Source organism: Onychomys torridus, chromosome 1 (assembly GCF_903995425.1).
Source record: "Onychomys torridus chromosome 1, mOncTor1.1, whole genome shotgun sequence".
In the NCBI taxonomy this organism is placed as follows: Eukaryota; Metazoa; Chordata; class Mammalia; order Rodentia; family Cricetidae; genus Onychomys; species Onychomys torridus.
In genome coordinates, this window is record NC_050443.1 from 138,414,453 (window position 1) to 138,486,541 (window position 72,089).

The following is a 72,089-nucleotide window of genomic DNA, read 5'->3' on the forward strand; positions in this document are numbered from 1 at the left end:
AGTAGTACCACTCCATGGTTAGCAAGCATTTAAATCTATGAGCTTTTCCTATTCAAACCACCACATAGGCAATTGAAACAAATCTCTACATACAGCCCTTACTTATTTGAAGCTTTTTTACATGTTTTAATTTTCTAAAAGCTTAGAAAATAGATTATGCTGTATTACAGGATCTATGTAAGCACATTAAATTGAAATCACAACTTCAAATGATATTGCTTGTCTTTGTGAGATAACAATGAAACATAACTGCATTTAGTCTGTAAAAAATTCTATTAACTTAAATGTCAATGATTTATGTCATATATAATAAAATGATATCATAACATGCTGAACGATGAGATCCTGATGGGGAAAGGTACACACAAACACTATAAGGAATATTGTCAAGCCACTGAGAGGCTTCAAAACCACATCTATGGGGCCCTGTTTTATGACAGGAATTTGAGCTGTCCAGGAGTAAACTAGAAAACAAACTATTCCTCTAAAGATCATACAAAGACTTCATAGTAGTCATTTTTCTTGGAATGAATTGATAACTTACAATGAATTTAATTTTCATCTCCCCAGGGTTAGTAATGTTAAACTTTTTTCTGGCAACTTTTAGGCATATTGTGCTCTTCTCCTACTTCTTTTTAAAAATATCTATTTAAACTAATTGCTAGTCTCAAATTATTTTGTTTGTTTTGTGTTTGTTTTTGGCTTATGTAATGACTATCCTTATTTATCGACTTGACTACATCTGGAGTCAACTAAAGCCCAAGTGACTGGGTACCTTTGAGTGATTTTTCCTAATTAAATCATTTGAAGTGGTGAGAGTGACCTTCCATCTGCATCTTTTGAGGTGAGAAGATCCACTTATAATCTGGGCCATACCTTCTGATGGCATCCTATATAAAGGACATGGAAGAAGGAAGCTTTTGTTCTTTGTCTATTTGCCCTCTTGTTCCCTGTAAAGTCATTTTTTCACTGGCACTAGTGCCTACTTCAAAATCCTGGCATTTACTGATAACCAACTGAGACAACCAGCCTCATGGACTGAATAACTACTGTATTATAGGACTTTCTCTTGGTAAACAGTCATTGAACTAGCTGGACCACAGCCTGTATGCCACTAATGTGGTGGGTATTGTATTCCCCAAAATATTGTGTGTTCCCTGAAATAAACATATCTGGGGTCAGAGAACAGACAGCCACTAGAACAAAGCCAAAATTGGTGGCTAGAAAGTGGGAAGAGTAAGCTATAGCAGAAGTTGGGCGGTGGTGGTACACACCTTTTAACCCAGCACTTGGGAGGCAGAGCTAGCTGGATCTCTGAGATCAAGGCCACTTTAGAAACAGCTAAGCATGGTGACCCACACCTTTAATCCCAGAAACACAACCTTTAATCCCAGGGAGTGGGGACAGAAAGAGAAAAGTATATAAGGCGTGAGGACCAGGAATTAGGGGAGAAAAAAGCATGTAGTGAGTAAAGCATTCGGCTGGTTAAGCATTCAGGCTTTCGAGCACAGTTCAGCTGAGAGCCATTGGGATGAGGACTCAGAAGCTTGCAGTCTGAGGAAACAAGACCAGCTGAGGAACTGGTGAGGTAAGGAAACTGTGGCTTGCTCTGCTTCTCTGATCTTCCAGCATTCACCCCAATAACTGGCCTCGGTTTTGGTTTCATTAATAAGAACTTTTAAGATTCCTACTACACACTATAATAATCCCCTTTATAAACATAAGTTCTTTCAGTTCTGCTCCTCTAAAGAACCCAGACTAATACAGTCTTTTTTTTTTTTTTTTTTTTTTTTTTTTTTTTTTTTTTTTTTTTTTTTTGGTGTGTGTGTGTCTTTTTCAGTGCTGGGAACTCTTATGGCAGGGGGGTGGGGGGGTTGCTGATGCAAATGAAGAAATGAAGTATGCCACAACATGAAGTTGAAATTGTTCACATCTGGGAAGACTTGTGATCAGAGATCAGGGAATCCTTACCCATTTCCTTTTTTCTAGTTGTTCAGTCCTCTGTTTTAATCCAATTTAGTACATGAATTTAAAGTAGGCTTATCCTCTTCAATTGAATGTCTTTTGAAATACCTCGTGTATGTCCATAGATTTATCTTCTATTTATCTTCTGAGTGTATTCAAGTTGACAGGGAATATTAACCACCATAATCACTCTCTTTGGAATAACTAATAATCTAAAGTAGACAATGGCCTCAACCAAAAATAAAGCTGTTCTGTTCCCTTGTACAGCTTGTCTCCCTTTCTTTCAGGTCAGTTGTGAATCTTGCACCTCTTCACTTTGCCTTCCTTGAAACCCCAAATAAGATTTGGGGTGGACTTATTTTTATAGTATCACAGAAAATAATTATGACCTAATTGATTTCCTCACATTTTTATTTCCACCTTGTACTATTTTTCCTCTCATTTGCTTCATTTGCTCTGTGCATTTTAATAAAAACCACAAACCATAACTTCAAAACTAAAATATGATTATACAAACATGCATGTCTGAATTTTACATTTATGAATTTCTACTTATATTCAAATTCAAACTGTAAAATTTGAATGAGCATATTAAGCAAACATATCACAAAATTTTGATAACATAAGTAAGCAACTAAATTGTAATTGATAAAATATATGTACATTCAAAAGAAGGAGGTATGCTAAGCACTTTAAAAATCAGTAAGGACAATCACATGAAACCAGATAAACCAGTAGATCACTTTAAAAAGCAAATGCAAAATTAGTGCTGCAAAAATACATCCAGAATATATTGTACTAAACGTATGTTTTTACTTCTCATACATGCAAATGAATAGTACCAAGGTAGGTGATTGAAATGACTACTGCAACCTTCTTTGATTTTCATGATAGAAGAAATAATGTTAAAAAGTGTAAGGATCACTTCAAATGGAAATATCTTATTAGAAAGACAACAGAACTACATGATACTTTGGAAAGGCCAATGGTGTACAATGTTATCATTGCAGGTCATGCTGCTGCCTTTATCGTTTGACAAAGTACATATTAGATGTCCTATTTGAAACATGGTTAAAAGAAAACTTTATATAATATGGTCTATGTTTCACGGCAGATTGAATAATCACACCATATAATAAAATCCATCACTTACCCATAACTACATCTCTAATATGTAAGGTCACAAGATGACCCACAATGGATATGGATTTGAAGTCATAAATTAAAGTTCCTTTGGGATTTTTATTGCTTTAAGCTATCAATGCATAACCAATTAAATATGCTTGTCCTGTGCTGTCATGAATTTCTTCACCTATAGTGACAGTGTGTCTAACTTTATTCATGTCCTTGTCTCTGAAATGGTAGAGATATATTGAGGTTTGATTTCAGTATCATAACTTCAGAAATGATATTAGGGTTGGCCTGCTTGTTTTCAATGATCAGCAAGTGCTTTGTACACTGTGTAAAATGGCTTTTAAGAAATAAGATAACCTTGAACCCTTCTGACTTCTATAATCATTTCTCCCCACTTTCTGTAGGATTTCATAGATCCATCTAATTTTTGGCTGTCTGCATTTGTTTCCATCAGTTGCTGGATGAAGCTGCTCTAATGACAATTGGGCTAGACACCAATCTGTGAGTATAGCAGGATATCATTATGCATCATTACATTGACATTATTTCTTCGGTTCTATCCCAGGTCTCTAGGTCATCCAGCCTGCAGGTCCTGGTGCTGCAGACAATGTCAGGGGTAAGTTTATTCTCCTAGCATGGATTTAGGATAGACCAGTCATTGGTTGACCACGCCCTCAATTTCTAGAGCACCGACTCCAACACATCCCATAGGCAGGACATATTGTAGGTCAAAGTTTATATGGCTGGGTTGGTTTCCCACTCCTTCCACTTGAAGTCTTGCCTAGTGACTGGAGATGGCTAATTTAGACTAAATATCTGCTATTGTTAGGAGTCTTAACTGGAGTCATCCTTGTTCTGAGAGATTCTCTTGCCTCAGGTTTCATAGAATCAACTAACCTGGGCTCATAGGAGCTCAAAGAGACTGAACTGACAACTAGGGAGCCTACATGGGACTGACTGAGGACCTCTGCATACATGTTGAAGTTGTGTAACTTGGTTCTCTTGTGGGACTCCTAACAGTAGAAGCAGGGGTTGTCTCTCATTATTTTACTAGCTTTTGGGACTCTTCTGCTCATACTGGGTCACCTTGCCCAACTTTAATACATGAAGAGGTGCTTAGTCTTACTACAACTTGATATTCCATGGTTTGTTGATACTCATGGGAGACCTGTTCTTTGCTGAACAGAAGTGGAGGAGGAGTAGATTGCGGGGGGAGGAGGTGGCAGGGAGAGAATAGTAGGAGAAGAGGAAGTGGAAAGTGCTGTTGGGACATAAATAAATAAATAAAACTGAAAAAGAATTAAGATATTAGGGAAAACTGATAATAAACCCCATAACCTCACCTGCCTGCTCTAAATGTAAGAATCTCAATTTGCCAGGCAGGGGCAGCATACGCCTTTAAACCCAACACTTGGGAGGCAGAGCTCTGTGAGTTCTAGGCCAACCTGATCTACAAGTGAGATCCAGGAAAGGCACCAAAACTACAGAGAAACAACATCTCAGAAAACAAAACAAAACAAACAAACAAAAAAAAAAAACCCCAGAATCTCAACTTATCTAAGAATCACTGAAAGCAAGAAAAGAAACTAGTGTGAGCTTTTACCACCACTTCCTCTTTCAGAAATGATATTTCAGAATATCTGTACTCTTGTACCCCTTTTCATGATGTTGACATCAAGCATTTTTGATGGTAATAACCAAAGGACAACCTAGTACCCATTTAGAATATTTTTGAAAGAAAAAAGAAAACGATACAACTACGAGTTAATTTTAAATTTTATTTTGGAATAAATGGAAAATAGAATACTTTAAACTTATTTAGTTTATTTATTCTTATTATACAGTCTCAATAGCAATAAGAATGATCAGGATGCTTTCTCTGTGTCAATGGTTAATTTGGTTCTTAATGTAAATTATATTATCCACTCTTACTTTTATGTTCTGGTAAGACATATGAAGGGGGACCTATCTGTTCACAGACAGCAATCATGTGTAATCACTGTTCAGTCACTTTTAAAATCTTTCAAAAACCACTGAGTGTTAATGATTAGTAATATAATTTTGTATTGAAGGCATTTCCTTTTACCTTTGTTTCCTGAAAATAAATAAAGACATATCAATTAGGTAATTTGGATATCTAATTAATACCTGATAGACTCTCACTTGTCCTGAGATAAAGTATTATTAGACTAGTAGCCAACTGGCCTGTCTCTGTGCTTGCATTAGCCTTTTAGACAACTCCACAGTTGCTTGGGGACCAATGTGCAAGATAGCTGATAGTTGTCCTGGTTGCTGAGGCATCTGGGCCTGTTTGGAACAATTAATGTCAGATTTTCTGTTACAAGTCACAGTGAACCCTTTGTATCTCAGTCTGAATGTGACTATTTCCCCATATGATGCCATGGGACCAAATATTGTTTCCAAATATCAGCCTTAAATGGCACTGAGAAGCAAGACTACAATTGGTCCAACATTTCTTCTTGGTCTATATATATACGATATGGTCATCCATTCAAGTTATTGAGGCAAATGATGGCACTGGCAATAGCCTATTATGTCTTAGGAGCCTCTTGGCTTGCACACTGACCCTGGACCAAGAGCCCAGAGGGAAATTTCCCTTGCCTGCTACTGAGATATTTATTAGATAGCCTATAGCTACTGAGGGGAGCATTATCACCTACCCTGTATGGCATAATTCTATTATACATGTGCATGTGTGTGTAATATAATATACATACACATACATACATAAATATATGCATTTTAAGAAAATGTATGAAATAATGTTTTATTATAGATTTTTCAGACACCCTTAATGTTATTTGCCTCTATATACTCCCTTTTCTTCTGTATTACCTCCTTTCTCCACCTGTCTTCAGTCCTTCCATCTCTCTTTATTGCACCTTTGTCCTGCTATCCTCTTTGCTACAGCTGTTTCTGTACCCCTCTGCCCATTATCCATTTCTGCTTTCCTGGCTTCTTCTGTTACTTCAGGTTATGTCTCAATCTAAATTTGGTGAGCTAGTATCCACAAATAGTACAAACAATGTGTTTTTTCTCTCTCTCTGGGATTAGGTTATTGCAACACATAAGAAATAAGCTTAGAGGTCCATCAGCTGATGAATCAATAATGAAAGTATGGTGCTTTTAAATTATATTCACCCATAAAGAAAATGAAATTATGAAATCTGCAGTTAGTGGACAGATCTAGAAAATATTATACTTGTATAACACAAATCTCAAAAGGTCTTACTAATAGAAAAACCCGGTGGCAGATATTGGAGTGAATGCTGAAAGATCAGAGAAACAAAATAAGCCACAGCCAACCTCACCTTGCCAATCCCTCAGTCGATCCTCTGTCCATGAATCCTCAAACTGGAAGCCTCTGAGTCCTCACCCTAGAGGGCCTCTGTTGAACTGCCACTAAAAGCCTCTAGTTCCTGGTCCTCATGCCTTATATACCTTTTTGCTTCCTGCCATCACCTCCTTGCATTAAAGGCGTGTGTCCTTCCCAAGTAAAGACATACAATCTCAGTGCAAAGATTAAAGGTGTGTGCCACCACTGCCTGGCCTCTATGTTTAATTTAGTGGCTGTTCTGTTCTCTGATCCTCAAGCAAGTTTATTAGGGTATACAATATATTGAGGTACACACTATATATCACCACATCCTTGCTACTTAGGAAAAAAAAAAAAAACTATTTCAGAGCTGTAGAGATGGCTCAGGAATTAAGAGCATGTACTGCTCTTGCAGAGGACCCAAATTCAATTCCATGTTGGGTAGCTTATGATGTCTTGTAACTCCAGATAAAAGACTTACAACTCTCTCTTCTGGTCTCTAAGGACACTTTCATACATATGCTATTCATACACACACATAAATAAAATCTTAATTTTGTTTCTGTTAAACTAGGGCTTCTAATCACATTGCTCACTTCATCCTCTGCATTGGAGGCAAATCATACAATACAAAAGGGAATGTGTCATATCCCACTCAGTTTCAGCTTATTTTTATCGCACATAGTGTTAGACAATGAACAAATACTGTTTCCACCTTCAGTCCAGTGCGCCCATTTGCTTATGCCCTGTAAACATCAAAAGCACCATTATCCTGTGACAGGCTGTGAGAGACAGATGTCCAAGTATGAATGATAAGGCCTTTAAATACACTACTTTATATGACTAGATGGACATTGTGAATGTGAGTGAGTCACAGAATTTATTTATGGATATAACCTTAGATAAGGTAGGTAGATCAGTGAAATCAAAGGGTTCATAAAAGGTGGGAGTAGGGTTTGAGATAATTCTAAAGATGTAGTATTGCTTCCTTTAAAAGTAGAGGATGGAGCTGTGAGTCTAAGAACCTAGATGGTCCCTAAAAGCATGACAAGCCAAGGACAAAGATTCTCCTCCACATATTCTGATAAAACCTTGATTTTTAATCAGTATATAATAGTGCATACTATATACTCAGTAAGTATTTTAATTAATAGAATAACTTTCATAGTAGATTACAACTTTTTTACAGGAATGATTACATTTCATCCTTAAGGCAAAATTAACTTGCATGCTTTCCTTTTGTAGAACTTTAAGTAAGTATATTTGTGTAACATTCAACAACTAATTTTGTGTAAATGTATTATAGGTACTAATAAGAAAGTTAACAAGTACATGGATGTTGTGAGAGGCAGGGAACATTATTCCTCTTACATGTTTTATTCCTTCACCACTGTCCTGTGCTATGACGTTTTCTTTTATGCTTAACATGATCATCCTGTCACCACCTTGGAGTAATGGTAACCTTTGTTATGTTGCCATGGCAATGAAATAAGTAGAACAACAAAGTGGTAAATAAGTTTATGGCAATGTTGCTGGAAATGTTGACAACCCCTAACAGAAGGAAATGGGTAGGAGGATGCAATAATCTCACTTGGGTCTCCAGTTCTTCCACTTGCTTTCTCCCATCCCAGTGGCAGGTGGTCCTGGAAGATCTTGAAGTGTTTATGAAATGGAAGGTTACCTGAAAGTGAGACTCCATAAAGGAAATGTGGTGACTCATGAGCCCATGGGACTTTGTTGTGATACAGATGTTTGAGGCCATCCCTGCTTCTATAAATACTCTTTATGGCATATTCCTCTAAATAATTCTAGTGAAATATCCTTTGTTGCTGAGTTCCACTAGGATGTGCTCCCTGCTTTGACCTGCCATTCGCACACTATCTGCAGTGAAACAGACCTTTGTTCGTACTCTTGCTGTAGCTTACATAGTTCATATCTACAACTATTTGTAGATTTAGCTTGCTTTTTTAAAAGCATTCTCTCAAAACACTACTTAAAAATATAATAAGTCTTCTTCCTTAATGCCCATAAAGTTTCTCTCTGCTTTCCTTTACTCAATAGCACATGTTATATTCTAGCACTACATTACCATTTTATTTTTAATATGAACAGTCAGTTTCTGGAAACTTAAAAAAAATGTTCACATCTATTTTATTTAATGCTGTGTTCTCATGCTTGTCACATGGTGTAGCTACTCAGTTAGTATTTTAATTAATAAAATCACTGACACAGTAGATAAAAGTTTTTGCAGAAATGATTATATTTACATTTTATTCTTTAAGACAAATTGACTCATATATCTCAATGGAGATATTAGAAACAACATAATCTTATTAGCATAAACTAGCTTATCTATAATAACAGAAATTGATGTTTTACATTTTCAAAAGCCCTGTCTTACATTAAATCTTTGATCCCCGTAGTAGGCCTGTAAGGTAGATATTATTTTCATCTTCATTTTATTGATTAGGGAGTTGAATTTGTAATAGAATGAACTTCCCAGCAAGTAAGGAACAGAGTGTTATCATGAATCAGGTTTGATTTTCCAATGGCCTGATCTTCACCAAATGTTTCCCAGTGTTTAAGATAATTGTATCCACACTATTGTGACTTCACATAGAATTTCTTGGTACTCAGAAAAATATTGTGACTTTATAGGAAATTCTATGTGGTTGTGTATCACTACCTGTATTAGTAAGGGTTTCATAGTGCAATAAAACTGATAAAATAGATACATGTTAGAAAGAAATCTTTTAGATGGGCTTCCATGATACTGATGGAGTGGTGCAGCAATGGATATGACAACAGAGCGGTCCAGAACCTGATAGTTGTTCATTCCACAAGGCTGGATATAGCAACATTCTGAATCTGTTGGCAGAGGTCTGGAGGATACCTGGAGATCCATTTGTCTCAAGTCCACATTAGAAGCTTGAATAGGCTACCATTGAAGGAATAAGCAGCAGCAGCAGTGACATAGATAGATTTGCTAGCAAGAGTGATGGCTAAGAGAGTATCAGTGTAAAAAGTCTCCCTTCTTCTACAATAATTTACTGGGGCTACTACCAGAATGTACTCCCAACATTTAATGTAGGTATTCCCATATCCATTAAGACAATCAAGGCAGTCCTCCATGGACATGCCCATATTACTTCCCAAGTGATTCTGAGTTGTTTCAAGTTGAGAATGAAAGTCAACCATCACACTGTCATTAAAGGCAGACTGTGTCTTTCATAAACAGAAAGACTCCCAATTCGTACCTCATAAAAATCCTTTTAAACAAACAAATATATCCAAGCACCATTTTATAGAAATTTGATATTATAAAATGCTTGTGAAACTATGGAGATTCTAGAACTCTCAGATGTCAATGGTTGGACATATAAGTACTTCTCTCATTTTGGAAAACAGTGGACAAATTTCTATGAGGTTAAAAATAGCTGGGCAGTGGTGGATTAAAGGCAGTGGCATGCCTTTAATCCCAGCACTCAGGAGGCAGAAACAGGCAGATCACTGTGAGCTCAAGGCCAGCCTGGTCTACAGAGTGAGATCCAGGACAGGCACCAAAACTACACAGAGAAACCCTGTCTTGAAAAAGTAAAAAAAAAAAAAAAAATCATTCTTAGCAACATGAACAAAATTTTTATAGTTATTCAATATTCACCCAGAAGAGATAAATGTGACATTTTGTAGAGACACATGACTCTATCACTACAAAAAGATGTACCTGGAAAGAAAAATATCCCTCAATTAGTGAAGAGATAAACACATTGTGGAACATTTGCATAAAGGAGTTCTAAGCAGAAAAAAATGTTACTTAGACATCTTGAAACATAGGTTAATCTCAAAAAATGTTTCCTATAGAAGGTACAAAGTTTAAAATGTGCTACATTTTCCATTTCAAATTCCCCTTAAAGTTCCATATACCTGTATGTGTAGTACATTGTATCACTGGGAAGTGATGGAATTTCATGAGGTAGGTGGAAACATGGGAGAAGTCTTTACATCCCTGGGAACATTCTTGAGAGAAATATATGTCCCTTGTACTTTCTCTTTTGCTCTTATTGAAGTCATGGGGATTGATTTTATATCACCATGTCTCTTTCATGATATGCTGTTTTAGGTCTAAAATAAGAGGGTTAAATCAAGAATGAGACCTCAAAATTTGTGATTCAAAATAAATCCATTCTCTTTATAATATCATTATAGCAGATATTTGTTATAGTATCATAAAGCTGACTAATACAAAACATAGATTATCAAACCTTTTCATACAGATGTCATTTTATGAAAGTTCCTACTATGAGGATTAAATGTAAATCTAACAACCACTTAGCTACTAGACCAGTGTAATTCCTAACTACAAGCTAAATATTATCCTTATACCCACAAAGAAGGAGCCTCAACCTGTACACCTATGAACATATAATTTTTGACAAAGAAGCCAAAAATTTACAATGGAAAAAAGAAAAGCATCTTCAACAAATGGTGCTGGCAACACTGGATGTCAACATGTAGAAGGCTGCAAATAGATCCATATCTGTCACCGTGCACTAAACTTAAGTCCAAGTGGATCAAAGACCTCAACATAAATCCAATTACTCTGAATCTGATAGAAGAGAAAGTAGGAAGTAGTCTTGAATGCATTGGCACCAGAGATCACTTTCTAAATATAACATCAGTAGCACAGACACTGAGAGAAACAACCAATCAATGGGACCTGTTGAAACTGAGAAGCATTTGTAGAGCAAAGGACACTGTCAACAAGACAAAGCGATAGCCTACAGAATGGGAAAAGGTCTCCACCAACCCCACATCTGATAGAGGGCTGATATAGAGAATATTTAAAGAACTCAAGAAATTAGACATCAAAATGCCCAACAGTCCAATAAAGAAATGGGCTATAGAACTAAACAGAGAATTTTCAACAGAGGAAACTCAAATGGCTGAAAGACATTTAAGGAATTGCTCAACATCACCAATTATCTGGGAAATGCAAATCAAAACGACTCTGAGATACCACCTTACACCTGTCAGAATGGCTAAGATCAAAGACACAGAAGACAGCTTATGCTAGAGAGGATGTGCAGCAAGGAGAACACTCCTCTACTGCTGGTGGGAATGCAAGCTTGTTCAGCCACTTTAGAAATCAATATGGTGCTCCCTTAGAAAATTGGGAATCCATCTCCCCCAAGACCCAGCTGTAGCACTCTTAGTCACATACCCAAGGAGTGCTCAATCATAACACAATGGCATTTGCTCAGCTATGTTCATATCAGCATTGTTTGTAATATCCAGAACCTGGAAATATCCTAGATGCCCTTCAACTGAAGAATGGATAAAGAAAATATGGTACATATACACAATGGAGTACTTACTACTCAGCAGAGAAAAAACAATGACATCATGAGGTTTGCAGGCAAATGGATGGATCTAGAAAAAATCATCCTGGGGAGGGACTGGAGGGAAGGTGGGAGCGGGGGGCAGGAGGGGGAGGACAGGGGAACATATGGCTGATGTGTAAAATTAAAAAAACAAATATAAATAAAAAAGGAGAAAAAAAGTAAAAAAAAAAAAAAAGATAATAGTAATCATCATGGAAAATCACAACTAAAAAAATTGTAGAGATCAATAGGTCATGAGTATGAGTCCAGCCTCAGAGGATACATTTACATCATAGATCCTGGATCCATGGCTAACATCAAAGAAGAAAGGGCGGAAAGTTTGTAAGAGCCAGAATATCAGGATACCTCCTGCGAAACAGTCTTAAAGTGGCTACATAAACAAGAATGGAACCTTAGCAATTATCACCAGATATGTAAATGTGGGAAAGGAAAAATTGCTCAGAGTCCTACCACTAGACAAAAGAAAAAACAAACAAACAAACAAAAAAACAAAAAACCTGAAGGCAACTACAAATTTCCAAAATAATGAGAATTAACCTCTCCCAGGGATGAGTCCTCCTGTTGATTTTCCAATGCAGAGAGACTAGCCTGGAGCTATATTAAACATTAGCAATAAAACCTGACTCAGTAGCTTATATTTATGTATATTTATTCATATAAATACATACATACACATATAAATGCATATAACAATAATACTCAAAGAAAGAAGACTATCTACTTAAGTGGGAGATGTGGAAGAGGTTGGAAAAAGGGTACTTGAGAGGGCCTAGAGGGACAAAAGGGAGTCCAGGTAAAGTGATGTAATTCTATTTCAATTAAAACCATGCTAAAAATTACAAAGAAAAAAGACAGCTCAATTTATTATCATAAGTCACATATTAACAAAAAAAAACACTTCAATCATCAAAAGCTAAATATAATTTCAAGCCTTAAATACCATAAGCAAAAACATTTGAACTTGTTTCATTAATTGAAAGTATGTCTTCTGAAGCATTTTGGACATATTAAAAATAAAAGAAAATTAACAAATATGGTAACTTTTAACTATCAAATAGAGGCCTCTGTGTTGTTAGACCCTTAGACACATAAAATATGGTTTCTCTATCTATTCACAAAATTCATCCTAGACATAGAATCATGACTTTTATATGTTTTGGGAGATGATTTAGAGAATAGACAGCCATTATTTGCTTACTTAACAACAGTCTGTTATAAAAAAAAAATCTTAACGTTCATTAAATTCTGAGTTTTTCCCCACTAGGTATCATTTGATTCTGTCACTTTCTACTTCAATTTCTGTTGTCACAGTGAAGTCATTGTAATGTCTTCATGGACTGATGCCAACATTTCCAATCTGCTATTTTCACATTTGCTCTATCTCAGCTTTAGACTCTCATTACATGATATCCGGAGTCGATTATTTAAGCCAGCACTCTGATACTTAAAAGCTAGCAATGGCTGCACCTTGCATTAAGAACAAAATCCACACCGTTAACTGTACTTTGCAAGGAACTGTATGATCTGGGCACTAGACAGCACCGATCTCAGTTCAGATCTTTTTTCCCCCTCTCTCTTCTCCAGCTGTGCTGTGCTTTCATAATTTTCAATGTTGTTAAATTCTTTCCTGCTTCGGTTTTCTCTGAACACATGTTTTTCCTTTAATGCTTATCCTCTCTTTTCTTAATCGGACTAATTTTTGTCAAACTGCAGACCACACTGTCATATAAAGCTTTCTTTGCCTCTTTCTGTAACAAGTTTCCTTTGCCCATTGACTCTCAGATTACCAACTTCAAAGTATACCACACATGAAGATTTCATGTTTATTTAATTTTTAACATCCTATATATCTAGAACATAAATGATAGAAGATTGGCATTACATTTGATTGATTTATAAATACTTATAAAAGCATTTGGTATCAGGCTCCAAATTCACATGGCTCTATGGAATAATGTGTAAATGTCTTTCCTACAGGGCATTTGGATATTTCGGTTCTTTAATGTGGTATATGTGTGCTAGTATAATCATATTCCTTTACTTACATATATAAATAGGTACTTCACAATTATATATGATTCTTGAAGGAGAGCATGAATAAACTGAAATGTGACCATTTGAGAATAAATCAAGAATATCCTAATCACTTAATTTCTATATTTCTTCACTTGCAAATCATTGCATATACTCATCATAGACTGTTGTAAAAAGAAACTTTATCACTGACTGTAGGATTATATTCATGGTAACTTTTGATTTAAAGACATAGAAAAATGACTTCTTTTTTATCCTCATAATAGATAATCATTTTTTTCTACAGAAAACTATAGGTCATAAATTCAAGGTTTATTGATTTTTCTGAAACATTTCATCAAAGCGTCTGAAGTAACACTTGCCCTGTCATTTGGTTTGAAATCATCCCATCAAAATAGTGATTCATGTCTGATGTCTATAAGGCTTGTCCCAGCATCATTGATCATCCCATTAAGCTAAGATGGAGGGTCATCTAGCTAAAAGATTTAAGGGTCAGTTGTATACAATCTATTTCTCAAATTGTTGGGCATTATCAAATAATTATGAGTGTAGTGAGGGCAAGTGTTGGTGTCCTTGATTAAAAATTGGATAGAACCTAAGACTGCTCTTAGAAATTATGATCATACTGAGAACCATTAAATGCATTGGATATAACCCAAATAAAAGATCAGTTGGTTTTAAAGTATCATTACCACTGTTACTGATGTATTAACATATTACCAAACCACAAAACAACATGAAAAGATTTGGAAGACATTAATTACTGTGATACACTTGTAAAATTGGAATGGACACAGATCTAATTTAAAGCCAGATGTAACATGGAAACATGTATTTAAGTGCCAAAGAATTACAGCCATCCATTTTTATCACAAGATAATCAATAACCATTGTCACAGGGTCAAAGGAGACCCTTTTATCATTGCTGCCTGGCCACAGGATATCTTCACTATTATATTTCTTTGAATCATCTATTTCTTCCAAAATCCCTACTAGTTCAAGTAATTTTCAAGCTTCTTTATAAAATGCTGTCTCTACAAAGACTTTTCTAATGGAATCAGAAGTTATACCTTTCTTGCTAATGTTCTATTATTTGACAGATAGGTAAGATGGTGACTCCAAAATTAGATATCTTCCCGATGCTTGACACTTAAAATGTTTGAAACCTACAAATGAATGAGTTATAAAATTAAATTATATAAATTAAAAGTGTAATTTTATTATTGTCTAAAAATAAAAGGGAAGAACATTGCTATGTGAAATCTATAACAAATCCTTATATAACACAAGAGAAGATAAATTCAATGATAATGTAGTGTTTTATTTGTGTCCTGATCTACTCCAAAAATAGTTACACTATTTAATGTCTTCATCTAGACATTTTAATTTTATACCAATTTTTTGTTTTAGATTAAAAACAAAACAAAACAACAACAAAACAAGGCTCAGTGTATGAAATAAATTTAATAACCTATGCCATCTCAGTCAAACCTAGGAAACATGTTACACGTTATTCATCTTACAAGAAAAAAATTTATAAATTTCAAGATGTGAATGAATTAATACATAAAGTCTTCTGACATAATAGTCTTTAAAAATGGAAAAGCAGATAGAAATGAATTCTGTAGATGCAGAGAAACAGCATTTTTCTACTAAAATTATATAACCATGTTTCTACCAAGGTGTCTCAGAAATTAAGAGAGACTCTAAGACATTACAAAGAGAAAGTGATAGACAATTAAAGGCCAACTTGTCCAAGTGATTAGTGTTCAACATCACCTCATGATAAAAATCTTCAAGAGGCTAAGGTTGTAGAGAGCATAACACCAGCACAATGAAGACTATATAAGCACACCTGTAACTATCAGTGTGCTAAAGGAGATAAATTTGAATTATTCCCACCAATATTGGGTATAAGACAAGGGTGTACACTGACCAAACTCCTATTCAATGTAGTACGTTAAACCTTAGTTATGACACTAAGAAAAGAGAAGGAAATAAAAGGATGGAAATAGGAAAAGAAAAAAACAAAAAAAAAATCCATATTAGCACATAAAATTATTCTACATACAAGAGACCTTAAAGATAAACAACCATATGAATACAAGCTTCATAAATTGGAGTCAATGGATTAAAAATGGAAAATATGTAAATAAGAAACATTCACAAAAAGAGGTCATGAAGCTGGGAAGGAAGGAGATGTCCCAATTACTCCTGAAGAGATTTGGAGAGAAAGTAGGGATGAGTATGGTAAAGATTTATTGAATGCATGTATGAAATTTTGAAAGAAAAGTACAAATTAATAAAAACTTTCTAAAAAGAAATTAAAGAAGATATTAGACAATGGCAAAAAACTCTCAATCTCATGGATTTGTAGAATTAATATTATAAAAATTGTCATACTCCTCTAAAAAGCAATTGATTCAATGCATGCCCAATCAAAACCCTGGCACAGTATTTTGTTCAACTAGAAATTAAAGTATCTAAAGTCATACAGAGTAAAAAGAGCCTAGACAGTAAAAGCAATTTTAAAAACACTCTTTTTTTTTTTTAAAGCAAAAAGAGTAACCTTGAAAGTATTGTGATAACTGATTTAAAACTACATGGCAAAGCCATAATAACAAAAATAGGATGCTACTGTCACAGAAATATTTAGGTAAATCAATGAAATACAGAGGAGAATCCAGATACTAGTCTTGCCACTCAATATTGGCAAGATTGTCAAAAACACACATTGGAAAAAAGAAAATATCATCAACTATTGTTGCTGGGAAAATAAAATATCTACATGAGGAAAAATGAACATGTGCCTTATCAGTCATTGTATTAAAGCATTGTCTAGATTAGTGGTTCTCAACCTTCCTAATGCTGAGAAGTTTTAATACAGTTCCTGATGTTGTAATGACCCACAACCATAAAATTATTCCTTTGCTACTTCATAACTGTAACTTTGCTACTGTTATGAATCATAATATAAATATATGATATGTGACCCCTCTGAAAGTTTGACCTCCAAAGTAGTCTCAACCCACAGGATGAAACTGCTATTCTAGAGGAACAGAACCTAAAGTATGATATATATCATATATAGTATATGGCAAATCATAAAAAAGGAAAACCTTTTGTTATGCATCATAATGTAAATATATGATATGCGACTCTTCTGAAAGGGTAGTTTGACCTCCAAAGTAGTCTCAACCCACAGGATGAAACTGCTACTCTAGAGGAACAGAACATATTGTATAATATATATCATATATACTATACATATATATTACATAAGTATAAATTTTGGATTTATTAGAATGGTTTACAGGCTGTGGTCCAGTTTGTTCAACAATGGCTGTCTACAAATGGAAGGTCTAAGAATCCAGTAGTTTTTCAGTCCATGAGGCTGGATGTCTTAGTTGGTCTTTGTTATAAACAGGAATCCAAGAAAAATATGCTCTAATACCAGTGAAGGAGTGGTTTTACTAACAAGAGTGAGAGCGAGCAGGCAAAGAGAGAGCAAGCTTCCTTCTTCTATGTCCTTTATCATAGGCTATCAGTAGAAGATATGGCCCAGATAAAGGTGGGTCTTTCTACCACAAAAATCCTGGATTGGAGAAGCATTTCAAATATTCAAATTAGACATGGTTCTTCCCACTTCAAATAATTTCATTAAGAAAAAAAAAAATCCCTCACAGGGTGCCCAGCTGTTTGGATTTTAATAAATTCCAGATGTAGTCAACTTGACAACTGAGAATATTCATCCTTCATCACATATTCTGTACAAAGTCAACTCCAAAGTGGAGAAAACACATCAATATAAAACCTGCCATGTTGAAACTTTGAGAGGAAGATGGGAAAAACAAGCTATAGATATAGGTAAATTTCTGAATCGGACACTATTCATTTGGGCTCTTTTCCCTGGGTGAGTTACTAACTGGTTTTCCTTTTTTATGATTTGCCACTTGATATATAATGTGATAAAGTTAAGAATGATGCCTTTTGAAAATTATAAAATAGATGCTTTGATTTATATTTCATCATCATTGAATTTTACTGTCAAACAGCATTATATATGACAGGGGAAGTCTTTTTAATTAACATATTTCATAGTACAAGAAAATTTTGTGAACAATTGTTCAAGTATTTAGTGAGATAGAATGGAATTAAAATGTTTGTAATACAGTTGTCTTTTTCTTTGTCTAGGACATATTTACCTTTCAGTTCTCATCCCATAAATCCATAGCAGGAGAAAGAGATTTTTACAAACTACATGTGAGATACTGATGTGTATTGGTGATATATGAATCTTGTTTATGTGGGACTCTTTCATCCATGTTTAATGTACTGCACTTAACTCATAATTTTGTTTGCTTTTCCTGGGTGTGTTGCCATGACATCATTGTTACTCTCTCTGTGATTTTTGTCTGCATTTAGTTATCTTTGTGAATTTCTTCTCTACTTCAGTTTTGCTTTATTGTCATTCCATGGTACTCAGGAAAGTTCTTTTTTTCTTTCAAATGAAAATGAATTTCCAAATACTTATTGGAAGAATAATGGCCTCTTTCTCTTTCTTAGCTCCCTAAGTAATCTGCTTTGCATAGCCAAAGGGGCTTCATAGTTCTCATTGGGTATGTTGAGAATGTCAGATTATTCTTGATTTTGCAGGTAGCTCCAAGATGATTACATGAATCCTTAAAATGATAAAATCTTTCCCAGATGAAATAAATTTATATGTGATGAAGAAAGAGAGATTTCTTTACTGACTGTAAATTAGAGACAGAATGTGGTCACTATCAATTGACTGTAGGCATGTTTTAGATGTTGTGAGAATAAAGAAAATGGATTTTTCCCTACCCTAGTTAGTGTTTCTATTGTTGCGATGAAACACAATGAACAAAATGCAAATTGGGGAGGAAAGGATTTATTTGGCTTACAATTCCATATCACTGTTCATTGTCAAAGGCAGTTCCAACAGAAACTCAAATGGGGCAGGAATTTGTAAGTGAGAGCTGATGCAGAGGCCATGGAGGAGTCTTGATTACTGGCTTGTTTCTTATGGCTTGCTCACTCTTCTTTCTAATAGAACCCAGGGCCACCAGTCAAGGGATGGAACCACCCACAATGGGTTGGGCCCTGTCCCATCAATCACTAGTTAAGAAAATGTTCCAGACTTACATACAGCCAGATCATATGGAAACATGTTCTTAATTAAGGTTACCTCCTCTCAAATGTCTTTAGGTTGTGTTAATTTGAGATTAAATTATCTAGCACACTCCCCTTGAGTCTCTCTATATACATACAATATAGATGATACTTCAATGTTATTCTACTTGGAGATGCTCTGGACCTCTTACTTTTAGCTCTGTCAAATACATTTGTGTTTTTGTGTTTTTCCAAATAGTCTGCTTATTAAAATTTGTTACAGTAGCAAGAAAGCATTGTCTTTCTGGATATATTCTTTCTTCCTATCATCTATCTATCTATCTATCTATCTATCTATCATCTATCATCTATCATCTATCTATCTATACATCTATCTATTTATCTATAAATCTGTCTATCTAAATATATATATTATCATATAATAATTATGCAATATAGTTATTGGAAGAAAACTTACAATCGCTAATTTACCAAAGCAGCATAATCCATATCAACAAATCCTTATACCCACATATAAGTATAGTCTCTCTTGTCAAGGAAACTTCTGCTCTTTCTGTTGCTGGTTGTCATAATGAGAGGAGTCACTGTCATGTCCATGCATCTGCACCAAATAATCCTGCTAAACTGTTCCAAATTTCTGATTAAGAGGAATAAGCAAACATAATAAACAGAGCTCAATAATCTGACGGCTTGTCACTCCTTCTGCTATAACTGTTTGATTCATCTCAAGATTATGGGAATGGAACCTGTGGCCAGTGGTGAAATGATTTTGGTGGTCATGAAATGGAGATCCAGTCACTGAAAACCTGCCACTTTTTGTGAGGACAACCATCCACAAGATTACCAGGGCTGTCTTCAGCAAATCTCATCTCATGGTGGTCATCATCATAGTCAGTGCAATTGTGAAAGGCCAGAAGCCTGTAGTGGTGAAGAGGAAATGGACTACTCCACAGCATCTCTTAAGCTTTATGCCTAGAAGCAATACAAAGTCCACTGAGTAGTTTAACCACCTCCACCACCAAAATAAATAGATGATAGATAGATAGATAGATAGATAGATAGATAGATAGATAGGTAGATAGATAGATAGATATAGAGAGAATGATAAATATAAAAGGAAAGTTCTCTTTGCAACAGAAAGAAATTATGACAGGAAACCACAACCAATCAAAATTCAGAGTTCTGGAGTCTAGTACCGAAGAATACATCTACAGAATATTCCTGTACCTAAGGTCAGGGACTACTGTGGGAGAGGGGCAGGGGAAGACTGTAAGAGACAGGAGATTAGGGACTATGTTGTGAGATTGTCTCATAGTAATAACAGAAGTTAAACCTATAAAGTCCCATCAATATGACTGTATAAATGTGACCTGAACAAGGATGACACCAATGGACATGCCAAAGTGGAAAAAAAAAAAAAAAAGGCCATGAGGCCTCCCAACCCACAAAGAACTATAGACAACTAAGGAAAGCTGGAAGCAGAAGAATTGTTCTTCTTCAGGAAGAAGAATACTAATTTGTTGTTCAGTGCCAAATGATCTGCCCTGAAAATAAATATATAATAACATTGTAAATACTGAACATTGTTTTCCTTTTTTAAAATTGTTGCTGCCTTGTTGGCCACAGCTGTCCAAATCAGTTCTGCCACCACCAGCAGCTGTTAGGCCTCAAGGGCCACAGGCAGAGGAAATTATGTTCCCTCAGGCACTGACTCTTTCAAAACGGTAAAGGGAACTTAACTAAATCTCTGTCCAAAGAACTCAAGAATCAAAGGTTAAGGTGGAATTCTGCCCTTCAGAGAGGCTAAATAGCAAGTAGCTCACCTCCTCTCCTTGTTCACATCCTCCAAAAAGCCTTCCTGCTTCTCCTCGCCCCTCCTTAAAAACCCTTCTCAATGTGGCTTCTCCTTACCACTTTCTGTCAGCTAATTGCTTCCTCAGCCTCCTGACTGCAGGTAAATTATATTAAACCAAACACATCTTTGCATCATTAAACAAATGTTCCAGAGAATAAATAAAAGTAACACATCTTAAAATAATATTCTACAACAGAACATGCTATATTTAGAAATATATGTGTATATAGATATAGACATATAATAACAGTGAAAAAAGAGGGCACAAAATTGATGAAGAATGAGATGGGTTTTATGGGAGGAATAAGAGGAAAGAAAGGAAAGGAGAAATATAATTAGATTATAATCCCCCATAAAGAAAAGAATAATATAAAATTTTAAAAATAATAAAAAAATTAAATGTGGATTGACCTTGGCTAAATCTACTGTATACATCTCTCTTACAGATTGACATTTCTCAAATCTAGTTTCATACTCAAATCTATTTGCTAGATCAAGATAAAGCATGTAGCATGTATTGGTGCATTTATTAAGGCAACTCCACGTAGTTAAAAAAGAGTTTTATTTTGGGAGGTAACTTACAGCTAGTAAAGGGGTAGGTCACAGGATCAGAAAGAGATGAGGGGCAGTCCAGCTGGGTTCTCTGGAGAACTCTGCTCAGTCTACCATCTAGCATCCAGGATCACCAGGAACTAAGAGACCCAACACATCCAAATCTCTGGTCTTAAGGGCTCCTGTCTCGGCCCTCCTCAGGGGCAGGCCGTAGGTAGGCATGACAGTTACTGGAAGCCTCACTGGGGGTAGTACTTCCAGGTCAAAGCTGGAACAGCTACCCACTGCAAGCATGTGTTAATAAATGGGCTTTGGTGGCATCTATATTAACTAATTCAACATTCTGAGTTAATGGATTATGAAAAGAGTCTCAGCAGCATGTATACATCTGACTTTAAACACATAAGAGCATTTTCCTTTATTTTTGCCTTCACAGCATATTTACTTTATTTTAATGAGTATTTTATTTCATGTATAATTACTACCATTAATTTTCTGACCAGTTTTCTAAGAGTTTAAATCTGTGAATGGAGAAGAAAGGATTGGTGGATAGGATGGTGAAGAAAAGAATAAACAATCTACTTAAACACACATACACATTTACTTCTCAGATCATCTATGAGGAAAAAACCAACAGTTAACAAATTTTCTGAATATCAACAAATTTGCAGTTACTGATACTATAGAGTTTATTTCTACAGAAAGATTCAACTATTCAAATAATGATGAAAGAAAAAATAGAAATAATTTAGTTCACCACTCAACGGATCATTCTTTCCAATATAGCATTATATGCTTTTCTACTATAGATATAGTATGATTTTACAACCTGAATTTTACACTAACTTATAAAAAATATTCTTCAAAATTAATAGTTTTAGCTCAATTATAGTATTGATAGGATTCTGTTGTATGCATTTCACATGTGGGAAATAAATGCATCTAAATATATGTTCTTCATTTCATCAAATTTTTACAATGAAGCTGTGGTTGTGTCCCATTTTTGAATTTGTAACTATTTCTCAGTTCAAGGCCCTAATCTGCCTAGGCCTCCCTGGCTATTATGGTGGCTGATGAGAGACCTGTGCTCAAAATTTCAGGGTGATTAAGTTGTTTTCTTTCATTTTTTTCTTTTATTTCTCCATGCATGAAATTAAGGCTATTTCTGATTATGTTAAATAGTATTAATCAGGCCTAATCAGAAGCTTAAATTCATGCTAAATTCTTCTTTTTAGGCTAGATGTGTGAAGTAAATTCTGTAACCTGATAGTATCTGAATTATAGAAGACGGTATGTTAGAAATGATTATTTTACTACATATAGTTTCTATATGAACACACGGAGACACCAACAGGAACCATATACAGAAAACTACTTTTAGATTTCATCTTACCTCTATCAGACTAGCTACAATAGTGAAAACAACTGACAAAAATACTGGCAAAGAGGTCAGGAAAATTCATATTTGGGTTGTAAATTGTTGCAGCCACTATGGCATTCCATCTGAAGAGTTTCAAAAAGCTAAAAATTGATCTATCATGTGACCCCACTATTCCACTTCTTGGCATATACACTATAGGCTGGAGACCTCCATAGACACTTGTCAGCCATTTTCCTCTCCACTCTAGTCACAGTACCTACGAAGTGAAAACAATCTAGATTTCCTCAACTGACTAATGGGTAATGAAAATTGTGTGTATATAATATGTATACATATATATTATACATATAAACACACATGATGAAATCTTTTATGGATCTCTAGTGAATGATGAAATAGGGAAACTGGCATAAAAAGTGATGGAACTAGAAAATATACTAGTAACCCAGACTCAAAAAGACAAACACCACATGTTCTTTCTTATCTGTGGATCTTACCTTCAGTCTTTAGATTTGAGTATAAAACCTGAAAAATCCACAGAAGCCAATAAAGTCTAATGGACCAGAGTAGAAGAGTTCCCAACACAAGGACAGTATAACAATAGTTTTATAAAAGGGGAAAAAATAAAAACTGGGAGCGAATGTTAACTAGGAGATGGGAAGGGAGATAATAACACAGGTTAAAAAAAAAGTAGAAATAAATAATATCACAGTTGTTTGATAAAGCCACAAGGAAAATATCATTTTAAAAGCATATTTTTAAATTATATGTATATATACACACATACATATGCATGCACACATCTATAATACAGGCACACACACATACATATATACACACACACAGATATATATCACATACATATGATGCTATACTACACAGGATAATCCCTGCAAGAGGAATAAGGCATATATTATCTAAGATTGTAAAACCATAGTCCCAGGTATTAAAAACCTCCCTTTAAGTTGTTGGTCAGGGATCCCAAAAGACACCCCAGACAATGCAGACTATTGCTCTTGCCTTTGATCTTGCCTTTGGTTGCCTCTCAGAACTTGGAAGGACTCTATTACTGAAGTTACCACATATTCAGATACAAGACTTGGAAGAATCAAGATAGAATTGACTTAGAGGCTTCCACTCTGAAAACTAGCTCTAATGGTTTTGAAAGACTCTATTCTAGATAAGGGAGAAATGCAATCAACAGTCCCATCCAACCATAAATCCTACAGATCACAATAATGACTGGCTTACCAAAATTATCCCAATTATTCGATAATGGTACTTATTTTGGGGTAACCAACAACTGTCTAATTGGACATCAGGTTTACTCAGTAAAATTTGTGCCCAGTACTGTAAACCTGGCCAAATATGTGTTACTGGAAAGGTTTTAGATCCTAAAGGAATACCTACTTCTATGATTTGCCTAAATCAATGTAATTTCTTTTTTCCCCCTGAAGTACCCAAAACAATAAATACAGGGTATTGTCAATGCTCTTTGTTATACACCATAATTGATGGTAAGACCATATAACTAAGGACACCATCCACTTTGGTTGCGGGACATAGAGAAATCAATATTGAGTAATATAATTTCTAACAGTATTTTAAATAATTATCTTTACACCTATAGATAAGTGTAGCACTCAACTCTCATCAAAGAAACTTCTCTTTTAAATAAACAGAAATTATTACAGAGATCTACAACTAGCCAGAAGGCAGAGAAAAAGTGACTGTGGGTTGTCTAGTCCTGATTAGTACATGTACAACACAACCCTTACACCTAAGACTCAGGGAACACAGGAATCAGGGGGAAACATTGTAGAGGTCAGAGGACCAAAGTGTATGGTTTAAGAAAATATATTCTCTATATATGACTTGGAAGTTGCACTAATGAAACCTCAAAAATATGATAGCCTAAAGACCTGAATAAAGAGGATATCAACTGATATGCCAATATGGAAGGAGGAGTTTTATAAGGTCCAATCCCTAGATGAGGAGTTACAAATAATTAATGACTTCAAAGAGAGAGAGAGAGAGAGTATCAATTTTATCCAGTGATAAGGCTCCTTACAGATTATCAATCCTCAATGGTCAGTCCTAAACGTATGTACTTATGAGCAACACTAAATATACTCAAAAGTGTGTGTGTGTGTGTGTGTGTGTGTGTGTGTGTGTGTGTAATTATAATAGAAAAAGTCATAAATTTGAGATGGAAATATAAGAGATAAGATACTGGAGGTATTACAAGTGGAAGAAAAAGGATAAAAACGATGTCAATGGAGTATTTATGTATGAAATTCTAAAAAATCTGTGTCTTTTAATATCTAGCATATTATAATATTTGCTAAGTTTCAAACTCTGGAAGGAATGACATGATACTAAGGTTATAATTTAAATATTTTACTTTTACTCAGAGTTAATTATGAAATAATCCATTTACATGTATCCATATCTTCCATTAAATTTTCTTCTATGAATTTGAAAATCGTGATATTCATTCTTAAAATTTCTCTCACATAGAGTCTGTTTCCATTTGTGGAATCTGATGTAAAAAAATTATAATCATTATCAGTGCTTGGATTAATCATTGAATGTTTCATTATTTTGGGGTGATCATTATGACAGACATTTAATAAGCTTCATCTGAAAATGTGCTTTGTTTCTACATCTAGGCTTTCCAAGCACTTCTAACATCCCTCTATTGATACTACTTGTTTCTTACCAACAATTCTAATCATTTTTTACTTAAAATCAATGCAACAAAATTCTCCTTGCATTAAATCCAAAATATTTTGTAGTAACTTTTTATTTTTCTGCTTATTAAAACTTTCACTCATATAAAAACTTTGTAAACATTAATGAACAGTATTTTTGGATACTTACTGAAATTGACTAGTTGTATAGATCTATATAAAATGTATCATAGTTTCATTTCTGTTTATAGTAAAGTTTTTAAATATATCTTTTAAACATTTGTCTATATAATTTTGGCTTCTTCTTCATAAAATTTCTTCTAATCATTCTTGTTACTTTTGACCCAAATCTATTTTCAAATTTAGATATTTCCATATATATATATATATATATATATATGGTAGGCAGTGTACCTAGATTTGGATGTAGAAATAGAAATACAAGTGCAGATATAAAGTTTGGCATGCATACACATGTACTCCCCATAATCTCTCTGAGTTTCCCACGTACATGCAGTTTTATATATGTGACTTTGCTATGTGTATGAAATTTTTCTCAATGGACAACACCCAACCTCTGTTCTTTTCCAATTATCATACCTTTATTTGTTTTATATAAGACTGTCCTTGCTAGGACTTCTAATTTTATGTTAAATACCAAATAATTACTTTTTGGCAGCCACTCTGTGTGTGATTGGTTATAAAGTCTTAATTGTTGACATTGTATGCATGAGATTTTCTTTTTATGTGACAAAGATATTGCCCCTATAAAGGAGTATCATCCTATTTCTATTACAAAATTCATTTAAAAAATTTCTTGCTTTTCCATCTTTCTCTACATATCCTACACTTACACACTTATACTCTTCTCAATTTGTGATTCAGGTGAGTCAAATTATTAACTGTACTTATTAATATGTGTACTTATGTAGAGGTCCCATTGTATCTTGAAAATTTAAATGTTGATCCATTTATTGTATGTATTGTTGTGCATTATGGTGGTCATTTCTCATACAATAGTGAGGCTTTCTGTCCTAGATATTTATGATGTTACACCATGCAGACATTCATCTGATCTTATTTGTATTGTTCTTATCTAGTTTGGGTACTAATGTTATGCTAGCTTCTTAAGAAAAATGTAGTGGATTTACTCATATGTTCAAAATTTAATATACAAGTTCTCTGCTTTTGAATAATGAGCTAGAACCTGTTTAATACAATATCTGACTCCTGTGTAAAAAAAAAAAAACCCATCTTAAGTGTGTGGCTAGTAGACAGGAGATGAAATAATCCATGATTTAAGTGGATTCTGTAATATAGGAAAAGAAAATCATCTTGAATGGGAAGGACCATTATGATGAGGACTTATTCAAATACAAATTTGCCTTTCAACAGAGTCCAGAGGTAGCTTATCTGTATTATATTTTCACAGAATTTATGAGTTACATGGGATTCTATATGTATTTCTAAAATATCTAAATGAATATTATATATTACCCAATAAAATGAATATTATATATTACCCATAAATTTGGAAAATAACACATTTAGAAATTATGCAATGATGTCTGTGAGTGATTTAGGGTAGATGTAAACAGGAAATGGTAAGCTTAATGAAGAGCTGAAAAGTAAGCAGAACCTGGTCTGGCCTTAACTGAGCACATAAAAAGGAAATTCCTCATTCACTTTTTAAATGTGTTGTTTTCTTCAAAGATGTAGAATATTCAATCTAGAGTATTGCTTCACATATACCATACATAGATGGATATTTTTAAAGTGTTCTGTTGTCTTTGTTCCATATTCAAACTCATATGATAGAATTTGAATATGCATTTACTTCCCTTGGGACCTGGCATCTGAGAAGATTGTCCCAGGACAACAAATGTTAAGTATTCCATGCAAGAGAGAAAAGAAACTTAAACCTAAATGAACCATCTTGCAGACTGTCTGAACATACACATATGGGTACCCACCATCTGAGTTCTGTATCTAATACAATTTTACGTGTTTATATAAGGTTTTTGATTAAAACTTTTTTTAATCACTAGTTTGGACTAGAATTATTGTAATATTGATTAACTCTGTGTTACTAAGTGAGATGCAAAGAACAAAAACAATGATTCTAGTTTCATTTGTGTTATCAGTTCTAAGATACTAAATACTGGTAATGACAATCTTTGAATTTAACACTTAAAATTCAGGCCAAGACCAACATGGGGATTATTCATTACCAATGTTAAAGTAAGGGTGAGAGAAGCCCTGTCAGCATATACATCATAATTACTACAGCCATAATCAGTATGGTTGGACTGATGGGAAAGGGATATCTGTGCTTGAAATGTGCACTGAATGGTCTGTGTACCAGTGCTGCCACCGAGACCCAAGGTATTTCCCAAACAAATCTTCCAGAAAGGCTTCTAATTTTTAGGGTCTGTGCAAATGTAGAGTCATGGTATAACTAGATTTTAACTATGGTGTATATGGGCATCCTGACATCCTACATAGGGTATTGGAGTCACTGTCTTGAGTCAGTAAGTCACATCTACCTGTTCCATAGGGAACTGGTTGGATAAGCATGTCTGTACCAACCATATCAGGATGAGGAATATGTGAGAACAGAAACCTCCCTGATAAAAGAACATCCAATCTACACTAAAAATGTATGCTTAGGTGATATAAAATTATACCAGTTCACTCACTTTATTTGTACCCTACATAGCTGAATACTTTACTTATGTATTTGATACAATTGTAATAAGTTCATATGTATTTATAGAACACTATGTAACTAAAAATGAACATTTCAAAGCATGACATTTTTGAGCAATAGAAACATATAATACCAGATCCACATTATGAATGTATGTATAATAATAAACATATACAAATGGTTTATATATATATACATACATAAAATCATTTATATATATACATATATATATATATATATTTCCTTAATCATTTATTTAAGGACATTTAAAATGACAGAATTAAAGACTAGAAGAAAGTGCATGCCCACTACCCCTTTTCATATTAACAGTTAGGTATTGTTTACTCATAACTTTCAGTAGCTTAAGGGTATTAAGTTCTCAAAATTACATTTTATGAACAATTAAAGGATACTAAGAGTATTGCTTATTAGAAGTAATGAATATTATTAACCAGAATATTGTAAATTATAAATAAGTGAGTGACACTGAGTAAGTATAGAATACATAGTCCCTGTAATGTACATTTCCAGAACCAACTTCGTATTGAATAAAGATGTTTGAAACTTTTAAGTTGTGGAGTAGATTTTCTACACTTTCAATTAAGAAACAGAGAAAGGGCTCTCCCCACCGTGTGTGTGTGTGTGTGTGTGTGTGTATACATATCCATTCCATGTATGTAGACATATGTGTGGGGGAGAGTAGGCATGTATGGGTTTGCATTAACAGAGAGCAGCACTGGGTGTTTTCTTCAATTACTTTCTACAGTACTTTAGATATAATCTATGCTGGTCAGTTTTCTATTACTATGATTAAACACCATAACCAAAGCAACTTGGGGAGAAAAGAATTTATTTCAACTTACACTTTATAATCCTTTGGGGCAGGAACCTAGAGTAAAGAAATGAAACAGAATCCATGAAAGAATGCTGCTTACTAGCTTGCTCCTCATGGCTTGATCAGCTAGCTTTATTTTATGATTCAATCCCAACTACCCAGGGATGGTGTGGTGGTCTGAATAGGTATGGCTCCATAAACTCATGTGTTTGAATTCTTGGCTCATAGGGAGTGGCACTATTAGGAGCTGTGGCTTCATGGATATGGTCTTGGAGGAAGTGTGTCACTGTGGAGGCAGGCTTTGAGATCTCATATATGCTCAAGCTACTCCCAGCATGGCACACAGTCTCTCTTCTGCTGCCTGTGGTTCAAGAGATATAACTCCCAGCTCCTCCAACAACATGTCTGCCTGCATGCTGTCATGCTTTTTGTTATGACAATAAAGAACTAAACCTCTGAACTGTAAGCCAGCTCCAATTAAACATTTTCCTTTATAAAAGAGTTGCCATGGCCATGGTGTCTCTTCACAGCAATAAAACCCTAATGAAGAGAAGTGAGCACTGCCCCAAATGGGGGATGATCCCTTCCATATCAATCATTAATCAAGACAATGGCCATCAAACTTACCAACAAGTAATCAGATGGAGACATTTTCTCAGTGAAGTTTCCTCTTTCCAGATGACCCTAGCTCATGTCTTGTTGACAAAAAAAAAAAATTTTAATAAAGTAACCAGGACACAAAGAATCTCTCTCAGAACCCAAACCTTGCTGAATCTGCTAGACTGGGTGACCAAGTTAGCCATGGTGAAAAGGGGAATGCTCCTACTGTCTTTGTTTTACCAGAGCTGAGATTAGTGGTGCACATTGCCATGACAGTTTTAAATGGATGTGGATGATAAAATTCAAGTCCCCTTTGGGAATCTGTCATTTAAAGAAACATAACACTTGGTCTAGATGCATTAAAAGCATGAATTCTAGTAAATACAAACTGTGAAGAAGATGATAACTAGAGTAAACAGTTTACCTGCTTCCTGTTTAAGCAGTTAAAATTTGACATCACATATAAAACAAAAACATTGAAATTCATTAAACATAACCATTTTAAAACATATAACAACATGGATCCATCAATAGATAAACTAGACAAAGAGTTACAGAATTAGTGCTGTTGATCTGTGACCATCTGGTGGTGGGGATTAAGATCTGGTCCTCTTTCCATTAAATAATAGCATCTTATCAGTGTGTTCACCCTCCTCCCACCCATACCATCTACAATGAATAATCGCTTTCCTCTAATTTTAGTGCACATAATTTTCCTCACAACATGATTTTGAAAATGTATGGGACTTAGATTCTTTTCATGTTTACCAATTATATCAAATAAAAGAATTTGTAAAGTTTAGACTATATGAACTTTGTTTTTAAATTTTTAAAAATATCTCTTTAGAATTCCACTTTTTTGGTCAGCTGTTTGTATTCCACAGTGCACCTGGGGAAGTCAGAGGACAAAATGTGGGAGTTGGCTCCTTTCTCCCATCATATGACTTTGGTCCTCTGTCTTGATAAAATTGCCTTTATTCACTGAGCCATCTTGCTGGCCAGAGAAAGTATAGGTTTTGTGCAGAGCATCCTGTGAACTCTGTGTTTAATTTCTGCACCTCAGGAACACTTCTCTAAGAGAAGTCCAGGTGCTGAAGAGTTTGCTGTTACAACATGCAAATCGTTTTTTTCGGATGAAGATTTTTAAATGTCGTTTGAGTATGTGAGTGGAAGGCAGGCAAGTTAAGATGAATGAACAGGTAAGTGAGGAAAAGAAGTATTCAGAAAAAGAACTGTAGTGTCAGATGACTAAGTTTCCTAATGATGTCAGTGTTAGGTCACAAGAGTTGCTGAAATGCCAGAAGTTGGCAGTGTTCCTGAAAGTGTGGTATGTTCAGAGCAGCCTGAGACTGTTTCTATTGGCCGCTGCTCATGGGAGGCTCTTCTGCCAGCTCCAAGTAGGATGATCAAATTTCTCTCACCTGGATAAAAGCCAGATGCATAAATTCATGAAATTGTCTATTCAGGTGGATCTTCTTTGTTTTGTTGCTATTATTGACTTGTTGATTTTGCTTTTGTTATTTTTTGAGGCAGGGTCTCCCCTGTGTATCCTTGGCTGTCTTTGAACTCACTGTGTAGACCAGGCTGGTCTCAGACTCAGAGACCCACCTGATTAAAGGTGTGTGCTATTAGACCTAGCCCAATGAAATGTTCTAACTTCACCAAAATGTGTATATGTGTGTGTGTGTGTGTGTGTGTGTGTGTGTGTGTGTGTGTGTGTGTGTGATTATTTGGCAGCTAATTCTGTGAAGCAGCTCACAGTGGGAATTTAGGACACTCCCTTACTTTTTAACTCATTACAATCTTAAAAGCCAGTGGTTGTCAACATCCCTAATGCTGCTACCTTATAAAACAGTTGCTCATATTGTGGTGACCCCAACCATAAAGTTATTTTTGTTACTAAGTCATAACTGTAATTTGTCAACTATTATGAATCACAATGTGAATATTTTTGGAGACAAAGGTTTGCCAAAGGGGTCACAACCCACAGGTTGAGAACTGCTGTATGAGCTATGCTTTATTTAGGAATCACAGGTATTTGTGAGGTTTATAGAAATTGACTGTAATGTGATTAGGAAAAAAACACCATTAGTTTTCATACAGACATTTTTAGTATAACTTTTACCTATGACTTAAAAACATATGCTCCTTTTGAAAATATTCATTAACCTTTCACATGATGTATAACTAGCTTCATCACAGTGGATAAAAAATAAATCCCACTTAGAGTTTTGAAAGAGAGACCCAGTGGGAAATACACAAATGGTAAACTCTACCGAAGGACACAAAAAGCCCCATAAAACATCAGAGGGGTTATGGAGGTCTATGGATTTTAATTGCTGTGTGCCATTGGGCCTTTACAAAGCAATCAAGCAGGCAATCTCCAAAGACATTCCTGCCATAATACATTTAACAACAGAGTTCTCACCCCGTCGGCAGACTAGGGTTTATGAAGGTCCCAATAGCAATTAATGACCTTGTACTCTAAGGGGAGTGGGTAGAACGGGGGAAGGGTGGAGAAAGGTGGGGGGGAGGAGGAGAGGGAGGGTTAAATTGGCTCAATTTTGATGCATTATATTAGTATAGAAATGACAATTTCAAAAGGAAGCAAAGCAAATACCACTAATTGTGTTCTTTGCTTTTCCCCAAAAGGGGAATTAGTTTTTTTAAAGTATTAATGAAATTGATTGTCAATTATAAAATGGCTTTGAATATTTTTAAAGTTGGAACAGTGAAATTGGCAGATTTATTTATTTTTGGCTACAATACATTGTATCAGTGGCTTTAATATAAACACATGATAGCTATAAGTTTTCATAAATCTTAAGTGTTCATTTTGGCTAACTCTAAAGTCAATGGTAGTGGCTAATATTAATAGTTATACCCACTTTCCATCACAGAGTACATCATCTAACCCCATGTTGTGGCAGTCCCTTTACCAGTAAAAACTGGAGAGACAAACAAACATAACACAAGGCCATATTTATTACTAGTGACTACACTGTCACTCAAATGTGGGTTTTTCTTTTATGATTCTGAATGTAATGCTGCCTACCTCCTAATATAGCACTGAAGCCAGTATCATATGACTATGTTAGTAGTCAAGTTCTGTGCTGAAGTCACTTCCTTCCAACAGTTATCTAGGTCTTTGAGTACAATGAAAGTGTTTGCATAACAAGTGTCCTTGTTATCTCCTTCCTATGTCCTTTGGAATGCCCACTGAAAAGACAAAGCACTGTTGGAGAATCTTCCTTACAAATCCACAGAGACCTCAGAGAGTCTGGACACAGTGCTGCTTCCCTCTGGTATCCCAATGCCCCTATTGACTAGACCCACTGTTCTCCAGAGAACCCTATTTGGTAGCCTTCTCATTTAATTCCCATTTGTAATAGCTATTTGGTCACCCTAGCAATTGGGTTGAGTTCTCCAGGGCTCAATTTCTGTCTATTACTTCACAGAGTGGGATCTTGGAGAAGGGTAGTTTAAACAAAGTTACTAAGCCAAAAAAAGAGGATGTCTTGGTGAATTATATTTGCCTCCCTTCAGACTTTCCCATTTCCACTCATTTCTACTCCACAGTTACATGTGCACAATGCTGTACGTCACTGTTACCGATGTTGTCAACTTCTGGTACCACTTTCGCTATTACTTATTTAAGACTTTTCTCTACATCAACTTGCATTTTCACATAGCTCCACATTCTAACCAATAACATGTTTATTATGCCAATCATATTATATCATGTAGCTTACTATTTACATTAAAATAAATATTTTTGTGCAAAAATCAAACATACATGTGAACACACACATACATAGGCACACACACACAATTAAGCAGGCAATAGCTCCTCTGTCCCATAAGAGAGAGGCCAGGGAGAAAGAAATCTGAGGGAAATGACTGTGTTACACTCCAACAATAAGCATTGTGGTCCTTTCATAATTCTCCAAACTTTCTTGAGTTGAGCTCATTTTAAAATGATTGTCAAAAGAAAACTTGCATCTTGATGGGAAGAGCAGAGTGTTGTGACACAGTTGTCAGCACCTGTCTGTGTTTGCTTAGCTGGATTTGTGGTTTAGACTTTGGTTAATTAAAGAATTTGTAACACTGAATTAGAACCATTTTTTTAATGTCTCCCTCCATATACTGTGACTACTAACCATCATTTTTAAGAGTTCATATGTGTTTTATTTTATTTTGTTTTCCCCCTGTAGCATACTTGTGTCTGATAAACAGTAGTCATGACATGGTTGAGTGGTCTGACACAATATGTATATCTGCTGGGTCTGGAGAGATGGCTCAGTGGTTAAGAGCACTGTTTGCTCTTCTAGATGGATCAGTGTTCAGTTCCCAGCACTCACTTGGCAATTCCCAACTGTCTGTAAGTATGGTTCTAGGGGATCTGACACCCTCACACAAATAAAACAAAAATGCATATAAAATAAAATTAAATAAAATTTTATAAAAGAATATCTCCTAAAATTTGATATATAAGTGTTTCCATAAGGAACATATCACAGAATCCATTATCTACTGTATTTTATGTGATGGTATTTTGGTGCTATGGATCAGTTCTCACATCATCAGGAAGAAACACTGGTAACAACAATATTAATTTTATTTGCATTTGCGCAGATGAGGGCTATTTAAAAACTGTACATGCATTTTTGTGTTTAAACAATATTTAAATACTGTGGTATAGTTTGTAAAGATAATTTCCTGGGTTGTAATCTCATATCTGTACACCTGAAAATTAGATTGACTGAAAGTCTACCTTCTAACTTCAGGCTCACTTGGAACAATATGCTAAATACCTCAGTGTAAATGAACAGTGTCTCTTTGAGCAATCACATGGTAAGCCTTCCATCTTCTCATAGGTTTACCACCTTATGAGAGAAATGCCATCCTCACAGGAGTTCAAGGTCTCCAAACCCTGTTCCTACCACCCCTCTTATCTTATCAAGCTCTTCAGGATTTGCCTAGCTCTGGTCATGCAGGTCTTTGTTCTGCTGCAACAGGTGAGGATTTTTCTAACTCAAAGTCCTTATGGATCTTAATCAATTTACATCACTGCTGAGCCAATTTATCACTGTCTCTCACATGCCTTATTAATTTATTTCTTTAATTAAGGTTTCCCCACCTAGGACTCCACACAGATCAGGTCTGTGATTATGTGGTTTACTACTTTAATGCCTGGCACTACAAAAATGCTTGTCATTTGTTATGTAAATTGGCATATTGTTTTGCAAATTGAATGAATAATAGAATTTAGATTGTCTTCTCTTTCCTTTCCTTCACTCCCATCCTTTCTTCTCTTTATCTTTTTTTGTAAGGTTCAAACAGCTTAAAAGAGGTGCCATATTTCACATGTACCTGTGGAAGCCTACAATGGAGTCCCAGTTCCTGATATCTGGCCAACTTATCCTTGTCATCTTCACTAATTTGCAAAAATATTTAGTTTACTTTATGTCTATGGGTGTTTTGCCTGCATGTATGACTGCACACCTCATGTGCATCTGGTGTCCAAAGAGTTCAGAAAAGGCCATCAGATCACCAAATATACACTGCTTACCTAGCGGTCACCTCTGCAGGGCTATTTTTGTCAATCTGACCTCAGGAGAGAATTTTTAACAGGAATTTGGCTCCAAAACTGCAGATTGTCTTCAAATACATCAAATTAAGATGACATTGTCGTGCTATTTTTGTTCAAGCAGTGCAGAACAGTTGGAGAGATAGCATATATAAGTGAAGCCAATGCTGGTGCAAGACAGCACATGTACAGTGATTGTAAAGTATTTCTCAGCTTATGTGAAAGGCACTCACTAGTACAGATCAGTTTATTTTGTAATCAGCACCTGTGAAAGCAACAGTTTTCTATCATTTGTGGAGTAAAAAATACAAAAGCAATATGCATCATATTTAAATTGCAAGATTAAGGTGCTTGTATGTATGCATGTATGTATGATCAATGCCAAGGTTTTGGTAGTTTATCACTCAGGCATCAGATAATCATCACTCTATATAACCCAAAGGTCATGTAAAAGGAAAGTTCTGGGATATATAATCCAATTGATAAAGAAAAAAAAATGACAACCATTATGCAAAACAGTATACAAAAGAGAATCTGGAAATAGAATTACCATATGATCAAGCAATCCCACTACTGAAATATATAGCCAAAGACATGAAATCATTATGTCTAAAGGACATTTGCACTTTCATGTTTATTAAAGCACAATTCATTATACCTAAAAGACAGGTTCAAACTAGATGCCCCTCGATGGATGAAGAAAGAAAAGCTGGTATGTATAAACAACACAATGTTTTCCACCCAAAATAACAACAGCAAACCTTTTGTATGAGCATGGATGGAACTATCAAAGGTAATAAGTAAGACACAAAAATACAAATACCACATGCTCTGACTCATCATTGGAAATTAATATGCCAGACTCATAGAAAAATGCCTCCATGCAGTGGAGACTAAAAAGGACAGAGCAGAGGGGATGGAAGAAGTTCCATATGTGGCACTGAAAGCAGTGTGGGTGTTATCTCTGTCTCTCCTTTAGCATAGTAGCATAGCTATGGGTTAGAACTGTAGATAGTATGGCTTTTCTAGCATCTAAAAAAGTTATTATTTGAAGATATTAAAATTCTTACTGCTCTGACTTAATACTATTAGAGACAATGGGAATATATATGTACATCTAGATTATCAAAAAAGATACACAAATATTATATCTTAGTAAAAGTAAATTAAGAAGACAGTATGACTTTGCAATGAACAAAATAGAAAATGCAGTTAAAACCTGGGTGTGCACTTAATAATAAATTCCTTGTACTGTGATTTATTGGAGTATACCACATAAGAAAATATGCTAGAATATTTTAGCATAATTCCAACTATACTGAAAAGCTGCTGAAGTTAAACTTAAATTGTGAGCCTTGATGCATCTACGTCACTCTCAGTATTCTAAAGCATTTCAAAAGTGACCATGGAGAGCAGAGGTGGAAAGGTTTTAAGCTGAACTCACTTCCTCTAGCATAAAAATGATTTCACAATGATATAACCAAATGCATGCTAAAATTAGATTAAGTGGCATTTAAAGAAGTGTTCTTTTTCTATCCTAAAGGAGAAAATCTTTTTATTAAATTTATAGCAATTTCAAACAAAAATATAAAGTAAAAGCAATAATAGCAATTTTTAAATTAAATGAGTAACCCATAGTGTGCTCATTTGCCTGACTCCTTTCCCCTGTCTCTGCTCAGCTAGCCAAGGTAGAAATATCCCTTAACTCCACTCCTGGACATATTATCTCTCTCTTTGTATTCAGTCCTTTGGTGACTTTATTCCACTTTTTTTCTTGGAAGCCATTATATCTGTCTTGTCCTATAGATGATCTAGGCTATACTGCAATAACAAATAGCTCCCAGATTTCAAGAAACTAAAGCAGGTAGGTCTGTTTCTCAGTTTTGTTGGGTTTTTCTTTGAATCAGTTGAGCTGTATTCTATAAATTGTCCTCATTCTCAGACATAGACAGAGTTGGCAGCTACCAGTTTCAGAACTAGCAACAGACAATGGCAGAAAGAAACAGAAATTATTGGGGTTCTGATACCTAAGTGAAATGGCCCAGGCTAGAATTTTTCTTCTCATACCTGTTCTCATAGCTCTATTTAGTGTCATGAAGCTAAAATATTAAATTATATTATACATCTATAAGGCAAAGAACTAAAGTTACCAGTTACTGAATAATTTATTCCTCCCCAATATTCCCTAATTCCAATCTTTCTAATGAGATCCATACAGTTAGGCATCCATATGTACAATTTCATGCTCTAATTTGAAAGTTGAAAAATATCTCAAATCCAACATGTCATAAAAATAAAACAAACATAGAAATAATTGACTCCTTATATTTCCAAAACTACTCCTCCAGGCTTTACTATCTCTGACAATTAATCAGCACATGACTGTTTACACATTAAACACCTAGTTGTGTTTAACATTACCTTTTTCTCATAATGGATATATTTGTATTTCCATCAAGCCTGTTTATATCACTAATTACAATATCCAAAGATATCATCTATCAATTTCTTACCCTAAACCATTACTTTTTCTTCCTTATACCATTTAAATAACTGTTTATTTTTCATAAAATTATTGTCCAGATAGCATCTGAAATTATTACTTTATATAATAAAAAAACATTTTATAGTCTGATTATATAACTTCAATGACATTCAAACACATTTGTATTTAATTTCAAACACCTAACTCTAGTCTCTAAGGCCCCAATTAAATGATACATACTAAATGTTACCTTACTACCCAGATGGTAGGATTATCTTAAGATGTGCTTCTTATCATGACAAATCACCTGCCTAGGCATTCTGATGGCTTCACTTCATTATAAAATATAACAGAATGACCTTAAATTTTCATGTCACCTTCTTTATCATGATACCCACAGCATCAACTCATCACTCACTTTTCACTTACAGCCATGCACTGTAAAGACTTCTTTATTGCCCTGTAAACTGCCCTTGAACCTCTTCCCAACACACCATTGCTTCTGCTGTTCTTTTGACTTGGAGCTCTATTGCCTAGATGGCTATGTGCCTTACTTCCTGGGTATGCAGTGGTTGCCACTGTGATTTAAAACTGAAATGTCTTACAAAGGCTCATATGCTACAGGCTTAATCACCAACCTGTGATGCTAACTCTAGTTTAAAACTCTAGGATGTGGAACCCAGGGAAGGTACTTGATAGTTTATGGCTGAGCCATTAAAAGGGATATTGAGATATTGCAATAATTTCTCTCTCTCTCTCTCTCTCTCTCTCTCTCTCTCTCTCTCTCTCTCTCTCTCTGTGTGTGTGTGTGTGTGTGTGTGTGTGTGTGTGTGTCTGTCTCTCTCTCTCTGTCTCTCTCTCTCTGTCTCTCTCTTTCTGTCTCTCTGTCTCTCTCTCTCTCTCCCTCCCCGCCTGCTTCTCCATCCCTATCTGCATCTCCCCATCTTTCTCCTGCTCCCACCCACCCTCTCTCTTTTCTTTTCTTTTACTTTCTTTTCTCTCTTTTAAGCCAGAACAAGATGAACAGCTTCATTCCTTCCAGCCATGACCATGGATGGAAGATTCTGAGATTGGGAGCCCAAATTAATCTTTCTTACTTTAACTTGATTTTCTTGGTTATTTTATCACAGTGACAAGTAAGAATGTAAGTAAATAAGTAAATAAATAAGTGAATAAATAAATGAAATAAGATGGTTAAAATATTGACCTGTTGAAATATCACCTTTCACACAAGCCTTATTACCTGCCTCCTCTGTAAAACAGCATTCCCTCTGTTCTTTGACAACATTCCATATCCTGCCCTGCTTTTTTATTTAAATTTTTGTTTTTATTTTATGTGTATGAGTGTTTTGCCTGCACATTTGTCTGTTTACTTTTGGTGTGATTTGTGGCCACAGGGGTCACAGGAGGCATGGAATCCCCTGGACCTGGAATAACAGAAAATTATGAGCTGTCATGTGGGTGCTGGGAATAGAACCCAGGACCTTTGGAGGAGCAGTCAGTGCTTATAACCACAGAGTCATTTCTCCACATCCCATACTCTGCTCTGCTAAAAAAAAAAAAAAAAAAAAAACCACAAATAAAACCATATAACCAATTTAAAAAAAATCGAAGGAAAAGGAACGGATTCTGAGGACAATAAAACTCTAATATTCCTACAAATAAAAAGTTCATGTTGTTTTACCAAAGGGGAGGAGATGCTACACTGTTTTCTTTGTGCTCTTATAGTAACATTTCTCTACATACAGCAGCTGACACAATTAGGCCCAGGATGAGGACGCTCCCTTAGTATGCCCCACTCTCCTACCATGCCTCACTACAAATCTTTCAGAAAGAACCACCTTCTTTATTCAGGTCTTCCTTTCGTTCAACCCACTGATTATTTTATGTCTTTCTGTGATTGCAGAACAGCTCACACCACCATGAGGTACACTGTCAGTGTCTACACAATATGGATTGAAATCCAATAAAATTCCCTTTAACAAACACTTTTCTTAAAGGAGAAAAACTTTTTCCCTTCTAATCAAATATAAGAGAATAAGAAGCTAAGTTTTAGTCAGAGCTATAGTCATTTCCTCCTAGACTTAAACAGAGCATTTTCAGAAAAAAAAAAAAAAAAATAGAAAGACTCCAATTTGATTTGCATTCAAATTTCTTTTCCCTTAAGCCTATACTGCACAAACTTCAGCTTGGATTAACGCGATCTCCTTTACATAAAAGGCTCCTTTTTTACATAACACTTCAAAATTATCATGTTATTAATAACCTCAAAATATGTTGATGAGGATATGATGAGCACAGCAGACATGACATACAATTTGCAATAGATCTACATAGAGATTTTTGTAAATGAGACAGTGTGAACTTTGAAGACAACCATAAAAGTAGTGAGGTGTCAAGGAGAGTACTTCAAAGACTTGAAATTAAAGTTCTCATCAGGTTCAGCAATTTCCAAGATTATTTAACCATTCTGAATACTCACAGTATCGAGGAACCAAACAGAAAAGATTTTGAGCTTCTGTGAGTTACCCACATAGGTCATATTTTAAAAGAGTTGAAATTCCTTCCCTCACACTGAGCTGTTAACCAACATGCTTATTATCGAGTAAGGGGGAATTGTTCAGACAGCATTTATTAATTTAGTGAAAACACACTAAATTATGTACCTAGATCTGTCAAATAATAAGAGAGTATTAAAAACATGAAAATTTAATGCATAGTGTCCAAATACACAGCACACATATGTACAGAAGAACCTGTGCATCTATGTATATAATATCAAATAGATGTTGATGATATGTAGTTACAAATCTGATATATTTCACAACCTATATAGTTGATTTATCCCCAAACTTAGTAAGAGCTTTAATTTTAGCTGAGATCCATGAATGGGAAATTAACTAGGTAAGTTGTTGGTGATAATTATTTTAAAAGCTACTTTCCTTATCTTTCTCTCTCATATCTCTTCCTACCCCAACACCCCTCTCTCTTTGTCTTTTTTCCCCTTCAAAGCCAACACAAGATTGGTGTTTCTTAGACTGAATAGAACCCAAAATACTTTTCAAAAATATAATTTTGTAATGAACCTGGGCAAAATTCTTTAAAATAATATCTTTCAAATAAAAGTAAGGTCGGGGGCCTGAGAGGGCTCAGCAAATAGGGGGGATTTTTGTTGTTGCTTGTTTGTTTGTTCTATTGCAGAGAAACTGAATTTGACTCCCAGAACCCAAGCCTATGACTCCAGATACATAGGTTCTTTTCCTTCTTCTGGCCTCCACAACCACCCACACTAATGTGCATAAGGGGATCTCTATAGGTGTCAGGCGAGCAGTGAGCCACAAAGAGTTCAGAATGAAAATTTGGTTCAGATTGATTTTGTCAACCTGGGTCAAACTTCAGATAGCCTGATGCCAGATGGTGTATTATCAGCATTTTTGAACACAGTATAATTGGGGAAAGTTTCCTGATGCAATACAACTTCTGGTGCACAAGATATCATAATTACATTTAAATTCAACTCAGTGTACATATCATTTCATACATGAAGATGGGTTCAGGATATAAGCAACCTGTATTTACTTAAGGACATAAAGAAGTATCTGACCTGGTCTCAGTCATATAGACTGTATAGTGGTCAGTTGGGCTATTAGCCACCTCTTTGGTCCTAGTTGTGGGAGCTTTGGGGAGCCCCTGGCTATACAGATAATGTAAAGGTCATTTAGACTATTAGGTGTATCCAGTCCTGGCTATAGAAGCTTGGTATGGCCTGGCTCAACAGATGTCACAGATCACCAGGCTACTAATCACTCCAAAATTCCAAGCTTTCTGGGTGGAAAACAGATTTTACATCTTTTCTATTGACAAGATAGTCCTGTGTGCTTAACATTCCTGGTTTTCATAGAGATCTGTGGGTGCAAAACCTTAATGCTCTCAACATGTACACATACCCTTACCCCATCCCACCAAGTACACACATATACACATAATAAAAAAATAATAAAATCTTTAAAAGTAAATTTTTAAAACTTTAAAACTAAAACTATGATAAATTCAAAGTAGTATCTCCATGGCTCTGTGTTTGTGTCCCATAGCCTCTTACTCACAGACCTTTGTTTAGCTGATTTGCATATGGATAATAAGGCATTTTAAACAGATAACTTGAGTTTTCTTCCCCAGATAACTTACAATCTGTATAATTTTATACAAATTGAATATATATATTGCATCTATAATTTATATGACATATATATATATATACATATATATATATATATATATACATATATATGTATATATATTGTAGATTCTCTGTGTTCTGCTTTTCTTCCCTTGGTGTAGAAGAGAAAATATTAATATTTAACTCAAGGAGTTGTTGTAAGATAAATGGATTAAAAGTATACAAATGCTAAGAATAATTTGTATTTATTTATTTAGTTATTTATTTATTTATTTAGTTAGTTAGTTAGTTAGTTTTTTCGAGACAGGGTTTCTCTGTGTAGCTTTGTGCCTTTCCTGGATCTAGCTATGTAGACCAGGCTGGCCTTGAACTCACAAAGATCCACCTGTCTCTGCCTCCAGAGTGGTGGGAGTAAATATGAATAAATATGTAAGAAATACAATAAATTCAGAATAATTTTTAACATTGAGTAAATATGTAAGAAATACAACAAACAAACAAACAAACAAACAAATAAATAAATGATTATTTATCACTAAATTTTTGGCATGTTACTGTAGATGTAACCGGCTTGTTAAATAAGAAACACAGAACCAATTGCAGAGTTAAAAACCATGAGGTCAGAGCAAGAGTGGAAAACCTTACCCTTCACTGCTTCTGCTGTTCTTCTCTCCACAAGAGACCTACTTCTGTGCATCCTGTCTATTTAAAGACTTTCTGTTCTGTTTTCTCATTGGTTGTGAACCCAGCCACATGACCTCCTTGTCACTGCCTGCTTGTACAGACCTCCAGGTCTTCTATGGTTGGTATTGATATTAAAGGCATGTGTCTGCCATGCTGGCTGTGTCCTTGAACACACAGAGATCCGCCTAGCTCTGCCTCCCAAGTGCTGGGATTAAAGGTGTGCCCCACTACTGCTCAGCTTCTGCTCTGGCTTGCTCTGACCTCAAGGCAACTTTATTGGCATACAAATAAAAAATTAACTGAATTCACTGAACATTTCTTGTACTTCTTACCCTGTGGTAAGTAAGCATTTTATTCTAGTAATTTTATTTTGGTCATGAATACATTTTGTTAGTACTGTTTTAACGTTTAAAATAATAAAAGTAACATTTATTTAATTATTTCACCTAATTCTGTTTAATAAACATTAATAAAACTTACATTTGAGTATAAGAAATCCACGCTGTCAAGATGATATTTACCTTCCTGACTCAGGTCCTCATCATCACTTGATGAGATATTGAGGTTATTAGATGACAAACTAAACAACATTACTAACTTGAGAGGCAACAATAAGAATGTTGGTGATATGGGCAACCTTGAAAATGTAGGAGAAATGAAAAACTCGTATATTATTCCTACTCTATGTAAAAGAAATCCCAAATATATCACTTTCACAGCAATTCAGGTCAAGTCATCTTTACAAAAAGGTGGGATTAGATTTCAAGTTCTTCATAGTATCCTTCAAGTCTAAATTCAGGGGATCTACCCTTAAATTGCCTGACCATCACTTATATAGTCTGTTTTCTGACACTTTGTCAGTTGTTTTTCTGGTAGGTATGACAAAGCAAAGAGTTTACATTGGCTCAAAGTTCTAGGGTATAGTCCATCATGATGGAGAAGTCATATCTGGTTGCTTTACATCCAGTCAGAAAGCAGGAAAAAAAAAAAAAAAAAAAAAAGAATCCTGATGATCACTTTGCTTTCTCTTTTTTCTTTGATTTCAGGGAGTTGACCCATGGGATGATATCACCTGGATTTAGCTTAGGTCTTCCCTCTTGTAGGACACCCTCAAAAATGTATCCAAAGTTTTATTTCTATGGTAATTCTAAAGTCACTCCAAGTTGACAGCAAAGATTAACTGTCATAGATACCAACAGAGTAAAAGGAACCATACAATTGAAAAACTTGACACCTGAATAAGCAATTCAAGTGGTCAGAAATTCACTAGAGTTCCACTGAGAAGTGCCAGCACTTAAAGCTTGTGCTGTAAAAATAGTCCGAAAGTTATAAAACTGTGAGATCACAACATTGTATTCCTTCCCTCTAAGGATCTGCCTAGCAGAAAAGCACATTTTCTTTTCTTTTTCTTTTGTTTTTTCCATTTTTTTTTTAGCTGAGGATAGAACCCAAGGTCTTGGGCTTGCTAGGCAAGTGCTCTACCACTGATCTAAATCCTCAACCTGAAGCACATTTTCTAATCCATTGACCTGTTGCTGAGTTCAAGTGCTAAATACTTGTTAAGAGAAAACCAGCAACAAAGAACACAAAGATAGACTGAGAGATTCTTTTATTCCTCCTTGTGATTTGGACCTTTTATCTGGATAAATTATTTATTCAGATCACAGAGAAGCTTAAGAATGCTTGCTTATTGCACAAGTATCCTCAGAAAGTTGATCGACAACTTTTTTGATTTTAGTGCTTTCATTCAGGCACAATTACTTCCCAAACTTTCTAAAGTGAATACTTTAAACTTTACAGTTTTGTGCTATGTTTTCCCTACTCAAGCATCATGAATAACTCAATAGTTTGCATTATTAATAGTTCTTTTTTCTCCTTTTTTATTTATTATATTTGTGTTTTAATTTTACACATCAGCCATGGGTTCCCCTGTCCTCCCCCCCCCACCCTCACCTTCCCCCAAGCCCTTCCCCTCCATTCTCATCTTCTCCAGGGCCAAGACTCCCCTGGGGATTCATTTAAACCTGGTGGATTCAGTACAGGCAAGTCCAGTCCCCTCCTTCCAGGCTGAGCAAAGTGTCCCTGTGTAAGCCCAAGGTTCCAAACAGCCAGCTCATGCACTGGGTTTTCAACCAATGTTATATAAATATATATCACCCTGTCTTCATGATCAATATGAGAAATAGGTCTTTAACAAGCAGACACAATTATATGAATCCCTTCATCTCTTTCAAGCCTAAGATAGGATATCAGCTCACCTCTTTCTGATGTACAAATGAGAGAAATCTTTTGTAAAGTAGATCCAGTAGCCAACAGGTATCAGTGCAAATTCTCAGCATGGATAATGATTGTACTGAAACTAATATACACCAAGTCATTCCTTCAAATTGATTTTAAAAAACATTCTTATGACATTGTAATTTAAATGATAAAATGAATCATATTAGCTCTTTACAGAAAAGATTTACCTTGATATATATGCCTATGACTGTTGGGAGCAGGAAGCATGACAGTGTACTTCTGCACCAAAGAGACCACAACCAGTTCAAAGAATGTTGTATAAGGATAATTTGTGAAGACCATGAAGGCTTAAAATGATATTAAGTTAAAGGTGCAAAAAATTAACAAATTAGATAAATATTTGTTATTTCTTATGCATGCTGGAATTTCTTGACTTTAAATGAGATAATTATCAAACTACTACAATGTAAATATAAGGGTCAATTAATGGAAACAATTACCCTCACTTAACTTGTAATCTAATAGCTACAAAGCAGTATCATTAATAGACTTAAATTTCTAATGAACCTGGTCACTGGAAAGAAATGATTTTCATAGTGTGTTTTGAAGAAGTGTTTTTTCCAAAATAACTTCTTAGCAGAAATTTATATCATTTAGAAATTAATGAATCACCATGTCATGTCATTGATAGTTTGTTGGCACCTCTGAATTTGAAGCTGTAGAAAGTAAATACAATGTTTGAGGTATGCTGGTCTTATTCAAATTCATTACCTTTTGTCAAACCTGACCAGTGGGGCACCCCTTTCTTGGCATCACCAAATGACCAAATATTTTACTGTATAAATTCAAGAAATGAAACAAGATAGAAATATGCTTTCCAGTATCAATTTACTTAATGAAATAAATGCTAGAATATATTGTAATTGATTTAATGTTTAAAATAGGAAGTCTCTCAAAACACTCTGGAAAGATACTTACCATAATGATCATCTACAACCACACAAACAACACCATGTTTTCCTTAGAGATATGAATAAAACCACCAGTTGGTTCTTAACACTGTAAACACCAATACATTTATTGATATCTTGCCACCCTTCCTACCCATATCCTGTGAGCAATTTTAAAAGTTACCATGGGTAGTAAGAGCTTTATTTAAAATTAATCTTTGAGCACCACATATGTACTCTACTTTTCCTTGTGATTATAAAAGCTAAAATTGCATTTGCTCTTTTTACTGTTATATTAAAAAATATTTTAAAATTATTGTAAAGTCATTCTTGAGTTTTGATCTAACTTAAAAATATACACTTAAGCTATATTACTCTCAAAATTAATGCATGACATATTTTACCTTCAAAGTGGGAATATTTTACCTTAATATTTTTATGTTTTGTTGATTCTTTTTGGATTTCACATCATATGTCCTGACCCCACTCATCTCTCTGTCCCCTTGCTTCACTTTCTGCCCTGATAATCTTCTCCCACAAAACAAAACAAAATTTAAAATTAAGAACAAAAACAAACAAAACAAACAAAATTTTGATGTGGAAGTTGTAGTGTGGCTCAGAGAGTCACACAGTATATCCTTTAAACCATACATCTTTACTTATAAGTGTTCATTTCAATGAGTCTTGGGCCTAGTTTGAGGCCCCTGGCTTCTGATACACTATTGATAATGGGCTCTCTGGGGGCTCCTCTTGGATGTCTTGTTGTTGTTCTGTGTCATAGAGATCCTGTGGCTTTGGATCTGAAGGTTTGTCCCCTTCACGTGCTCCAGCAGTTTATAGATGAGGTTGTTAGGGTGGGCTAACTCATAGTCTAGGCTAACTCATGGCCTAGGTGGTAGCTAGGTTTGTCAGCTTTCAAGATTCCCCTCATTGTCACCACCCAGGTGAACTCTCCAGCACTGCCTCAGCTAGCTCACCCATTGTAGCCTACAGCAAGGAGTGGAGCCAGTTATCCTGCTCTCAAGCTTTTGGGTCCAGCTCACCCACACTCACACCACCAGGACCCGCTCTACTGTTCTGCCCAGGTGTGGTACAGGGCCTACTCTCCCAATTGCTGTAGAGGGCATCAGAGGAGGGGCATAGGGTCAGCTCTCCAGCTCTTACAACCTCAGGGCCAGTTCCTCTGCATTCCTGCCAACAGGGTCAGCTCCAATGTGCTGCCCAGGCAGGGTGCAGGGCCTGCTCTCCCATGTGCTGTGGCCATTGAGGACTATCTTTCTCACTCTCTTGACACAGGAGGCAGCTCTCCTGTTGCACGTGGTAATGGGCAAGGGGTGGGGCCAGATCCCATACACTTTTGTGGGGGTGGATTACCTGTGCCCCCTGCTCAGGCCTAGAAGCATTGAGCAGCTCATTGTTGATTCTGTTTCAATATAATATTATCTCAATAAATATCTCCTAATGGGATTCATTTTCCCCTAGGGATTGGTGTAGATATCTAGAGTTTTGTTTTGTTTTATACTGAAAGGATATCTTGACATGAACTCACCACTTACATTCCAGAAGAGTTATTTGCAAATATAATTTACTTTACTTTTCCAAGCTCTGAGAAAATTACAAGATAATTTTAACAGTTCTCTGATGATATGCATTTTGCTGTGCTTTCTTTGTTTTCTCCTCTCTCCTTGATTGAATTCAATTGGGATACTTCTGAAGTTTGGAAAATTGATGATTCCTTAGAAGTTGTTTCTCCTGATAAGGAATAATTCACTGTCTTATTTGTCATATCAAACAAATTATAAGACATGCTACTCACCTATGATTTTTAGAATTTTCTTTTTTTATTTAAAAAAAATCATTCATTTTATATACCAACTACAGATCCCCCCACATCCCTCCTCTCACTCCCCCTTAACCCCCTCCCCCAATTCATTCCCCTCTCCAAAAGGGTAAGGGCCCACATGGGGAGTAGGCAAAGCCTGATATATTTAGTTTAGGCAGGACCAAGTCATTCCCCACTGCATCAAGGGTGAACAAAGCTTCTGACCATAGGTAATGGACTCCAGAAAGCCAGCTCATTCACCTGTTCCACTGCCAGGGCCCCCTCAAATAGACTAAGCTACACATCAGTCTCTTGTATGCAGAGGGCTTAGTCTGGTCTCTGGTCCCATGTAGGTTCCACAGCTGTCTATCTAAAATTATCAAGTTCCTACAAGCTTGGTTCAATTGTCTCTAGATTTCCTCATTGTGATCTTGACACCCCTTGCTCATATAATCCCTCTTTCCTCTCTTCAAGTGAACAACCGGAGCTTAGCCTGGTGCTTGGTTGTGGATCTCTGAATCTGTTTCTATCAGTTACTGGATGAAGGCTCTATGATGACAGGATAATCACCAATCTGATTACCAGGTAGTTCAGTTCAGGCACCCTCTCCACTATCGCTAGTAGTCTAATTTGGGGTTGTCCTTGTGGATTCCTGGGAATTTCCCTAGCACCAGGTTTCAGCCCTACCCCATAATGTCTTCCTCTATCAAGACATCTCTTTCATTGCTCTCCCACTCCATCCCTCCCACAGCTCAACCATCTGGTTCTCTCATGTGCCTTTCAGCTGAAGAATGAATAAAGAAAATGTGGTACATATACACAATGGACTATTACTCAGCTATAAAAAAAAAAACAATAACATCATGAAATTTGTAGGCATATAAGTAGAACTAGAAAATATTATCCTGAGTGAAGTAACTCAGACTCAGAAAGACAAACACAGTATGTACTCATTCACAAGTGGATACTAGATTTAAAGCAAAAGATAATCAGACTACAACCCACAGCTCTAGAGATGTTAGGAAACAAGGAGGACCCTAAGAGGGAAGCATGGATCACCTTGGGAAGGGGAAACAGATGAGATCTCCATAAGTAAACTGGGCATGAGTAGGGGGCAATAGAGAGGAGGGGAGGGGGAATTTTTAGAATTTTCATGAGTAAAGTTATGTACTTTCCAAAAGATTGAGTATGTTTTAAAAACAGCACATGAACTGGAGCCTTGAAATTTATAAACCAGTTATGAGACATTGATGTGAACACAAATATATTAGGGTCATCTTCTAGTTGGTCGTACATTGGAGTCATCAATATCATAAAGTTTCTATGATATTAATAAAAAAGTAGCTCAGAGGACTGTTTTCACAGCTGAGGCAGCACTAAAGAGATATTATGAGACAATCATCTCACTTAGCAACTTGACAAAAGCACTGACCTGAATGGTAAATCTTGGATTGCTCAGTTCTGCAGTCTGTTTTACAGAGAGCAGCCACATAGTGCAGTTTGACTCTAGACAAAGCATTTCCATTTAGTGAACACCTACTACAGATGAAATTGTTTGGAAATGTCTTCAAATCGGTAAATTTCTTCAAATTCCCTGATTCTGAATAAACAACCTATAAATACATTTTTTTTAGTTTACTGGAACTTTAAACTGAAATAGTATGATGAAGTAGACATTAAAATATCAGAAGAAATTATAAAACTCCCTGACCAATTAGACTGGCAAAAAGTAGGTAGCAAAACAGAAATACATGCTGCAACAGTTAACTGAAACATTTAGAATATGGCTTCTAATGGACTCCAGAGTGAAAATGAAGAGGGAATTCCAGGCAAGACTTCACTGTGAGTATGGACAGAGGTTGTGCTCTCAAGTTCAGCTCTTGAAAAGGGAGATATCTGCTTAGGAAATGGTGTTATGGAATGACTCAAATTTGATGTGTGCCCTTCTCAGCAGAATAAAGGACACAGGAAGACAATGTTCATCTCATACTGAGAATTCTGGCTGGCAAGAGGCCAATTGGCTGACAACTAGCTTTCAAGTCAGGGAGGTGTTGGACTAGACTCAGTTGATAAGTCTGGATTCCTGCATTTAGAGAGTGATCTGCTCCTAGAAGAAGCAGAATCTCCAGATTCTAAAGGTCTTACAATCGATTGAAGAGTTTGTCCAGAAAAAAGAATTACAGATGAAAACATCACAAAGACTGGGAGAGACTATTCTATGTATCTTATGAGACAGGGTATGTCCTTTGGAGCACATATTTCATCACATATGCATAGTAAGTCTATGTGTAAAACATTCTGTAATACACTAAGTTTGGTCAAAATAGTTACCAAATTCATGCTTAAATCCACAATACATGTTAACTAATTAGCAATTTGGAATACTCTTACAATAAACAAAATTATTTGCTTTAATTTATGATTGAGAAATGATTTTTCTAGACCCTTATATATATATATATATATGAATTAATACTATGTACATTAATAAAGTTTATTATATAATACAAATATTGTTAATTGTTAATGATAAATATTCATATAATCTGAGATCTTAGAATATAAAAACATTTACATGTGTTATATTAGCTTAAATAAAATTTATTATACTATATATTTTATTGAGAAAATTTCAAATAATGTATTTCAATCATGTTTTTCTCTCTCCCAATTTCTTCCAGATCCTCCCCTCATTCTTATCCACCTAACTCTGTGTTCTTTTTATCTATATCTTTAAAATAAGCAAACAAGCAAAAAAACAAAACAAAAGAAAAGAAAAAAAAACACAAAAAAAAGTTTCACAAAACATAAAAAAAAAAAAATCAAACAAGCAACAGACCAATAAGACAAAAAAAAAATGCTGTAACAAAGGCATACACTAAAAAAATCAACAAAAATACTATTGAGTTCATTTTGTATTTGCAAACTACTCCTAGACATAGTCCTCCCCTGAAGTGTAGTTAATATGTACTCAATGAGACTCCATTGGAGAAAACAGGTTTTTCCCTTTGCCAACTGGTAACCAGATAGTTTCTTAGTTAGGGGTGGGAGTCTGTGCCCACTTCCCACTCTCAGTGCTAGAACCCCATCTGGCTTGAACCAGTGCAGGGGATAAATATAGGGCTAGTATGAAAGAAGAGGCTCTCCCAAGGAAAGGGGACTAGAATATTGTTATAGTGGAAATAGTATTATGGAGAGACAAAGGGAAAACTAGAATATGATGATTAAATAAAGAATGAGATGGGAGAGAAGGGTGAAGGGAGGAATGTGGGGAGGGACAACTAACACTAAAGGCCATATGGAAACCGACTACTTTACTTCCTAAAACATATACATATATAAAAAAAAGTCTAAATGTAATCATCAATTAATAGAGGAGATTATGCTCCACCTATACATCGTACACCATCAGCCAAAACCTCCAATGCCAGGAATGTGTTATAGCTTGTTGAGTTGGTCAAATGGGTCTCATGGAAACTGTAGAACATCACCAGCTATTGTCAAGGCTATTTGTTACTCTCCACAACATGATTATAAGACCCTATTTCTGGAGACAATACTTACAAATGCCATTGAAAAATGGAGTAGAGCTGGTGCCTAATTAGAAGTTTTATATCTACTGGAAGATACTCTGCACACTACCAGAGGAGGAAGGTAATCATCTGTATCTACCAGCTATGGTTCCTATGGCTTATAACAATGACCTGTCTCAAGATACACTACTGGTGCAATGCTAGCGCAAATATTATTGGAGTAACCAACCACTTTCTGATTGGCTATAAGACACACTCCATACCTGACACTGTTAAAGTGACCAAGAATCTGAGACTGGATAGGCCACAGACCTGAGGGAAAAGCTAATACTATTATTCTATTAAATGAACATAGTAATAAAATAAATCTTAATGTCAAACTGTTATACTCATAGATCAATGCTCTTTATTTTTATATAGTTTTAGAAAACAGATTGAGAAACATTGCTCAAAATTATTTCCTAATAATACATTTGTAAAAGATCTTTGCTTTCCAAAATTACTGTGGTATTAATTCATGACTATCTTGATTCTAGTAAGAAATAATTCCCCCAAACCTTTATGCTTGTCACTCAGATCACAACCTACCATCAACTGTGAGGCCTCTCTGATGACTCTCCTGTCAAAGTGATCCAAGAAACTAAAGTATAGCCCTTATTTTCCCCATTTTCACCTTTCATTTCTACCATTTAAAATTTGTTTTCTTCAATACTGGGTATTGATCTCAAAGTCTTACACTTGGTGGGCAAACATTCTATACAGAGCTACATCTTAAGTCCCATATTGTTTTTCTTTAGACTTCAAAGGCTAGGGAGAGTTAAGTGTAGAAACCATTTTAATTTTTCTTGCCTCTAACCAGAAGCGACAAATCACATAACTCTCTACATTCCCATTGGCAGTAAATCAGGTATGTGTTTCCAATCTCACAAGTAAGGCAATAGAATCTTTATGCTCCAGAAAATGTGATGGTGGTAGACAACATTTGCTATGACATGCATCATATATATTTCCATAACAAGAGAAAGAGGGAAAAGGCAGTAGGAAGTAAATGCCGGCCATCCTTTGCTACTTCTACTATTTGTATTCAGATGACAGCTCTAACCATTCATTTATTCAAGCAGAATCTACTAAATGTGAACTACATGGTAGGCAGTAGTCTGAGCAACAAAAAGTGTTTGTAAACATGAGGAGAAGCCCATGAAAAAGAAAATGCTCCTTCAAAAAGCTCATCATTTTCATCTGCAAAGCAGTGTTTGAGGAGAACTGTTACATATCTGTCATCGTGGTAAAAACACAGCATCTTCACTCCAATTTGGAGTGTAGACCCAAAAGTAAGACTGTTGGAATTAAATGAATGTATAATAAATGGCTAAATTTATCTTTTAAATTCTCTATTACATTTCATGTTTTCATTTTTCTAAAATTTTAAACAAGTAGAGAAGTCACAGTGACAAAATAAGCAAATAGAGTGATTTAAATTTTTAATCATTGCTTAATATTAATTCCATTTCTTCACAGAAGTTATGCTCTTTAAACTTATCACAATCCAGAATGTGGTTTACACACCTCCTGTCATTTTAAAATACTTTACAGATATTTCTTTGTATCCATGCATAGTAGGATTTTGTATGTTTTAAAAGCATGCCTCAAAAGACAGGGGTTATTGTCTTTATGGTATTTTTTAGCAATTAATGAGGATTTGTTGATTTACTAAAAATCATAAAGAATATTCTACAACTTATTTGTATGTATCTAAAATGTATTGATTTATCACAACTGTTGAAAACATTCAAAAGGAGAAGAGAAGCAGGATGTATGTTGTGGAAGATGATGAGTGACATTGTTCAATACAAAACAATACAACCCATCCCTGGCAGGCCTTCCGCATGAAGAAATCTGCAAGTATGAACTATATGGTATATACCATGTAGGAACTGAAAACAAACATTGACTGATAGCCAGTAATCCTACTCCAAGCTAACTGCTATATGGGTTTGAAATTTGCTGGAAACTTACTCTGGATTGCTCAGATTCTCCAAAAAATGAATGCAATTAGCCCCAACTTAAATTTAGTTTGTAAGACTCTAAGCAGAGATATTGCTGAGCCAAAGCTTCTAACTCATATTGACTAAAAAAAAAAAAAAAAAAAGGATCATTTAAAGCCACTAAGTACTTGATAATTTAATTCTATAAAAAATTATGTATGTCTGACAAATAATCACACTGTAAATGCATTCATATAGCAGCCTCCCTGACTAAATCAAGAACTAAAGTGTATTCAAAATACTAACTTCTTCACTTTCTAAATGTAAACATGATTTTTGATTTTAAAAATATATTTTGGTTTTGGTTTTAGTTTTCTTTTCTTTTGTTATTTTTTGAAACAGGGTCTCTCTGTGTAGCTCTACCTGTCCTGGAACTCACTCTGTAGACTAGCATGGCATTGAACTCACAGAGATCTGCCTACCTCTGTCTTCCAGTGCTGGGATTAAAGGCATGCACCACCACTACCAAGACCATTTTTAAGAGAATCAGGTTTATTTTTGTTTTATCTTCAGCACAGTGGCTGTGCCTTAATCTACTACTATTTCAGCCAGCAAGTGTGTCTTTGCAATTACTGGCCTTCTCTGTTAGTGGCCTGACTGTGCAGGCTGCAGCCTAGTGAGAATTCTGTTCCCACAGGAACTGACCATGTTGCTGCTGCAAAAGGTAGCTTTAACTAAATCTCTATTGTTCTATTTATAAAGAAGACTCCAGATTAAATTCTGGGGTGAAAACATGCATGCTCAGAGAGGTAGAATAGCAACTGGCTAACCTTTCTCTGTGCTAGCATCTCCAAAAGAGAGTTCCTTCTTCTCCCTCAAACTATAAGAAGCCTAATCACTCCAAATCCATCCAAACTACTTCCTGTGCATCTCTCTAACTCTTCTGGATCCTCTGATGCTCCATGACCACTTTCTGTCAACTAGTTGCTACCTCACCCTCCTGATCCAGGTTAATTTTATTTAATTAACACAAATGGAAATTTGGGGATCACAATGTGATCGAATATCCCCCAACAGTTTGTTATAGTGGATCTGGTTCTGTCATTAAATGCTATGAAGATAAAATGTCTATGATTATGTATGTAGCTTTACTGATACTTTACAGTATGACTGTATCTTGTTAATTGGACATTACCTTGTCATCAATTTCATATTTGTTTATTTTTTCTTTCTGTGTCTTAAAACACATTTAAATGTGTGTTCTTCATTTTAGATTATAAGAATAGCATCTATCAATGGCCTCAGGACTAGGAAAAATAAAACCTCTTCATTTAGAGATTTTCATTTGTGTTCCCTTTAATAATGAATAATGTTATGGGCTGGATTTTTTTTTTAGAAACACAACATTTTTTCCTGCATATACTCTATACCCCAATTCTTTCCTGATGTATATATGTATATATGTAAGCAGAGGAAGAGCATATTTAAGAAAGTGGCTAAGAAATGAGGATTAAGGAGAAATGACATAAGAAGCATCAAGAATATTTATATCTTCCAGGAAATATAAAATATACACATTAGAATCACTTCAAAAATCATTTAAAAAAGTAAAATTATAGGATGAAGCCCAAAACTTTAAATACTAACAAGCATGAATAATGAAGTTCATAAGGACAAGTGTATTTCCTAATAGGTATGTTTTCTCTCAGATGTGTAAGGACTGGAAAATGAGAGATTTCTGATCTATGTATAAGGTCAAGCTGATTTATATACTTTTTTTATTGGTGTGTGTGTATGTGTTTGTTGGGGGGAGGGGGTTGTTTCGAGACAGGGTCTCTCTGTAGCTTTGGAGCCTGTCCTGGAACTCACTTTGTAGACCAGGCTGGCCTCAAACTCACAGAGATCTACCTGCCTCTGCCTCCTGAGTGCTGGGATTAAAGGTGTGTGCCAGCATGCTTGGCTTGATTTATATACTTTTAAGGACTTTCTCTTCCACAGATTATAAAACAGATGCTCAAAATAAAATATAAATAATAAAACTCAATGGGAAAGAGTGGAGCAAAAAGACCTCATTAAAGAGATAATGTTTCACTTATTACACACTTCATTATTACATGTTACTGCCTTAATTTTATTTACAGCCAAGGAAACCAACACTGATACTGCTCATCTCTTTCATAACGTACATAGGTGGAAATCATTTTTTGTGTTATAAACTCTTGTTTTAAGTATTTATTTAGATATGTTTCATTGTTCTCTGCTTATTTTTCTCCTTCCTTCTTCCTTTCTTTTCTCTCTTTCATTCATTCTTTCTTAAGTGACAAGACGGTTTCATTAACAGAGAGCAGAATTTTCAAATATCAGCATCATTAACACATAGACCTGTGGTTGAAATTTGTGTACCCCAAAACACTTATCTGGGGGGTCAGAGAACAGAACAGCCTGTGGTGGTGGTGTGTTCCCCAAATATTATGCATCCTAATAAACTTATCTAGGGTCAGAAAACAGAACAGCCACTAGATACAGAGGCTAGAAAATGGTAGCACTCACATCTTTAATCCTAGCATTCCAGAGGCAGAGATCTGCCTGGGTCTCTGTGAGTTCAAGGATACAGCCAAGCATGGTGACTCATGCCTTTAATCCCAGGAAGTGATGGTAGAAAGCAGAAAGGTATACAAGGCGTGAGGACCAGGAACTAGAGGCTGGTTAAGCTTTCAGGCTTTTGAGAAGCAGTTCAGCTGAGAGCCATTTGGATATGAGGACACAGAAGCTTCCAGTCTGAGGAAATATGATCAGCTGGGAAGAAGTTGGCCAGGTGAGGTTAGCTGTGGCTTGTTCTGCTTCTCTGATCTTTCACCCCAATACCTGGCTCTGTGTTTGATTTTATTAATAAGACCATTTAAGATTCCTGCTACAACAACCACTATATTAAACATAGAGGTTATGCAGTGGTAGCACACACCTTTAATCCTAGCATTCCTGAGACAGAGATCCAGATCTATGTGAGTTTAAGGCCACACTGGAAACAGCCAGGCATGGTGACACACACCTTTAATTCCAGCACTTGAGATTTCATGTCTTGCTTGGGAAAGACTCATGCCTTTAATCCCAGGAAGTGATGACAGGAAGCAGAAAGGTATATAAGGCATGATGACCAGGACCTAAAGGCCTTTTAAGCTTTTAGGCTTTTGAGCAGCAGTTTAGCTGAGATCCATTTGGGTGAGGACTCAGAGGCTTCGAGTTTGAGGAAACAAACTCAGCTGAGAAGTTGACAAGGTGAAATTGGATGAAATTGTTCTGTTTCTCTGATCTTTCAACTTTTAACCCAATATCTGGCTCCGAGTTTGTTTTTATTAATAAGACCTTTTAAGATTTGTGTTACATAGGCCCAGATAATTTGTTGCTTAAAGTCTATCTTGTTTCTTTGGGGATTATTTTCATTAGCATTTCAATTGCATTCTACCTAATATATTTCAGTTAAATAACCTTCTCTAGAAGTGCATGAACATGAAGAAAACTATTGTTTGAGAATTATTGAAATAAATAATCAATTTAAAGAAGTATGGCAACAGCAGCTATCTCTCAATATTTGTTTTGAGTTGAAAACTACTGGAGTAAATTTGTGAACTTGTAAAATCTATGAAGTGGTTAGAAAGTTGAAGGGCATAGTATAGAGCAAAATATAGGGTATGTCAGCTTTCCAAGATACATACATAAAAGTGTGTTTTACTTAGCCATAACCCTAATTCAATCACTGTCTTCTATAGATCAGAACATACTGCCCTGGGTGTATTCCTTCCTCTCAGAAACCTACTGTGAAATCACTAAATAGATTTAGTTTTACCAGTGTCCTGACTCAGTTAGAAAAGATATCTGTGCTCAAATCTGAAGCATCAGGAATGTGTTAAATCCACGGGGCAGGCCAGATCACTGACTACTGTTTCCTCTTGGAGTTATTCCAGGTAATATTTTAATGATTTTAGATTTGACTAGCTTGAATAATTAGAAGCTGGAGCCAGCACTGCAAAAATATTTTTCCACAATGAACAAAGCAAGCCTGTCATCTTTAAGAAAGAGCATTTGTAGTTATGACACACATCATTTTAGTAGTTACATAATAAGCTGTTGCTTTGAATTCTGCTGAAGATTTAACACCACAGCTTCACATGCCTAGTGTCAGACACCAGGGATCCCTTGTGCCTTCTGAACAAGTCTAAGATAATGAAAGTTTACAAAAGACGATAAGATGTCTCCATTGTGCTGTTTTCCCACCTGCCATTCTTCCCTGACAAGGGTAAACACAGCCCCAAATGACTTGCAGCTGTTAATTTCTTTATGAAAGAATAGCACTGTAATAAGGCCCACATTTCTTTATCATCTGAAGTTCTTATTTTCTTTTATGTATTCATATATACATACTCTCATAATCCCTTATTTGGATATGCACATAAAAGAAGTATGAATACCACCTCCACATCAAGACTGAGATATGTAAAGCCAGCCTGCTTCCTTTTCTCTTTTGCATTTTCTTCTACACACTGATTTAAATATCAGTTTAGGTGTCTACATGTACCTTTAAGATTCTGTGCAATTGTGCAAACATTAAAATTAAATGCAATGATAATTTTTGCTGTAAAGTAACACAACCTTTAGAGCAAATGTGATGCATTATATTGACATAACAAATGTGGACATTAATTAAAGAGCAGCAGAATCCAGCAGAGAAGTTTGCCCTCCATCTGCTTGACCTGAGGTAATAACAATGTTCCATTAACCCAAGCTGACAGATTTTCTAGGGTTTGTCTCTATCCCTGAAGTTGGTGCTCCTGGTATGAATAACCATATGTGTTACATCATCCAGAGCATGCCATGCAGAAAGAAATGGACTGCTTATGTATTTCTCTTCTTGTTTCATTTTTCACCTTGTGATATCTGTTAGAGGTAGCCATCCACACCTTTCCCAAATTCCTGCCAATGAGATTTCTTGCCACAGCACCAAGTTGCAATATGCAGTTCCAGGTTTTGCTCAGAGGTCCATAAAGTGACATAACATCACCAAAAAAAGAGCCAAGCTAGTAGATGCTTTTTGCATCACAGTCCTCAGACTTACTGAAAAAAGATTTGAAGACACAAGTATGATAGATACAACACAGAGGGAAAAAATTCAGCATGCAGAATTTTCTAAATATTAAATTAATGGGATGGAGCAACTTGTCCCAGAATTAAAATTTAAATCTTTGATTGTGTTCACATCCAGTATGTATTACTGAACCAAAGGGACTGTTTTCCTCTTCTGTCTTATTACAGATCTAACATCAAACACTTTCCCTAAGAAGCATGCACCCGGGAGGCATTTTGCTTTGTCACAATACAGATTTCACAGCCTTTCTGATGGGAAAGCAGACTCACCCCATAGCCTCAGAGAATAACAGGATGGTGATTTGTTATGCTGCTCTACCTCCTCCCTTGGAATTGTTGCCTCACTGTAGTAAGTAGCTTTCCCTCCAATTATCCAAGCTCTTCAATCCACAGAGCTTGACCCCAGGACTTCAGAAAACACTGGCTGTTTGGAGTCATTAATCCAAGATTATAAGCATGGAAGGGGCATTCATGAGAAAAGGGTGAAGTCATGGTTCCTGAAGAAAGACAATGGCAGACAGTGTTTCTTCAGAGCACCTCCTCAGTGTGTGTGTGTGTGTGTGTGTGTGTGTGTGTGTGTGTGTGTGTGTGTTCGCAATGAAGGGGGCAGGGCTAGGGTGCACAAGCGTTTTCATCATTCCTCTTTCCTGAAAGCATTTCCCCTTCATCTTTTCAGATGCTGTAGTGGTCTGCCTAGAGCTTCCTTCAGGAGGGCAATAGCACCCATTGCTGCTGATGGTTCTGCTTTCCTCCCAACCTTTCCCTGGGCAGCAAAGTCTAGAAAGCAGCAAGCCTGGTGGGACTGAGAAAGCAACTGGAGGATTATACCTGCAAGTTTCTACATAGCCGAAGTCAGAATTGAATTGTCAGTCCCATACTCCCTGTCAACCTTGCTTTACTTTTTATGGTTGTAAGAAAAGGCAATGTAAGTCCCAACTACTGATCTCTGGTTACATGAATTTAGCCACAGAACTTTGATACAAAAATGTTGTGTGCAATGATTCATATTCCATGACCTTTCTTCTAGTTCTCTGCAGAGGCTCCTTTAATGTGTGGAGGAAAATAAACTGCATACAATGGGCAGCTCTGCCCTCCATTGTTCTATTTATAAAATACATGTTCATGCAGGATCTTGAACTTTTTTTATGTGAACTTGATATACTTCCACATCTTTCATTATTACCAGAGATCTCATGAAATATTTCAAGGTCTTCGTGTAAAGCAAAGAAGAACTACATCCTGAATTTGCTTAATTTTCATACTGTATTACATAGTAAATTAAAACATCCTCTTTGTTGCAAGAATTGCCCTAGAACAGAGGATATTTGCCCTAGGTCTGGAGCTCTGATGTCAAGGTGAGCTAAATTATTCTTGAATGTACTTCAAACCCAGTAGCTTTTGCTTCTTCCTTGGAAAGGTTATACTCAACACTGCAAAGCAAATGAGGGAAGGACTTAGCAACACACTCTCATTCTTCCCAGATGGTGATAAATTCAGATTCCATTAAACCTGAGGAGAGTAACCCAGCAGGTGGCTGTACTAATGGAAAATCCTGGCTTTGGAATAATGGGAATTGCAACCGACAGCTCTTCTACACCACAAAAAAGATGATGTATCCTTATTGACAGTGTCGCATTTGAGTCCAGAAGGCTGATCTGATAGTTCTGTCCTGGCACAACGGAAGCTAAAAGCCCCCTGGGTGCTTTCTTGGCCACACCACTGCAATTTTTGTCATCTGAACTTTCTATTACAGTTCATTTTACAAATCACATATAAGCTGAAGAGCAAGAGTGGTGGGGGTGAGGGAAGAAGGGGACTTTATTTTGCCTACAGGCACAGGCATACTTTTATTCTTTTTTTTTTTTTCTTGCTTTAAAGGACAAATAAAGGTTGACACACCACAGTATTTCATGCCAACTCAGTATTTTCAATGCTGACTTACCAGCCTAAGTTATATGAGTGATTCTATACAAGCTCTTCTTAAGATGTTTCTTCTGCTTGGAAGATGTGTGGATTGCCTAGGAGGTGTGATGCTTGATAGTCCTGCATTGATTTCCATTATTTCTCCTTTTCTCTTAGCTCCATCTTTGTTTTTAAATTAAAAGACCTTATTTGATTAAGAGAAAACATTGGTCACATTGATCTGAGGAAGCATCTGGATGTTCAAATATTTAGAACTTCGTATTTTCACCAAGCCTCCAACTCTCTGAAAATATAACAAGGAGTTATCAAAATGTTTTATTGTATTCACCATCTGCCAACGCTTTAAAAAGATTATATTAAGACCAATAATCCTATTTACACTTACTCAATACAGTATATTTCCTCTCAAGAACTGTTAGTACTTTTTAAAACTGAACTGAGTCATTGACACTTCCTACAAAAAAAATTGTGTTATAAATAAATGAAGACTTATTCGAAAGACAAGAAAAAGTTTAAGTCAGCCTCAAAGAGTTAATATTTAGTTTTAATACATGCTTTTATTGCATCATTAAGTTAGTCATGTTTCTGTTTTACAGTGTGTTAAATGGGAGCTTTGCTATGAACAGTTGAAGAGCTTGAATGTCTTGTTATTTATCCTGAGTTCAAGGCTTAACATCATTCCAATTTAAAAGCAGCTCTATGGCCCAGAATGGTCAAAGCAGAAGGACAGAGGTCTTAGGCCCTTCAAGAAGAGGAACTTGTAGAAAAAGAGACCAAGACTACCATAGAGGGGATTTCTGCTCTTTATAATTTCTTCAATGGTCAAAATTATCAATTGGAATGTAGCACAAATTGCTAAATCAGTCTTAAAATAAAAAAACCCAGAGCCAGTTATTAGGGTAAATTCTGAAAGGTCAGAGAGACAAAGGAACAAAGCCACTGCCACCACTCACCCCTAGGACTCCTCAGCCTGAAAAGGCCTCTAGCCTTTAGTTCCTGTCTCCTCACACCTTATATATATCTTTCTCCCCCGAGCCATATCACTTTTTTCTTAGTGCCCGGATTAAAGGCATGTGTGCTTCCCAAGCAAAGGCATGAGATCTCAAGTGCTGGGATTAAAGGTGTGTGCCACCACTGCCTGGCTCTGTTTCTCTCCTACACAGGGTCAGTCTCATATAATCCAGGGTGGCTTTGAATATACAGAGATCCAGACAAATCTCTGCCTCCTGAGTGATAGAATTAAAGGTGTGTGGCCACCACTGCTGGGCCTCTATGTTTAATCTAGTGGCTTGTTCTGTTCTCTGATCTTCAGGCAAACTTTATTAGGGTACACAGTATAGCATCACATTTAAGCTAGGTACTTTCAAGTATCAAAGGTATATGGCAAGTAGATTATAAATTGGTAGATAATTTTTATAAATAAAGGTTTCATGATATATGTTTTAAGATGTCTAACTATTTTCTCTTATCATGTTCTGAATTAAAGAACCCCTTGAGTTACTGGTATTATAGAGTCACCCTCACCTGAAATATAATCAGTGACTTTCATTTATGGGAAAACTGATAAAGTGAGCAAGTCAGAGATAGTGCTACTGAATAGGGCACTTATTTATAACTAAGACTGTCAGGAAAATAAAGCCTAAATCGGAACTGTAAAGCATTTTTATCTTTATTTCAAGTTGTTCTTTAATTAAAAAAAAAAACAAAACAGTAACTGGAAATGCACAGATTGGCATCATAAGAAGACTAGCAACCAGCATATAACTGGAATTTTTAAAATCATTTTATTTCCAAAAGGTTATATATTGTTTTAACAGGACATCTTAGGTAGAGACATTAGATTAAGAATTGCCCTCATCTGGAGGAGCCAAGTTGATTTTTCCTTAGTGTATTTAGTCTAAAATCATAAGCATTGTCTGAAAATTTCCAGTCTTAGAAATAAAACAAATATCACTTCATGACAAAAGAAGAATTTTTGTTTTCATGTATTATCCCAAAATACATGGATATTTAAGTACAAGGAAAATACATTTTCCACCATATAGAATCAGTTTTATAAAACAAATTAGCAAAGCTTTCCTTTGGAGGAGCAAATAACTTCATACTTGACACAAAATAATATTCATCATTCTATCAAAACAACTACAAGAAAAAAATTTCCAGAACTGAAAATACAGCAGAAAAAGCAAAATTGAAACATACTTTTTCAGCTATACTGTCAAAAGACTATGCTTCTAATACCTCATGTGTGTTACTGCCTGCTAAAAACAAGCAATGGTACAGCAGTTGATAAAACTGCATGCCATTTCATTTTGTTCTGTTGAAACACTAACAAAGATAGCAGTAGACCCCACAGACTTAAAAGATCAATGCCTTAGATGAGCCGCTGCACCTCCAAAGCTTACATTAAGTATTTTTCATGTGTTTCTGATAAACCGGGAAGAAATCAGGGTTTCACAAACCTAGTGTTGGGTTCTAGTAATTTGATTTTATGGTTAATAGAGGTCAGAGAAGTACCTTCATGCAGGATTACAATAAAGGATACTATATGGCATATGCTCACATATAGAGAAGGAGCTTTTCAGTTCCAAGGACCTTGGCAACTTCAACCTCAGGAACCTTCTTGTATTCAGCTGAAGCTGAATGATGAAGCTCTTGAAACTTGTACTTTAGGAATCCATCATCATATGTATGCCCTGGTATTATTGTCCGTTGTGATAGCTTTCATGTTTAATCAAACACAAAGGCACTCAAGTTTGTAAAAGAAACACTATTGAAGCTTAAATCATGTATCGACACACATGATAGTGATAATAGGAGACTGCAATATCTCACTATTTCCAATAGACAGATCATCCAAACAAAAACTTAACAGAAAAAAAATGTTGGAGCTAACAGATGTGATAAACAAAATGGACTGAATACATATTTATAGGACATTTCACTAAAACATAAAGAATACAATATCTTCTCAGCACCTCATTGAACTCCGTGCAAAACTGATCACATAACTTGGACACAAAGAAAGATACAGAAAAATTGAAATAACCAATATCTTATCTGATCATCACCAATTAAAACTCCATATTAACAACAGAAACCACAGAAAGCTTACAAATGCATGGAAAGACAACAGCTCACTACTGAATTTAATATGGGTCAAGACAGAAATTAAGAAAGAAATTAAAGACTTCCTAAAATTGAATGAAAATGAATATACAACATACTCAAACTTGTGGGACACAATAAAGATGACTTTTTTCCTTTATATTAACATTTGTATCTTTATTTTACATACCGACACAGTTTGCTTCCCTCCTCCCTTCCTCCCCACTCCCATCTACTCCCTTCCCCATCCACCCACTCCTCTTTGTCTCCATTCAGAAAAGGGCAGGCCTCCTATGGGATTGAACAAAGCATGGCATATCAAGTTGAGGCAGGACTGAGCTCCCCCCCCCCCCCCCCTGTATAAAGGCTGGGCAAGGTAATCCAACATGGGAAACAGATTCCCAAAAGCCAGCAAAGAGTCAGGGACAGATCCTGATCTCACTGCTAGAAGCCTTAAAAACAGACCAAGCTACACAATTGTCACATGCAGAGGGCCTAGGTCTGTCACATTCTAAGAGGCAAGTTCAAACACCTAAGTGCTAAATAAAAGTAAAAATCAACAAATCTCATACTAGTAACTTGGTAGCATATCTGAAAGCTCTGGAACAAAAAGAAGAAATGTAACACGAATATTAAAAGGACTTATTAATAAAAACAAACCCAGAGCCAGGTCTTGGGGTAAATGCTGAAAGATCAGAGAGACAGAACAGGACACATCTAACCTCAACTCACCAACTCCTCAGCCGATCTTGTTTCCTCAGACTGAAAAACCTGTGTCTTCATCCGAATTGGTCCCAGATGGACTGCTGCTCAAAAGCCTAAAAGCTTAACAGACCCTAGTTCCTGGTTTTCACGCCTTATATACCTTTTTGCTTCCTGCCATCACTTCCTGAGATTAAAAGTGTGTGTGTCCCCATGCCTGGCTATTTCCAGTGTGGCTTCGAAATGCTAGGATTAAAGGTGTGTGTGCCACCATTTTCTGGCCTATTTATCTAGTGGCTCTTCTGTTCTCTGAACCCAGATAAGTTTATTAGGGTGCACACAATATCATCAGAAAGAAATCAGACCCCCAATGACTAAATGGAAACAAATAATCAAATTATTGGCTGAAATTAATAAAATAGAAACAAAAACAAAATAAAATAAAACACACATACACATACAACTACACATACACACACAAGCAAAGAATCAATGAAATAGAGAGAATCAATAATAATGGCAAACCCTTATCTCAATAAATTAAAAGATAGGGGAAGAATATTCAAATTAACAAAATTAGAAAAGGGGACATACCAACACACACTGAGGAAAAGCAAAAAATCCTAAGGCTGTACTTAAAAAACTATATTTCACCAATCTAAAAGAAGTTAATAATTTTCTCAATAGGTACCATGTAAAAACTTAAATGAAGTTCAAATAAGCAATTTAAACCATCATATAAACTTTAGTGAAATAGAAGGAATCACTAGAAGTCTTCCAACCAAAAAAATTTTTTTGAAAAAAAATAAAAATAAAAAGGTCCATGGCCAGATGACTTTAGTTAGTGCCAATATTACTCAAAATATTCCACCAAATAGAAACAGAAGGAGCACTACTCAAATAATTTTATGAATCCACAGTTACCCTGACAGCCAAACTACATTAATACTGATGAAAAAAGGAAATTATAGACCAACTTTCCTTATAAACATAGATGCAAAACTTCTCAATGAAATAATTGGAAGCCAAATCCAATAATACATAGAAAAAAAATCCACCATGATCAAGTAGACTTATTCCTAGAGATAAAGGGATGGTTCAACACATATAAACAAATAAAGGTAATCTGCCATATTTAAAAAAAACCTGAAAGACAATAAAACACAAGATCATTTCATTAGATGCATAAAAGGTCTTTTTGACAGTATCCAATACCTCTTGATTATAAATGCCTGGAGAGATGAGAGATATAAGGGATATACTTAAGCATAATAAAGGCACTTTATAGCATGATGGTAGCCAATATCAACCTACAGGGAGAGAAACTCAAAGCAAGTCCACTAAAATTAGGGAAAAGACAAGATAGGTCACTCTCTCCATACTTATTCAATGTAGTACTTGAAATCTTAGCTAGAGCAATAAGACAACTGAAGGATATCAAGGGGATATAAATTGGAAAAGAAGAAGTTAATTATCTTTATTTGCAAATGATATGCTAGTATACATAAGTGACTCTAAAATTTCCAAGAGGAATTTTCTCCAGCTGATAAACAACACTTTCAGCAAAGTATTTGAATACAGAATTAATTTAAAAAAATCAGTAGCCCATCTATATACAAAGGACAAACAGACTGAATAAATCATTAGAGAAACAATACCCTTTACAGCAGCCACAAATAACATAAAATATCTTTGAGTAACTCTAACCAAGCAAAGAAAAGACTTGTATAATAAAAGTTTTGAGTCATTGAAGAAGATATCAGAAGATCGAAAGATCTCCCATGCTAATGGATTAATAGGATCAACATAGTAAAAAATGGCCATCTTTCCAAAAGCAATCTATAGATTCAATGCAGTCCCCATCAAAATCCCAACACAATTCTTTCCAGATCTTGAAAGGACAAAAACCAACTTCATATGGAAAAACAAAAATCACAGGATAGATAAAACAGTGTGAATAATAAAAGAACTTCTGGAGTTATCACCATCCTTGACTTCAAACTACATTGCAGAGTTATAGTAATGAAAATCACATGGTATTGGCACAAAAAATAGACATGTTGATCAATGGAATGACATATAACACAGACATAAATCCACACACCAATGGAACACTTATTTTTGGATAAATAAGCCAGAAATGCACCCTGGAAAAAAAGACAACATCTTCAACAAATAATGGAAACTAGTCAAGTTAGATGTCTGCATGTAAAAAGAATCCAAATAGATCCATATTTATGACTCTATATAAAACAAAATTCATCTACTGGAACAAAGACCTCAACATAAAACCACATATACTGAACCTCATAGAAGAGAAAGTAGGAAATACCCTTGAACTAATTTGTGTAGTTGGAAGTTTTCCTGTGTCCCAGCTGGCCAGCAGTCAGGACAAATCTCTCCCATTCACCCCCCCCCACACACACACAAGTAAGCACACAGAGGTTTATATTAATTATAAATGCTTAGCCATTAGCTCAGGCTTATTACTGTCTAGCTCTTACACTTAAATTAGCCCATAATTCTTACTATGTTTAGCCACATGGCTTGGTACCTTTTTTCAGTTCTGCCTTGCCATATTGCTTCCACTGTATCTGGCTGGTGACTTCTGGCTCAGCTCTTTCTCTTCCCAGCATTCCTTTAGTCTGCTCACCCCACCTATACTTCTTCCTGGCTACTGGCCAATCAGTGTTTTATTAAACCAGTGTACAAAAGCATTATCCCATAGCATATTTACACAGAAGACTTTCTGAATAGAATGCTATTAGCACAGGCACTAAAATAAATAGTTAATAAATGGCAACTCATGAAATAGAAAAGCTTCTGCATGGCAAAGAACACCATAAACTGGACAAAACAGTAACCTACAGCATGGGAAAAGCTTTTTGTTAAATACACATCTGTTAGAGGTCTATTATCTAAAATATATGAAGAACTCAGGAAACTAGGTATCAAGAAAACAAATAATCCACTTAAAAATGGGGTGCATATCTGAAAAAAATTCTAAAAAGAGGAAACTTAAATGGCTAAGAACCACTTAAAGAAATGTTTAGCACCCTTATTTATTAGGAAATGAAAATTAAAACCACTTTGAGGTTTAAATTTACACTCACCAGATTAGCTAAGATCAATAAGACAGCTCATACTAGCTAGAATGTGGAGCAAGTGGAACACTCATACTTTGCTGTTGAGACTGAATACTTGAACAGCCATTATGAAAATCAGTGTAGCCATTCCTCACGAATATGGGAATAGACTTACCTCAACATCCAGCTATACCATGATTGGGCATATATCCAAAGGACTTCTCATTCTACCAAAGAGGCACTTACTTAACCATATTCACTGCCATTCTATTCATAATAGCCAGAAATTGTAAAAACTTATATATGTCCATCAAAAGAAGAATAAGAAAAAGAGGGTACATTTGCACACTGAAGTATTACTCAGGTGTTAAAAAAATGAGACCATGAAATTCTCAGTAAATGGATGAAACTAGACAAAATCATCACAAGCGAGGTAACCCAGGCTTAGAAAATGAAACATGACATATATTCACTTACTTACAAGTATTAGTTGTTTAATCAATGATAACCAAGTTACAATCCATAGAGTCACAGATGTTAGCTGTAGAGTAAGAGACTGTGGATGGTGAAGTTAAATCTCCCTAGGAAAAAGAAATAGATAATCATGGATGGATGAGGTAAATAGAAAAGCAGGACATTTGAAAACAGGGAGGGAAGAGGGGTGAGGGAGGGATAAGGAAACAGACAATAAAAATAAAGGTCTATTTAAGGTAAGTAGGATTGAATCTTAATCAGTAAAAGTTTACTAAAATACATACATATATGAAGGGGATCACAATGAATTTGCTAAATATTAAGGTAGACAGAGCCCCAAGTGGCCATATCTTGTCACCAAATGATGCTACCAGTACTGGTAATGGGCTGTATCTAACTAAATTATTGATGAAAGAGACCCTTGGGAACCTCTGAACTACACAGGCTATTGCCAAAAGTGTAGGCTGCCCTCCATATACTGACAAAAAGGCCCAACAATGAAGAATACACCTACACAACTCATTGTAATGTAGAGGTCATTCTGGTGCCTACATAGAACCTTCTTCATTGTGTTCTAGCATCTTTGGTACCACAAGATACTCTCTCTGAAGGCTACCAAAAAGAAAATGTAAACACAAGATACCCACAAAGCCTTTAGTCTACAAATTGTGTCCTACTTATAAGATATGATGGGCTTTACTGACACAAAGTCTCTGGAAGTGAACAACTGATAGCTATTTGACTTAAGACTCATTCTACAAGATGGGACTCATAGAGACTGTTCTGATGACCAAGACCCTGAGACAGGGACCTAGGCAAAACCAAATACTGCCGTTAAAAAACAAGTAATTAACAACAACAAAAATGGAACAGTTAGGAGTCTCACAAAAACACCAAGATACACAACTATAATATATATGCAGACCTAGTTTAGACCCACACAAGCTCCATGATTGTCGTGTTAGTCTCTGTGAGACCTTATGAGCCATCTCACAGTTTATTCTGTGGGCTATGTTCTTGTGATGCCCTCAACCTCTCTGCCTGCAACATTCCTTGTTGTTGTTGTTGTTGTTGTTGTTGTTAAATTAAAGACAGCATGGAGATTGAGCTGAATGAGAGGGGAAGTAGGGATGATCTGGGAGAAATAGAGGGAGGAAAAAGTGCAGTCAGGATATATTATGCAAGAAAAGAATCTATTGTCAACAAAAGATAAAAACATTGGATTTGAGCAGTTATATACCAGAAAACTTGACAAAGATTAAGTATGTATTTCATGATATAGCATATGGAAAATGATTCACACTCTGTCGGAGTGAAAGCCCCAGTATCTTTCTTGTACACATTACTAAGTCTGTGTCTTCAAATCACATAGCTCTGCACTTTAGTATTTTTGTCTGAAAATTTAGGACAGAATACTGGAGAGGAATTGAAGAAAACCAAGCAGTAGTCTGAGTTTTCTCATACTGAGAGTGAGGTCTTTTTGCCAAACTGGTGCTCATAGTGACACTGGATGTTCTTCTTTGAACAACATGTGAAGATGAGGCAAGACATCACGATTTTACAACCATGTATTAGCAGAACAAGACTGATGGCATTATGCAAACCACAAAAATCCAAAATACCCTTTCTCATCAGACATGAGAAATGGCTGCTTTTTCATTTATTACAAGCTAGTCTGGCTTCATCTTTGCCTCAGTATGCATGCAAATAAATGTCCAACTATGCTGTTACCTTGTAACCATGTCAGAGCAATAATTTTATTCCTTCAAATTTCTCAGGACCACTCATGCTGTCCTCTAGATTATGGATCCATTCTGACACTGTTACTAAGAAAACCCCAGTTTTCTTAGATTGTATGCTTTCCTCATTGTAATGAGATCTCACACCTTATCTCCATTTCAGAAATGTTTCTCTCAATATTTTGTGGCATGCCATAGGGTTGTTACAAATATTAAATCAGTTAATTCAAACTAAGAACTTAAAATATCTCTTAGGTAGAAAGTTTAGTGTGTTGATTTTTAATATGAACAAAATGTACCATGAATTGGATTTAAATTCATTTGAATGCATTTATCTTATTTATGAAACAAATATATGCCTTCATTGGGCACCTTATAAATTCTAGACCCCCAAGTATGTACATATCTAAAGATGAAAGTATTCTTGGTGTGGGTGTTGATTGCATTCTGACACTCCCAAGACTGTGCAATAAAGTTCTACCTTGAATCAGGAGGTGTAGCCAGTGACTACCTGACTAGAATTAACCATAGAGAAGCTAGCAAGTCAGATAGAGAAGATACACAGGAAAGAAAGGGTGGGGACTAGAGTTTGATCTTGCTTAGTTCTCTTGCAGTCTCCTGCCCAAAAGCAAGGTTGTTACTCAGCCTCACTGAGCTAGTAGGTTTTTACCACAGCCTTTGACTCCTGAGTCTTATTGATTAATAGAATGATAGAGACTTAATTTAACTTACATATCATGGCTAGAGCAGAGCTTGGACCATGGGACTGGAACCCTTGCTAGGCTACAGCCTGAGTGGCCGGCAAGGTGCTTATTGGGAACTCAGATGGTAATTAAAATATCAGTAAATTCATGTGCAGCCACTAATCCAACAGAAAAACCTCACATTCCTACCCTGAATATTTAAGTTAAATAAAAAGCAGCTTTTTGCAGAATTCTAGACCTATTTTTAATTATTTAGATATATTTTATGTTTATGAGTGATTTACCTGCACATGTGTATGTGGTCCATGTGCATGCCCAGTGCTTGAAGATGTCAGAAAGGGGCATCATGTCCCCAGACCTAGAATTACAGATGGTTGTGAGCTACCATGTTGGTGCTGGGAACCAACCCAGGTCCTCTGTAAGAGCAACAAGTACTCTGAACCACTGCAGCCAATCTAGAGCTATTTACATTTCCCAAATAATCATTTGTTATACACTTACATATCCTCCCGTAGCACACAGGAACTCTTCAACCACCACTATGCTTTTGTCTCCATTATTTCATTGGTAAATGGCTCTTTTGTGTAATAATCACTGTGGAAAGTTTGGCTATCTCAAATATAACATGGCATAAAATTGAACATCAGAATCATTATTTCACAAATAAACCCTTGTCAAAGGGGTTAACAAGAGGTGAAATCAAATTTGCCTGTGTTACAGAGCCAACCAAAATACACCTTTTTAGTGATCATAATTAAAAATAAATATTAATCACTCTCAAACACACTTGGTTCATGATATATCATATACATCCTCAACTTAGTAGGTGTCACTGTCTTTGCTAGGAAATCACTAGTTTCTTTTTCTGGTTTGTTTATTTCCTCCTTATGTCAATCAGATTTCAAAAGACACCATGCAGTCACAGAAATCATGATTTTGTTCTTGAAACAATTTTGCTTCTTCTTATAATATCTAAATCAAAAGTCATCTGGGTCTTAACATCTTAGCACTGGTTTCCAGTACAAGTTTCACTCAATAATATAACATTGAGGTATTTCTAAGTGTCATGTAACAAGGTGCACCCATAACTTTCTTAACTATGAAATAGAGTTCTGTATGACTTGTACACAAGTTATCACTGCATCAACATTTTATTATTTTAAATAATGTTTCAGTGATGATATTTACACAGATGTTTAATGTGATTTTCATATCCCCAATGTAGTAAAATCTCCTAGAATTGGCATTGGGTATTCCAAAAAAATGTATATTCAGGGTGACATATGCATATTGCTAAACTCTCATCAGAAGCATTGTTTGAAGTATGAGTCAGTGTGATTTCCTCTCTTTCTCACATTTCTTTTTAACACACCAATATGGCTCTCATCCTATTTAGATAGATCAGAATTTCTCTTCTTACATAGGTGGAAGTTGCACACCTAAGCTTATCTTCTTCACAATTCTTAGTTCAAATTTCAGGTGTTTTTGTTTGTTTATTTATTTTTTTGCTTTTGCTTTTGTTTTTGATTTTTTTCAAGATAGGTTTCTCTTTGGTGCCTGTCCTAGATCTCGCTCTGTAGACCAGGCTGGCCTCAAACTCACAGAGATCTGCCTGACTCTGCCACCCAAGTGCTGGGATTAAAGGCGTGCACCACCACCACCCAGCCTTAGTTCAAATCTATGAAATTCATTTTCTATAGTTTATCTACAACTCACCTTTTCATATGTGATCATCCATGTCCACATTATCATACAAGGAGACACAAACATGCTTCTATGCTTCATTCTTTATATATTTTTCATTGTAACAATGCAACAAATAGTTTCAGTGTTTGCCAACAGTAAAAAGATAAAATTATTTGAATTTTCATTATTAGATATGTGCATACTGTTCAACATTTAAATACTACACCTTCTTTGATGATTTTCTTTATTTTACACTTCATAAAATTTTCTTTTTTAGGCTTAAATTTAATGGAACAACACAAATTTTCAATTTTATAGAATAAGAACAACCATTGAAACAACTTGTACATAATTATAACTGATGCTTTATGTATGTGTGCACTTTTTTAATATCATGAAGAAAAATATG

General features: G+C 35.6%; 1 protein-coding gene across 1 annotated transcript; it reads left to right on the plus strand.

Annotated features, from left to right (window-relative positions):
- Positions 1-19,615: 19,615 nt before the first annotated feature.
- Positions 19,616-19,828, plus strand: LOC118578009 (60S ribosomal protein L28-like). The gene is given in 1 exon segment (XM_036178624.1): positions 19,616-19,828. A coding segment is annotated over 1 exon segment (213 nt).
- Positions 19,829-72,089: the final 52,261 nt, after the last annotated feature.